A 62,180-nucleotide genomic window follows, 5' to 3' on the forward strand; every position below is an offset into this window, starting at 1 on the left:
CTTTGTAAAGATTTGCAAGAAGGACGCGATAACCGATACTCAAGGCATCAAGTTTGAATACGTGATCAGCCACAACCTTAGCGAGCTTTTCATCACCGTGACTTCTGCAAGATCCAAGAAGCGAACCCCAGATGCGATCATCAGGCTCACAAGGCATGTCCATGATCAGATCATATGCCTGGCTGAGGTGCCCAGCTCGTCCTAGAAGATCAACCATACAAGTGTAATGCTCTACTTGAGGCTGAAGTTTGTATTCTTCAACCATGCTTTGAAAAAATTTACACCCCATGTCAACCCTCCCGGCATGGCTGCAAGCAGAAAGAAGGGAAGTAAAAGTTACGAGATCCGGCTTCATGCTGTTCTGCTTCATTTTTTCAAAGTAAACTACCATTTTGTCCACATCACCATGCATTCCTAAAGCAGATATTATAGAATTCCAGGATACTTGATTTCTTTCATGCATATTCTCAAATATAATCCATGAGTAATTGATGTCTCCGCATTTGGCATAAGCGGCAACCAGAGAATTGCTCACGAGAACATTAGATTTCCACCCTTGCCGTATTACGAAACAATGAGCCTCCTTACACAGAATCCTAACTGACACGTGAGCACAAATAGAGAGAATACATGCAATTGTTACAATATTGGGTCTAATTCCTTCACGTTGCATGTCGCGAAATGCTGCTAATGCTTCATCAACAAGCTCATTCTGAGAATAACCACATATTAAGGCATTCCAAGCAACCAAATCCCTGCAGCGTAATCTGGAAAAAATATTTTGTGCTGCCTCCATATCTCCACATTTTCCATACATGTCAACTAGAGCACTACCAACATAAAAATCAGAAATGGACCCTGTTTTAACAGCTAAGCAATGGGTTTCCATGCCTTTAGACTTGAGAGCCAAGGATGAGCATGAGCGCAACACGGCCAAAAGCATCGGAGAATCGGGAAAACCATAATTTAACATAAAGTTACAGAACAATTCCAATGCCCTAAAGGGGCAATCACCATAAGCAGAATTCGATATAACGGCACCCCACGCTACCAAGTTATCATTACAACATCTTCTGAAGATTTTCAAACCAGATTCAGGATGACAACATTTGAAGTACATCTCTATAAGAGCAGTTTGAATTCTGATGTCGTTTTCGAATCCGCAGGCAAGTATCAATCTGTGGATTTGTTTTCCTAGGTTTAAATCAAGTAACTGTGAGCAGAAAACTAAAGCAGCCACCAGGGTTGAGGAGTCTGGTTTAAGTCCAAACTCTAACATCCCAACAAATAATTCAAGAGCCTTCAACAAACACTCATTAGAAACATACCCTGAAATCATGACATTCCAAATCACAGTATTCATTCTCACTGATTCTTTATTAACTGTACTACTGAAAACATGTTCAGCACTTCTTACATCTCCACATTTCATGTACATTTCAATCAATCCACTAAACAAAAACTCATCGCTTTCCAATCCATTTTTCAAAACAAATCCGTGAATTTCTCTTCCACAAATCCATGACTTGATCGAAGCACATGATGAGAGAGCAGAGAGACAACCTACCCGATTTGGGAACAACCCGTGTTCCTTAACCATCAAACTAAATATCATCAGCGAATCCAAGTAATCCCCTGATTGGTAGAACCCGGAAATCATGGAATTCCACGAAACCGAATCTCTTTCACTCATTTTATCAAAAACTTGAACTGCATCCGTAATTTCCCCACACTTAAAATACATCCCCAGAAGTGCGTTCACAACATAAATATCAGCCAAAAATCCTAACTTCAGCACATGACCATGGATTTGCCTGCTTCTTTTAACATCTGAAAGCCCGCCGAATGATTTAATCAAACAAGGGAAGAACTTAAAATCTTGAACTTGGAAACCATCTTGAAGAATTCTAACATAAACCATTATAGCATCTTCGAACAATCCATGTTCCGTAAACTCCATAATAAGCTCATTGCTTGAAAACCCACCTTTGTTTTGTGGTTTCTGAGATGGGTTTTCAAGGGAAGCGAACTGGGTTTGAGGTTTGCTAGAAATAGAAGATGATGTTTTAATAAAAGATACATTTTTTAAACCAAGAGGTGCCGTAGAAGATAATTGAAGCTTTGGTTGACCCATGGAGTGATTTTGTAGGTGAAATGAATGGTGATTGAATAGTTTCATGGCTTCCATTTCCACCTCTAAGTTCTCTTAGAAGAGACGTCGATATAAAATCGTTGATCAGATTCTAAACGCGAGTGCTTCTTTGTTTTTGGGATTTTGAACCCGCCATATGCAAATGACACGTGTCTTCTCATAGTGTTCCAATAGCTTTTTTTAGAGTATAACACTAAATTATGGAATGATTTTATTTTCATCATTAATTTAGTTAAACTATAGGGTTATTATTCAATAAAAAGTTAAGGTTTTAAATTTTAATTCTTATTTATTTTTAAAAAATAGATATATAAGTTTCTTATTTCCTCCTTACTAAAACTAAACTTAATATTTTTTTAAATAATAAATGTGTACTTACTCTCTATTAGAGTTCAATACATCATCCCTGATACAACATCTATTATCTCTAAGCTGAATATATCATTGTTGAATATATCATTGTTGAATATATCATGCAATCACTACCTTTAAACTCTCGTGCATGTAAAAACCATTATAACCTTATGCGATTATGTTGTATATACATATCAAATTGCTAGTCAAAGTACACAATAGGTACATATCATAATTCATTCTAATAGATTGTTATATTTAAACATTTAAGAAAATATATATCTAAATAATATAAAATTTAAAAAATTTATTATCAAAATTTTGTTAATTCTGAATTGTCAAATATATATTTTGAATTTGATCAAACTCAGGTAAGTACGACAGTTAAATACAACTATTATATTTTGAATTTGAATATGATTGTCATGTTGATATAAGTCTGATCAAGTTGAAGACATGTTTTTGATAGCTTAAAATCAAGAAGTTTTGGCCGTGAGATTCTCAAATCCCACATTGTTTAGACGTTGATTTTTTTATATATAACCACTGGTATATGATCTATTAATCGACTAATCCAGATCGGTTACTGCAGAGTCAATAGCGACCCTTCCAACCTAGTTTGCTCCATTCGCAAATTTCAGGATTTGAATCCTTGACCACTTAATGAGGATAGGCATTGCTTTAGGTATAACATGTTAAAGGAAAAATGAAAGTCTGACCATTTTAATAGGAATAGGTGCCTTATTGAAATAATGTGATTTGCCTGTTTATTCTCTTCGATGGATGAGTGAAAATAAAAATATAACGTGAAATGATCATAGAGAAGTGTCTATGTATATTGATAGAAACTAACTGGAAATTTTGGAGCTTATTCACAATGATCATATTGGAAGCTCATGGATCCAATATGAAAATTTTAAGATGGATGAGATCTTATGGGAATGTATAGGTAATAACTGATTTTCATTAGAACTTAGTTTAGGCTTTTGAAAAGCAGTTAATCTCCACATAGATGTTGATTTTGCTTGTACCTGGTTAAATTTGGTTTCTATTGCATAATTTCCTTCCTTGCCTTTTGTTTCCACTCAAATTCAATAAGACGTGCTTGGAGTGGTAAAGATGGCAAACACCCGCATCTGTGTGCTTGTCTCACACCATGAGCAAACTGTTGACTCATAGAGAAAAGTCAATATGAGGTTAGTCAATGAGGTATTTAGCTGAATATTGAGTATTTGGTATTATAAACAATGAAATAGGGAGGACATAAAATTAGATTTATGAATTATCCATGATTGCTTGAGAAGTGAACTTGAAGGCTCTAGCATTGCCCAATTTTTCCTAGACTATTGAAGCCTGAAAGTTGAGAGACCACACTTAAGGAGAAGCACTATTGATTCATTGGCAAGTTCTTGTGAAGATTGCCTATCTAATAACAGTCACATAGTACAAGTAGGTCTCCTGTAAAATCCTGCAACAGAGATGTCAGGGGAAACTCATACTTGGGTGAAGATCAAATGCTCGCGGTTGTGTGCAAATCCCTTAATTCAGCAGGTTCTATTGAGTAGTATGGGCATAATGGCGAAGTTGATTCTAGGTTCGGTCTTCATGCAGAATATATTGCTCTTGGTAAATCTTTAAATGACATATTTCTTGTTGTCTGCCTCGAGGATATAAGGTAATGCATGCATGATACTTATTGGTTTAGAAACGTTAACGGATATCGTTACAACTATTCTTATATACATTGAAGAACAAATCTTCAAGAACTGAATACAACTATTCTTTGTAATTTCAAAGAAAGCTTGTCTTACCAATTTCTAGCTTACCATTTGGACCCTGCAAGGGGGTTTTATTGGTTATGCAGTCAACATGATTACCAACTTCCTTCATCCTTTGGCATTCAGTCATACTGTCAAGATTTAAAATTTGTAATCAATTAAAAGTTTTTAAATACTTTAATCTAATTACCATTTCAACAACAATTACACAAATACATTGATACTTACTAGAAGTACATATATCCACCGAGTGGTTGCTTTCAATTTTCTTCAATATTGATACTCTCGGGCTCTATTTCAATGTCATCTTCACGAACAACGATTGCATTTTCTACCTATAATCGATCCCAAATGTTTCTTTACTTTGAAAACCCCAAACCCATAAACCTAACCCCTATTTTTGAAGATTGTAATACTAAAAAACTAGGGTTTCGACAATATACATTTCAATTCGATTGCATCAATAAACAAACAACTACGCTTTCAAAAATGCATTTCTACTATTTCACAGAAACTAATACGCTTCAATTTCTAAAACTATGGTTGTCTTCTATCTATTTCTCTGGTTTAGGGTTTTCTTTGATATTTTAACTGCTTATGTTATTTATATTTAATCGATAACATTACATTTACCGAAGTCTCGATACTTTTGTGTAAGGTATTGATACTTTTGAGTCGTTTTCATTTTTTCAATGTTTTTCAATTTCTAAAGTATCGATACTATGATACATATATTTATAATAATATCGATACCGTCAACATATCCGATATCGCTTTACCAAATTTGTCATATTCAAATTGGTTTTGTCAAATTTCAACCTATTATATTGTCATGTATCGATACATGTGTATAAGGTATTGATACTTTATAAGTGTTGTAACCCCCACAGACCGATGAGGGTGGCCTGATCCGATCTGGGGTGTCACATTAGGGTCACTGGAGCGACCCGTCGTAAAAATCCCGAAAAATTAAATTTCTTTAAAACGTGTAAAATCATACAAACAATTTATAAATACAAAGTAAAATTTACCAGTATTCAGAAATAAAATAGATTTCAGACTCGGATATAAAAATAAAATACAACCTACATGCCTCCTAATCACATGCACCGTACTCCACAAGCAACGCTGGTGAAACCCCTTACTGAAATTGATAGTTATACTAGTTCAACCCTTTTAACCTGAAATAGTGAGTAACAGAGTGAGCTTTGGAAAGCTCAATAATACAATACTACCAGATGATGCTGAAGAACATGCAGATAATAGATAAGCATATATTTCCTTATTAATTTAGACATCTACAGACTTTTATGGAGCTGAGGTCCTAGTGATATTTCAGGTAGTAAAAGATAATAAGATATCAGTTAAGAGGAAATGTTTCTGATGACTGAGTTCAGGACATAAGAATAGGGTGTCTAGTGTATGTGTTCCCACAAAACCAGTAAAAAGGTATAAATATTTTTAAAACAGTAGCAGTTTAAAACGTATTTATCGAAAACCATAGTAATTCCTCCAACCGAATGTCATATACAACTCCCTAGAAACGCATAACCTAAGGGAACACCTTGGGGCCTGAGAGCCTACCCAAGAAAGATTCTCGGGGCTGCTGACCCAAGAGTCGCCTTAGGTCCATAAGGAATTACCAGTCGGTGATGAACATATACAAGGAATTACCAGCAGCGACTGAACCTTCCAGAGTCTTCATACCAAATCCCAGAGTACCCCAAATAAAACACTTTCAGTTAGTAAACTGAGATATCAAAAATCAGAGCACATATCAAAACAGAAATCAGAGAAAACATCCATGTAATCAGAGAACACACTAGAGGTTCCAGATATTATTCGGATGTACTAGATAATCTTATCGGGTAGGGAAACACAGATCTTTAGTATACCGATAGAATGTCGTAAATTAATGTCACTATTGAAAAAGTTCATTAGCTGATGGAATCATCAATTATTAAAAATGTTATTTATCAGGATCATATAGTATTCAGACATTTTCGGAGGCACTAAGTAATCATAAAGGTATTCAGAATCCTTTACATCTGACTTACTTGTGTTTTCAAATATGACCGGAGTGATTCCATTATTCATAAAAATCAGAGGCAATTTGAGCATTAGGTTTTTAGAGAATTCATAGTGATTTGAGCTGATAAGGGAGAAACGAAGATTCGGAACGAAATTTACGATTTGTGTCGATCTATCGGAATATCGAATTAACTCGAGCTAAACAACTCCCAGAACTTATGCATGTCAATCGGTCAATTTGTTACCCTTCTAGGGTATTAACTCTTTAATACCAACAATTCTTGTCCATATATCATCTTCAGAATCATCGATGAATAGATCTTAAGGAGACGAACAAATATTCCAATGGTCTTTATTTCATTTCCACGTTGCAACAATATCAGGATATGTCGACGTACTTGATTCATGGTTCATAACCCATAGGTATTATAACACCCCCAACCCATATCCAACCCGTATAAGAATCCAAGATGTCACATTGACTTTTCAAAACATTGACTTTTAAAAGATAGTTGAAATTTAAACATACATTTAAAATAAAATGGTGGAACCTTTAAGTAAAAGTAATTAGAAATATTCAAACTTAAACTAAAAATAATAATTTAACTATTTACATAAACATCATAGAATTTGTTTACAAAACCGATCAGAGCATATGCCATTTAAAATATTTAATTACATGCCAACAACATTTAATACAGTAAATGAACCTACTGTTTAGATTGCTTCTGATCTTATCCTTGAAAGAAATATGTTGTCTTGACTTCTCATCCTTGCTCTTCTGCCTTCTTCGATCCTACGTGTGAAACACTCACACGGCAAGTTATTGACTTAGTGAGACATATATTGTATAAATGAACATAATACATGCAATCACAAGATTAACTTTTACAAACATCATAAGTACATAAACTATCATACATTTCACCAAGCAAAACATGTAACATCCTGCACTATTCTTTTAGGTTATTTCTTTTAATAGCCCATGGTACATTTATGAGAACTTAAGGTATGTGAGTGCATTGAGGTTATGCACAAATTCTGTCACCACAGCTCGTATAAATTGCACTGAAGTGCCACGTAGAAATTGCACCGAAGTGCTACATAGAAATGTCTCGAATGACTACATAGTATTGTCCCGAATGACCGCATAGAAATGTCCCGAAGGACCACGTAAAATTGTCCTGAAGGACCGCGTAGAACCCTCGACATAACATACTTATGCCAATTATACCTTTAGCTCTCATAACACATACTTATGGGCTTTACCATTTTTAACAATTCACATAACTTATATCATATAGACATGTAATCACATAACTCATGTCACATTTTCATATAATCACGTAGATTAATTCCATATAGCTTATACCATATAGATCAATATCACATAACATGTAATACAAACAATGCATATTCACATAATACAAAGTCATAACTATGCTTATATTCATGTAATCATATACTCAAAACATTGAAAATAAACTTATCACAAGTCTACTTTCCATATAGCAATATATATCATAATAATAAGCATTCACCTTAGCCTCGCTAGTCAAAGCAATACACTTATAACTCTTGATTGGTCTTAGTCTTAGAATCGTCCTGAACTTGCCTTCGATCGATATCTACACAATAATACGATTGGTATAAATATCAGAATTCATATCACTATAATTAATTCTTACTAACATAAGCTAAATAAATTACTTAAATTCACAAATTCCATATGAATAGTATCGGTACCCAATGTACAATATCGATACTTCCTTACTGTGGTATCGATAATATACTTTAGTATCGATACCATTTTTACATTTTAGAATTCGACCCTAAAAAATGGTACCGATACTTAAACATTGGTATCAATACTCTATGAAGGATTTATCAACTTCTGCCTTATGGTATCAATGTTGTTTATCCAGTATCGATACCTAAACCCAGACATCACCTATTTTTGCTTTAGAGTATCGGTACTGCTCATATAGTATCGATACCCTTTCCCATAACTTACTCATTTAACCCAAATTTTTTTCAAAACTTTGCTAAATTCCTTACTTTAATCTCCTTTAAATCCTTTAAACTCAACTATACTCACCCATACCAACTTATTTCACTTTAGTACTCCTAAACATCCAAACTCTCAATAGCATTCTTGAAATCCAAAATCATACCAAATTTTCAACTTTGTTATAAATCCTTTCTAACCTCTTAAATCTCTTATTCTAACTAATGACAATTCAAATTTCACTTCAAAATTTATTTACTAACTCTTTCTCAACAGTTCACACAAAAACCCTTTTTACTTATTACCCATAACTTGAAGTTCTTTTAGTTTCTACTTCTCTTTAAACTTTCTTAAGCTTTCCTAACACTCCAAGAATCAAAACCAACTTAAAAATGAAATGAACAACCAGCTTGAGACCAACTCACCTTATCAATGGAGTCACGGGAATAGAAGAAGAAGATAGCTACCAAGTCTCCAGAATTTTCTTTCCTTTCCTCTCAATCTCCACATGTATATAATACCTCCATTAATGAATTTTTAATTCATCACTTCTCTAATGACCCTTATACCCTTTCATCTTTCAATCTTTATTTACCAATCCTACACAAGGAAATGTCCAATTAAGTCCCTAAACTTTTCAATTTATCTAATTTGATCATGAAATTTTAAAATCTTGCAATTTGGTCACTAACCTGGTGTTTAGGATGTTACAAGGATAGTACATCACGTAAGTTCATCTTCATTTTCAGACTTATCCAAATCACTTACATAATCCTCAGTCATTGAGGTTACTTTCATTTAGTAGTTAAGTCTATTCGGTCACTTCAGAGTTTTCAAAAGTAATTCAGATATTTTTAAAATTCAGATACATATGGTACTTCTGTTCAGTTCAATTTGGTCATACAATAAAGTCATTTTGGTATTCTAGGTTATTTTAATCATTTCAGAGCTTGAGGGTACTTAGTTATTCCAAGGCTTGGAGATACTTTAGGTCATTTACACTTTGGGAGCATTTTTGGTCATTTTACACTTTAGGGGCAGTTATGTAATTCCAATATAGATCCATAATTTAATTCAATGATTCCAAAGTTTAAGTGGAACAAAACACAAGTTCTTATGTCGTCTCCCTTATCATAGTCATTAATTGTGCTCTTACACTTTAAGTGGATCATCATCATTCCACTCAATTCAGTCAGTGGCATACTTTCGATAAATTAGGCTTGAATGGATTCTAGTTCCTTTAGCGTTCATGGTATTTTGTTCCTTTGATCATTTGAGGTTATTATAGTTATTACGAAGCTCGATGACATTTCAGTAATTCCTTTAATTTCGATCATATGCAGTTTTCTGATAATTAGTCAAGTATATTCTTTCAGAGTTATTACTTATCATCCGGGGAAGTCTTGGTCATTTTCTATTACAAGGGTATTTTCGTAATTTTATCCCATAGTGCTCTTTTCGGTAATTTCATATCCAAATAATCCTGGTATTTAGCCTTTAAGAAAATTATCAAAATTCACAGATCTTAAAATCAAATAATTTATTATTGAATCACCGAACTTATTATTATTATTATTTCCGATTGATCCTCCACTTTCTTAAGAAAACCATATAAGTCATATTCGGTTACCAAAATTTTATAATATTCGAATTGAGTTTAGGAAGTGATCACTACATACATGTGACCAATTATACTCATCCATACATAAATCAATGCCAACATGTTCCATAAAGCATGAAACATGTAGTAATATATTATCTCAATTTTCGTGTCATTCTGATCGACCATTTAAATTCTATTCGATCACCCTCAAACTTGAATTCAACTTCCAATAATTCCTCATATACACAACAACATAAATTTCATTAGAAACGAAACTTGATTTGCAAAAAATGGATTGAATCAGGTGGTTAATCAATGAAAAACAACTTATCGGGTTCGAATTTGGCAAAATAGACCTCAAAACCAAACTCAAGACATCAAAAAACATCATAATAAGTGTATCTATAAAAAGTCAACGACCAGTCAATGGTGGTCAACGAGTTGACTTGGTCAAAGTCAACGAGTTGACTCAGCCGAGTTGACTCGGTGATTGGGTCAGGCAGGCAGGTTGGGTCGACCCGGATCTAGAAATTTCCCCATACCAATAAAAGCCCCACGAGCACCGTCGACATGTGGCGACGGCTATGTAGGTCCGATTGGTCGGTCGTTTCATCCCAAATCATCCACACACCATCAACAAACCAAACCAATTAAAAAATTAACCAAAACCATGCCAAAACTGAATAAAATTAACCAAACAATAAACCCAAAACTTACCCATGGTGACGACATAACATTGGGCAACGAGATTGGTCGGGTTCTGATCGGAATCACCTGGGGAACATCGTGCTGAAGGCAGTGAGGTGGAACGACTACCGGATCAGTCGAGATCGCAAAAAAATCGAACAACGGGGGATAGTTTCGATAGGGATTTGAGCTTCGATTCATGGCTGACAATAGCATTTCACGGTATGAGGGTGGTCAGGTTTTGTTCATCGTTCGATAGCAAGTCTTTTAGTAGTGGTGGCTCGAGCTAGGGTGGCCAGACGGCGGCAGATTTGGTCGATAAAGAGGATCAACGGGGATGAATAATTTGGGGTTTAGGAATTTGAAATTTGGGGAAAAATCAAATAGCTCGATCGAGGGGAAAGTAAATTTTCAGCAGGTATTAAAAAATGGGCAAATTTGGGTTTAAGTCCTTGGATTTTCCAGCAACTTCCTAAAAAGGCCTATAAATTCTGAAATCTTGTATTTTGGTCCCCAATTTTCCCCTTGTTACTACCTTAATTCAATACTTTAAAATTAATAATTTTTAGCCCCTAAATTAGGGTGTGACAGGCGCTATTATTGCACTTCTTTTAAATTCCTAAAGTATCGATACATTGTTGTATATACTTATTAAAATATCGATACAAATGTCAACCATTCCGATATCTCTTTACCAATTTTATCAAATTGAAACCGGTTTTGTCAAACTTCAACCTGTTATATTGCCATGTATCGATACATGTGTGTAAGGGACCGATACTTTTGAGACATTTTACTTTTTTTCATTTTCTTTAAATTCCTACAATACCGATACTTTGTAAAATTTTAACTGATTTTTTTTCAAATTCCAACTGGTTTTGTCAAATTTTAACTAGTTTTATCAATTTCCAATCGATTTTGTAAAATTTGTTACCTGTATAAACGTATCGATACCTATATAGACAATATCAATACTTGCATTTACGACTATTATCAATATACCGGTATACTTTATACATGTGTATCGATTCTTTGTGTGTGCAAATTGTTGAAGCTTATTGGACTAAAAGTATCGATACTTGATCTTTACGCCTATTATCATTAAACAAGTAGACTTTTATTGTTTACATTGTAAATTTACCTATAACTTTAAAGTAATCGATTCTTTATACATGTGTATCGATATTTTTTTGTGTGCAAATTATTTGAGATGCATATTGGAATAAAAATATCGATTCTGGAATAATAAGTATCGATACTTTATGTTTACGCTTATTATCATTAAACTGGTAGCTTTTTACCGTTTACATTGTAAATTTACCTATTACTTTAAAGAAATAGGTTTCAAAATTCTAAGTACCGATACGTGTTATGAATTTATCGATACTTTGTGCGTGCAAATTGTTTGAGATGCAAACTGGAATAATAAGTATCAATACATTATGTTTACGCCTATTATCATTAAACCGGTAGATTTGTTATCGTTTACATTGTAAATTTACGTATTACTTTAAAGTAATACGTTTCAAAATTGTACGTATCAAACTTTGTTGTCGAAATTATAAAAATCGATACTTTAATAATGTGTATCGATACATTTGCATGCAAGCATACTGAAATTTGGAGTAGGTGTACAACACTTTAATAACTAGTATTGATGTTTCAACAATCCTCAAATATAAAATACAAATACTTGTAGTATGGGTATCAATACAGAAACGTAAGTATGGATACAAAAACTATGCAATTAATGTTTCAAAATTAATATTGTCGATACTTGGAGTAGGTGTATAATGTTGTAATAACTAATTCATCTTCTATCAAATGATATGGAGCAATCAACCAACAACTCTTCAGAAAATCCCGACCAATCAACCAACAATGCTTCGGAGATCAAATGTTGTGATATATTCGGAGCAATAAACCAATATGAAACGCGAGGAAAATCCCGACCATCATAATTTTGAGGCACAAGCTAAAAGATTGAATATGTGAAGAATGTCTTCCTGATCGAATCCATTTTATCCAACTCATGAAGATAGGATAACCGTAAATCGAAACCATCTAAGAGAAATATAGCTGATGTAGAAGCATATACATATTTAAAATCTCGAAGGCGATGCATCTGGTTCTCAATTATTTAATGCATCAGAAGCATATCAGACTTATGATTTGGGTGCTACACGGGAAATACAACCAAATACAACCAAAATTCTCGAGAATTGAACAATACATCTTTTAATAATAATGTTAAATAATGGAATATACACGCGGAAATAACAAGTGTATGTACTTGAAATTTTGAAATCTATTACTTTAAAGTAATAGGTAAACTAACAATATAAACGGATAAAAGTGTTACAGTATAATGAAAATAGCCGTAAATGACAAGTGTCGATACTTGTCATTTACGCCTATTTTCATTACACTGATAGACTTTTACCGTTTACATTGTTAATTTAGCTAAGTATCGACACTTTATATATGTATATCCTTCAATTTTTTATTATTATTACAAGTTGTAGCCATCAATTCTCGGTATTTTTGGTTGCCCTTGGTTGCATTTCCCCTATACAACCCAAATCATAAGTCCGAAACGTTTTTGACACTTTAACTGTTTGAGAACCAAATGCATCGCCATCGAGATTTTAAATTTGCATCTGCTTTTACATCAGGTATATTTCTATTTGACGGATTCGATTTACGTTTATCCTATATTCATGAGCTGGATAAAATGGATCTTGTCGTAACCGATTTTAGCCCGGTATGACGTTTCTTGGGGAAAACAAGTAAATAAATGGGTTTTAATGAAAATAATGGAGTCTCCATCGACCTTTTGGGTTAGGTATGTCGAATACCTAAAAATCACCTTTTAAAAGAGTTTTCAAGAAAACATCATTTTAAAAGATAAACCAGTCTACTTATAACCAGAAATTCATTCTTTTTAGTAATAAAAAGGGATTCGGAGTCAATTACGCGTGGGGAAGGATTAGCACCCCTACAACTCCCAAAATTGGTACCCATCGATTATAAATTGTCTCTAATAATGGAAATCTAAGAATTCAAATATAAATTTAAGTTGCGATTCTATTATTCCAAATTCAATCGTATAATTTTATGTAACGGGAAATTCTAAGGAGAAATAGAAAATATTCCAATAATTCAAATCAAAGAGAAAATAATCCCTAAAATACTTTAAGACGAATATTTCTCTTTCTAACTGAAATAATAAGAATATAATAATTCCTCCCAAGAACTCAATATTAAAATAATTTGATTCACCCAAAATGAATATAACAAAAGTAGGCATATTTGATTTTTTTAGGTTTTTCTAAGTAGGGTATTTATTTATTTAACATATCAGAATAGGACATCTAATTACTTTAAGACAATCATTTCATAATATTTGAAAATAATTAAATGCTACCCTTTATTCCCATTATGAAATCGGTCAAGTTATGCTTATGAGTCTTTCATATATGTATTCATGTAACTAAAATGAAATAAATAAAAAAGAGCAATAATTAAATGACTATATTTGAAGTATTGAAACATAAAGGACAATAATAAAAAAATCCAAAATTGCAATTAAACAGTGACCAAGCTGCAAAAGTAAAAACTATAGCATCACGTTCATAAAAAACAGAATTAATTAATGACTAAAATGAAACAAAATATAAATTAGCATATAAAAATCGAAAATAAAATAAAGATATAATATCAGTGACCAAACTAAAAAAAACCTAAACTAAGAGGACTTATGGGTGATTAACCCACAAACTTGTGACTTAAATATAAAAACATGCTAAAGGTCCAGTGACCTTAGCGTGATTTTCCCTTAAAACTAAATTAAACTATTCAGTGATCAAAACGCACAATGCAGTAAACATAGGAGGACTTAAACGTGATTTACCCCTAAGAACGGTGATCGAAGTGTAAAAACACGGTAATTGTTTGGGGACTTGGATGTGATTTGCTCAAAAACCTAGTCTATATAAACATATTTTTCTCCCTTTGGCTAAAATAACAAACCCTAGCCACTAAACATTCCTCTTTTCTTCTTTTTCTCTACCGAGAGATAAAAAAATCTCTCTTCTTCTTCTTTCACACCCGGTCGAGAACCACAAAAACCCCTACACCAACTACCATTTCGTTACCCTCATTACTCCAGCCACCGCTCTTTCCAACCGAAAGAAGCTAAAACACTCTTTAATCTAACCTAAACCCCAAGGTTTTCTCTATTCATCTTCCTCATTTTCTTTAAATTGGAGCCTCCAACCCCCACAAAAGCCATGATTCGGCCGCAAAAGCTCTCCGACCACCATCACCGGTGGTCGGACTACCAATATGAACCCCTATGACTCTCTAGCTTTCTCTCTTTTAACCATAAACTCAAAAGCAATACCTCTAGTCCACATGCAAAACCCTTTCAAGCACTAAACTGGCCCATATGGATCTCAACGACACCAACTCCGGCGAAGCTACAACCCGGACTAAGGTAAACGTTTTCTTCTCTCTTCTGTTTTTTTTACTTAATTATTGTTTTTATTTCGGGAAAAATAAAATAAAATATAAAGCTAAAAAAAATAAAACCAAATGTAAAATAACCTTTGCTGTATTTTTCTTTTCAATTTTTCTATGTATTGATGCCAGATTATGGGGTTCACTTTATATACTGTTATGGGGTTTTTATAACCCCAGTTTACATGTAAAATATAAAAATCTACATTATTTTTTTACTTTGTGATGATGAGCTGAACATGGGTGTAGAGCATTGATGGTCACGGGTGGAGCTGCCGATGATGTGGAACAAATGAAACCACGGGTATGGCGGCTATGCTGGAACGATGAAGGGCATTTGGCTCCTACTGGAAGTTGCTAGAAGCCACATGTGGAGGGACAACTGGTGAGAAATTTACTGAAATGTGGAGCAAGGGAGTCCACGGCTTAGTTGGGGTGTTGGCAACTGCAGTGTGGAGTGGAGAACCAGCTGTCGTTGCTAGAAGCTACTGGAACGTGGAGTTACTAGCGGATGCTAATTGTAGCGAAGAACCAGCTGGATTGAGGTAAAAATGGTGATTACAAATCCTATTTGAAAGGCATTCTTCACACATCTAATCTTCTAACTTGTGCCTCAAAATTATTATGATCGGGATTTCCCTCGCGTTTCATGTTAGAAAGAAACAACGAAAATTAGGATTAATAAATGATAACATGAAAATTGTCTAAGTTAATAAGGAAAGAATCTTACAAATGACATTTGATGTTACCTCCCGATGCAATGAGCATGTTGTTGTTTGAAGGGAACAAAGGTTGAAAGAGCTCATATTTATAGTGGAACTCAAATTGAAATTGAAATTCAAAACTGCTTAAGTGTTTACTACTGTTCAAATAACATGTGTTATCAGCCAAAAAGCAGGGGACTAAGGATACGAAGGTTTATGCACCAAGTTTTGTTAACTTGAATATACTCCCAGAAGTTATGCAGATGGCACGATTCATTTCTCTACGTACAAGGTATTGATACTTTATAGGCGATTTTATTGCAATTCTTTTGAATCACTAAAGTGCTGATACTTTTATACATATACTTATAAAGGTATCGATATATGTCTATTTTTAATCGGTTTTCATCACTTTCTTATATATTACTATATATATCGATACTTCTGTGCACGATATCGATACCTACCGATAAGCTAAATTTGTTGTCAATTTTTTTAATATTTCTTCATGTTTTTCACTTACGACATTATTATTACTCAATATTTTTAATAGCGCTAAATCAAATTTGTTAAACATCTTATTAAATTTCCGGTTACACCGTTTCTTAATCGTATATTAATTTATCTTTCATGAGATAATCCCCAAATTAGGTCTTTGGTCTATGCTTGGGGACTTTCCCGCCGTTTGGCTACACCACTTTCCTGCCGCCCAATCATAAACGTTTTTTTTCTCTCTCTCGCTCTGCGCTTTTTCCCTCACTCCTCCTTTCTTTCCTTTAGAAAACTATAGATCAAATACATTTTCTGATCTACTACACTCCGATCTCCCCCTGCATTTACACTTTCACTATTCTCCCGTACTTGCGAAATGAAGCTTCGATCGCGGAAAAGGATCTCCAACCTCTCTGACAGTGGTAAAACTATTGCCCTCTCGACTTTTTCTTTTTCTTTTTCCATGGCTTAGGGTTCTCTTCCCTTTTATACATTACTATTTTCCCTCTTTTTTCTTATGGAAACGGTGGTGAGCTTTACGCTCCCTGCACCTACTTTCAATTTTTTAGGGCTTCGCCGTTAATTTTTACTTTACTGGATGGCTGGGTCTAACATTTTTTTATTACTGTTATAATTTGGAATTATGTTAATCTTGAAACAGATGAGCACAGCGACCCTTCTGACAAACCCGATGGTCCTATTATGTTGGCCTCTCTCTCAGACTCAGAAATATATGTGCCTTCGTCCGACTCTGATATAGGTACTTTTTCTTCGATTATCAGATAAGAAATCTTTTTATTCCCTTTCCATCTTGGTTTTTTTTTTTTGCATTTATTTTGTGATCTTGATATACAATAAAATTATTATATGGTTGTAGGGGAAGATGAAATTTTGGACTTAAATCATAAAACAAGGAAACCTTCTCGTATCACCGTTTATGATTTTGTTGAGCCTTCAACAAACAGAGGCAACGATGAGCAGGAATTGCCTGAGCAAAATGAAGTCAGTGGTGACTTTAATGTGTCGAGCCCAAAGAAGAGAAAGAATGCAAAAAGGAGAAAGAGAAAGAAGTCCGGGGAAGTGTTAATGTGGGAAGTTTGGGAAGAAGAGCATGAGAAATGGGTTGACGAGAATTTGACAGTAGATGTTGATCTTGATCAACAGAATGCAGTCATAACCGAGACTTCTGAGGCATCTTCCGACTTAATTATTCCTTTGTTGAGATACCAAAAGGAATGGTTGGCCTGGGCTCTGAAGCAGGAAGACTCCGAAATCAAAGGGGGAATCCTTGCAGATGAGATGGGAATGGGGAAGACGCTTCAAGCAATAGCCCTTGTCCTTGCCAAACGGCAATTCCTCCATGAAATCGGCGATCCCAATGGTTCATCAGTGACCTCAGGTTCGTCAACAGATTTGCCCAGGATCAGATGCACCCTTGTTATTTGTCCGGTTGTTGCTGTGAGTCAGTGGGTAAGTGAGATTGATCGGTTTACTTCTAGGGGAAGCACTAAGGTGTTGGTTTACCATGGTGCCAACAGAGGGAAAAATATGAAACTGTTCTCAGAGTATGATTTTGTAATAACAACTTATTCTATTGTTGAGTCCGAGTATAGGAAATTCATGATGCCGCCAAAGAGTAAATGCCCATTCTGTGGGAAGTCATTTCAGGAAAAGAAGCTCTCTGTTCACTTAAAATATTTCTGTGGGCCTGATGCTGTTAAAACATTAAAGCAGTCTAAACAAGAGAGTAAGAAATCGAAATCTATGCTTAAGTCAGGCAGAGAACATGCTAGTAATTATGATACTGATTCGAGAAAGAAGGGTAGCAAGAAGAAAGCAAAGCATATTGAGGAAGACAAAGATGTTGAATATGAGTTTAATGGAACTTCTGCAGACATAGAACATAGCTTGCCTCAAGGAAAAGCACCTCTACATTCTGTAAAGTGGGAGCGCGTCATCTTGGATGAGGTGAATCATAGCATAATTATTATCTATTGAAAAAATGGGAATATACTCCATCTTTAGCTTCATTTATTCACTAGAATTTTTTTAACACTTCGAAAATAAAATAATGGGAGTTTCATCTCAGGATATATAATATACGAGAAATTCTGTCCTACTAGAATTTGTCTAACACTTCATAAAATGTGTTACACCTTTCCTCCGCTGTCGGTATCAGTTGATGCTTCCTGTGGATGGAAGAAAAACATAATTTTAGAATGAATACTGTTAATAAACAGCAATTTTTTATTTATCGACACAGGCTCATTTTGTGAAAGATAGACGTTCTAATACTGCAAAGGCTGTTCTTTCCTTGGAATCCTTGTACAAATGGGCTTTGAGTGGCACTCCTCTACAGAATCGTGTTGGAGAACTATACTCTTTGGTAAGTAACGTTTGTCTAGAAATTGAATTGCAATTAAATTGAATTGCAATTTCAAGTTTTTATTTTGTTCCTTATCTGTTTTCCATTGCATTCCACAGGTTCGTTTCTTGCAAATAGTTCCATACTCCTATTACTTGTGCAAAGATTGTGACTGCAGAATTCTTGATTACGGGTATGGGTTGTTACTGAATTCTGAAATTTTTTATGCTATGTTTGATCCTGATTTAATTTCACAGCAAGTCACAGAATGTTATTGCCAATTCCCTTTGGACATAGAGTTTTAACTTGTAGCAATCAGATCATCCAACTTAAAGATTGTAACATAATTAATAACTCTGTCAATGACTGCTATAAGTTCATTGATGGAATGTTTGTTATTCATTTCAGTTCCCATGTGTGTCATATTGAACCCTTCTTTCATTTGTTCTTTACTTATCTTAAATATTCACATTCTTCTTTTTTTTGATAGAAGTTGGAGGTCTCATTAAAAACTCCCTTCGTATTCTTCCACATACTTAGAAGTATGTTGAAGAACAAGGAAGGGAGAAAAGAGTGCCTCATATTTTATTAAATATAATACTAAGTACATGAGGTAACACCAAACCCACATGCGGGAATAAACACCAATACAACCCATATCACCTAGAAATCTTACATCGTCAACCAAAAAGCCCCTAAATCACCTCAAGATGTAAGATAACATAACAAAAAAACCAACAATTACAACCACAAACTTAAAAACGCCTCTGAATACAGCAGCCGAACAATCACAACCCAATTGGAGGATCAAGTTCTAAAGAAATATCGCAATCTTCAGGAACCCAAGAATTAGGTTTGAAGGAAGGATCAACTTCATGCACCAAGATTTTGAATAAATGATCCCCGACCTTCAACTCCAACAACTCATTAATTCTCACTTGAGCGTTTGTGAGTATTTGGATTTTAGCCCGATCAAAAGACGAAGGGAACTCACAACTGTTATCGATTGCTATTAACTTGCCCCACTTAGTAGCTATGTTTTTGAAAGTATCCCAATTCCAAGCGTGAAAAGGAATACCTTCGCAAACTAGCCAAACGCGCCGGCTCTCCACCACAAGGCTCTCAGACCAAGTTTCCACTCTGGAAAACCATTCTGCAAGAGTTTCTAACTTTTCATCCTTCACGCATCTCAACGAATTAGAATCTTCAAAAACCATTAGAACTACATTTCCAGCAGCTCTCATAAGCGTGAAACCCGCTAGTCCTTTGGCTTGTATTTGGTTAGCAAGATTACCAATCTTGATAAAGTTCTTGCACCACCCCACAAGACAGTTAGACAACACATGAAGTTTATCTGCGTCCACAACACCCTCAACTTCACAGTGTTTAATCGTCGGAAAAACTTCCAGCCCCGACTTACTATGAACAACTTTCGAGGACTTTCGCCAGTAAGACTGTCGGGGTTTATGTTTAGCCAAAGAGACTCTAATTTTGTTGCCGTAAATATGATAACCATTCATCTTAGAAATCGATGTCCTTGCTTCTTCAATTGTAGCAAAGCGAATAAACCCAAAACGAACCCCATTCGAGTTTCTTTTTTTGGGAATGAAGGCATCAATAACTTGACCATGTGAGCCAAATATGGATCCAAGTTTCTTCCAATGGATCTTCTCTGGAAGGTTTTCGATAAAAATCGTGTAACAATCCTTTCTGGACCCATTGCGAAAATCTGGTTGGCCTTCTTTCGACCGATTATAAAACCCATTTCTTCTTCTTCCCACCACTTCGGAAAATTTTGCATCGGAATACCCTTTCGAATAGATTTCCTTGGCACCACCATGATCAACATTAGCGACTGGAAGCGTTGGTGTTGCGTGAACAAAAGACAGCTTTCCGTTCCTATGTTTCCCTTCTTGTGAGCATTTCTTCAAAGGACTGGATGATAGTGGACTTTCACCCGACCTCGCCGAAAATGATCCCGAATTTTGTTGATTTTGGGTTGAAGGAGAGTGTCTGTAAGTGGTGCCGTCGGACTCAACTATCCAACCCGCCTCACGTGCCAAGGCTGCCAAAACATCATTCTTAGCAGCATTCGGTGGAATAGAGAAGTTACCAAACTGTCTCAATCCGGCCAACAGGCGTCTGGTAAAATCTCTTCTTTGCGGTTTCCGTAACCTTGTCCTCTCCTTTTCATTCTCAATTTTACGATTGTCCTTACCGGAGTAAGATGAAGAGGCTGCACCAGCGGATCCAGATTTCTTGAGAAGACTGCCTCGTGGAACTGCATTTTCCTTCATTTTTAAATCATTAACCCGCTTATTCAACTCTGCCACTAATGCTTTAAGAGCCTTCACTTTCGCTTCTAATTCCTTGGCAGACTCCAGGGGGAAATCACCAGCTGCAACACGGCAGTCTGGTTCAAGCGGGAGATGAGAACTCCTAGACGAAGAAGGAGGAACAATAGGAGGCCTCACGGAGGAAGCAGCCACCGCACCAGCTGAGTCAAACCCTCGAAGTTGGCTGGGTTGAGACGTGGGTTGGGGTTCCATGGTGAATACTCAGCTGTACACCACTGCTCGACACAAGAGAAGACGGGATTAGGTCACGTTTAGGCACTGCGCTGGGTTGAGTGGCGGAGGTGAACTCGGACGGCTGGAGGCTTCGAAAATCTGCAGAGGGCGAGTGTAGATCTGCGACTAAAGACAGCGTTTTTCGCAAATGCAAGTCCAGATCTGTATTCACCGTGAGCAGACGACCATCCTAGGAAAAAGCGGCGTCAAACGGTGGTCAGAGTGTGGCGGCGGACGGCTGACGGCGGCGGCAGACGGCGGGCGGCGGCAGCGGCCAGCAGGCAACAGACGAATGAGACAACACTTTTAAATTTAAAAACACCTGGGCCCTAGAGAGAAGCGGGAACTTCTCTCACTAGTTATTTTTTTTCTGTTTTTAATATTCACATTCTTCTTTTTAGAAGTTCTTTTTTTTTCTGTATCTCATCATAGCTACTTTTATTTAAATGTTCTAAAATAGTATATATTCAAAACTAGGGCAAAAAAAGAAAGAAACTACATAAGAACGAGAAGTTAATGCAAAAAGAAAAGGGAGAAAGCCATACTTAGAATTGTAATAATAAAACAATATATATTTAATAGTCATGAATATAAAATTTTGCTACCATTATGCAACTTACTATAGACCGAATGGATTTAAATTTGCAATATATTTTTACATTGTAATCTGAAATTTAATCATATCATTGATTGTTTAATTGATAGGTGTCAGTTAATGTATTACTTCCAAGACTTTAAAAATGTTAAAACTAATTTGATTTTGTAAAAATAAGTGATTTTGCTTAAACAAAAGAGTTCACATTGATCTATTAAGGGAAGATTCAACATCATATTTATATTAGTTGATCTTATTTTTCAAATGCATCACTGATTCGACGAAATTGACGAAATTTGATTGCATTAGCATCCTTCATTGAAACAAAACATAAATCAGTACATAAGATTTTTACAAATATAAATTTATGATAAATGTACACAGCATTGCATGGTCTTATTTCTGGTTGACTATAACTTTAGTGGCTTGCTCCAAAAATCAATTGCCCTCGTCAAGCTTATAATACGGGGCAAGATTAGAATGAATAAAATTTGGGCTAAATGTGCCGGCTTAATTATTCCTTGCTGCGGCATTCCGATTTCAAATTCAATTTAGGTACCTACATAGGTAAGCTAACATAATTGATCTGTTGTTCGGTGTTGTTTCTTGATGCATCTTGGACAGAAGTGATACTTTGATTGGCTTTTATATTTGTCTTATGCAATTTTAGCTTTGCTGCTGGAGTCCTTTTCTTCTGAATGTTACTTACAATTTTGTTAATTTGATCGCATTGGTACAGTACATCAAGAGAATGTTCAAACTGCCCCCATAGTTCTGTGAGGCACTTTTGTTGGTGGAATAAGGTGAGTTTGCAATCCTTTAGATTTCCATTAGTGTTGGTTCTGATAATATTTTACAGACTTCTTTATTCTGAATATCTTTAAAATCTTAGTATGTCGCTACACCAATACAAAATCATGGAAATGGTGAGATTGGAAAAAGAGCTATGATATTGCTAAAGCACAAAATTTTGAAGAACATTGTCTTAAGACGTACGAAGAAAGGCAGGGCCGCTGATCTTGCCCTTCCTCCTAGAATTGTAAGTGATTTTGATACATACATGTTCTCAAACATGCACATGCCCAAATACAAACACAATCTCGCATAAATGGTGAATTGTTGTTTGTTCTTAAAATTCCTGTTATACTTCTTCTTCCAATGCCCTCATCCTGCAGATCTCATTAAGGCGGGACACCATGGATATTAAAGAAACGGACTATTATGAATCATTGTACAGTGAAAGTCAGGCACAATTTAACACGTAAGTTACCATATAGATCTTTAGCTTTTATTGTGGAATTGATTGAAAGCACCTAGTGGTGTACAACTCTTGGTTGAAAAAGATAGATATCCTTGGAAATACTTGCATTGTTGTTCAAAAGAAAAGATCAAGAAAATTCTATTTAACTAGGAATGGATTGCTCGTATCACCACTGATCACTTGGACTACTTAAAATAAAGCTTTATTTGCAAGAAAACGTAGTAACTTTACTTGCAAGAGAGTCTAGTATTAATAAGTTGTAAGCTTTACTGCCAACCTCATTATTATTCTTATTATTTTCTTCGAACTAATAGAGAGAAACAAGAGGATTTTGTTAACCCTTCGATTTCTAGAGTTCCAACTCTCTTGCTTGTTTGTTCAGCTCTAATTCTATTGATTCACTATTGTTTTTTGGAAGTACTTATATCCCTTCTACCTCACTTGTAAACTTCCGAGGAGTCTGAGAGGGAACTCATGCATTTTAGGATTACGGCCAAAACAACAACATATATAGGAAATGGTTTATATTGTATTTGAAAATAGAGTAATTGATTCAGGAACAGAAGGGGATTCAAAAATGAGTGAGAGAGAGAAAAACGTAGAGAGAGAGAATTTTAAAAAAAAGTCAGTTCCCGATGAGTGTTGGTCGGCGTTTATCGACAATCTGAGCAGGAGGGTTTCTCGTCATACTCTTAAGGAATTATTCTTAGTCCATGGTCCGGTTATGAGAGTTTTCATTCCCAATCAAATTAGAAATCCTAAGTACAGATTTTCCACCTTTGCTTTTGTTCATTTTAAGAGGGAGGAAGATTTAAGGAGGGCTGTTGATAAGTTAAATGGGATTGTGATTGATGGAAGGAAGATCTTAGTTAGTCCTGCCAGATTTAAGGATGATCGTTCAAGGTCAAGGGTGGTGCTTACTTCTTCAAACGAGGCTTCAGGTCAGATTTTTGCAGATTCTTCGAAATCAAGAGAAAGAGAAAATATTATCAGAAGTAGAAGGGACGATAGAACTTATAGGGATGCTCTGATGTCAAATGGGATTACAAGGGGGTATAAAGAACTATTGTCTGAGGATGTCCAAAGGAGGAATGTCAAGAAAAACATTATGGAGATGCATATTCCATCAGAAAGTGCCAATTGGGTGAAGAGGTCGTTAACAGGGATTATCAAATACTCGTTTCAAGTTGAGTTCATTCGGAATGCCTTATTTAAGGAAGGCTATGATGTTCAAATTGCTAGATGGGGTTATGTTTGGAACTCTTGCGTTTTAGTTCTCAATTCCCATGAGGAGATGCTGGATTTATGGAGCAAAAAGGAAGAGGTTTTAAAACAGTGGTTTGAACGAGTGGAACCTTTACTGAATGAGGCCGGAGTTCCCATGGCCTTCTGCATGACAGAATTAATAGGGGTTCCTTTGTTATGCTGGAATGAATCTTTCTTTGAGAAAATGGCTGGGAGATGGGGCAAAGTGGTAGGTATTCATGAGAGTACAAGGAAAAGAGAAGACCTTACAATGGCAAGAATTTTATTGAGGGTGGAAAGCCCCTTTGATGTTCCAGAGGTGATCACTCTTGGATCTTATGGAAGATCATTCAAAGTAAGTATTAAGATTGGATCAGCAAGTGAGTATTCAAGTTCGTTTTTCAGTAATTTTCCGGTGGAGGATTCCGATGAGGCATTTTCTGAAGAAATTAGGTCTGAGGAGGAGGTAGACAGGCTGTTGTCAGATCATGGGGAAGGGGAGGCAGGTGCAGCAAGGAAAAATCGTCTGTCAGTGGACAATTGGATTGAGCAGGGTGTGTTCAGTGGTTCTGGAGGAGTTAGTGAGAATAGACAGCTAGCAAGGCTTCCCTTAGATAGGAAAGGTATTAAATGTAGTATGCCAGAAAGTCAAAAGGTTGGGAGTCTACAAGTTGGTGAGTTTGCAGGTTTGGGGATTAGAAGTCAACATTATTCGGCTGATGGGTCTCAAGCCCATTCTGAAAATTCTGGGCAGTCTGGGTCAAAAGATTTTTCGGGTTTCATTTCTGGGCCAGCATATATAGTTAATAAGTTTGGGGATTTTGTGGAGAACCTTAATTTAGATGGGAAAAACAGGAAAACGTTTAAAGTATTGGAGAAGAGCCCAATTACAGAGAAGGTGGTTAATGCAGAAATAGAGGCTGAAGAAGAAAGTTTAAGGTTGGTTGATCCGGTTACAACTAATTTAGGAAACATCTCAAGGGGGAGACAGTTACACCGCTCTAGAAGAAAGGTCTCATCTGAGAGTGAGGTGCTGGAAACTAGAAGTTTGAGCAGTTGCAAAAGGGTCTATAGCAGGTCGAGGGATAGAAGATATTGGTATGGAGATTTGTTGAACTTTACGAATGAAAAAGGTGGCACCAAGGTGGGGCAGAGGAAGTTGGATGTGGACTCCAGCATTGCAAATCAGATTTGTTTTTCAACAGAGCTCATTGCTGATGGGAGTCTTCTTCCTAGCTCTGTTAATGGTCTTGGGGATGGGACCGTAGAGCGGGAGATTGAAGGTTACTGTTCTGAAGGTGAATGCTTAAGACCCAAATCTGGTTTGTTAATTAGAAGGAAGAGGAGAGCTAGAAGGATCCTGTTTCGAGAAGCTCTTGACCAGGTGAGCATTGATACAGCATCCTCCTCAGCTTTCTCGAGTTTATTGAAAGAAGCTGTTGAAACTTGGGAGGTTAGTAAGCTTTTGGGAGTATCTTTTAAGGAAGGGAAAGAAGCATTTTTGGAAAAAATCATAGCTCTAGAGAAAGGCTTGATTGGGATTAATCAAGGTTTGGTTGATTGAGGGTTTTGTTTGTACCTTGTTCCCTTTATGAAGATGTCAAAGTTAGTAATATGTTCATGGAATGTTAGGGGTCTGGGGAAAAATGAAAAAAAGAGGGCTGTTCAGAATTTAGTCACTAGCTTAAATCCTACTTTCCTTTGGTTACAAGAAACTAAGACTGAAAAATTTAAGAGGTCTTTCTTTAGGAGAAGTGGGATTAATAAGCTTAAAGGAGTTTTGGAATCTCCTTCAGTTGGATCAGCGGGGGGCCTGTTGTGTTGTTGGGATGACAATATCTTTGAGTTGGAGAGTCAGTTTATTAGTAGGAGATTTATAGCTACCTTTGGTAAATTCCGGAATAAAAACTTCAGTTGTGGTTTCATTAATGTATACGGTCCAGCAGTGGAGGAAGAGAAAGCTGATTTTTTTGAAGAATTAAGCAGTTTTCTTAGTGGACAGAATTTTCCAGTTTGTGTGGGAGGGGACTTCAATGTTTATTTACAAGAAAATGAGAAGATGGGCAGAGGCCAAAGTAGGAGCTCAATGGAGATCTTTAATGACTTCATTCTTCATACGGGCTTAATTGATCTTCCTTTGAATGGGGGAAGGTTCACTTGGTGTAATAACCAAGAGAATCCCACGTTTGTAAGATTAGATCGTTTTTTGGTTGACAGTCAATTTCTAGCGTTATTTCCGGACATTTCACAGTCTCTTCTACCAAGATCATTGTCAGATCACAATGCCATAATTCTTGTGAATAAAGGAGTGGACTGGGGTCAAAAACCGTTTAGAATGTTCAACTATTGATGGATGAGGAGGGTTTTGAGGATATGGTTATTTCTTCTATTCAGAGTTCTAAGAAAAGTCAGAAGAAGGCAGGTGCTTTTAGTCTTTTAAGGAGTGCCAAACATGCAATTAAAAAGTGGTCTGGAAACAGAGATAAGTATCCAGGAGACTTGATTTCTGAGTTAGAGAAGAAAATTTCGAAGATAGAGGCTGATATTCAACAAAAGCAGGGTGCTGTCGATAGTGAGGTATTAACTGAGTTGAATAATTGTAGAGCAGAATTGTGGAAGCTGCACAAGATCCAAGAGCAGATTTGGTTTCAGTATTCGAGATCTAAATGGATTGAAGACGGGGATCGCAACACTAAATACTTCCATTCCTGTGCTACGGTTAGGAAGAAGAGGAATGCACTGGTGGCACTTAATTTTAGAGGAGAAATAGTTGAAGACCCAATTGCTATTAAGGACATTGTGAAGGATTATTTTTTTAAGATCTACAATAACCGATCTACTCTAGAAATTGATGAATTAAATCTGGATTTTTCCAGAATTTCTTTGGAGCAGAATCAGTTCTTAGAGCAGGAATTTTCAGAGGAGGAAGTTTGGGATGTTGTGAAGTCTTGTGGAAGTAACAAAGCTCCGGGTCCCGATGGCTTTAATATGGGTTTTTTCAAGAGGTTTTGGCAGGTACTTAAGGAAGATATTATGACCTTCTTTAAGAAGTTTTACTTGGGAAAGGATTGGGAACATGGAATAAATCACACTTTCATCACTCTTATTCCGAAAATTTCAAACATTGGTGGTTTGGACGATTTTAGACCTATTAGCTTAGTGGGTGGTTTGTACAAGATCCTCTCTAAATGTCTGTCAAGGAGACTTAGGAGCTGCATTTCAGATTTGATCAGTCCATGTCAATTCGCTTTTATTCCCGGTCGACAAATCTTGGATTGTTCCCTTATAGCCAATGAAGGGATTGACTTTTGGAAGAAGAATGGTTTAAAAGGATGTGTTTTTAAAGCTGATTTCAAGAAGGCATATGATACTCTTGACTGGCCTATTTTGTTCAGAATTATGAAGGAAATGGGATTTGGTTCTAGATGGATAGGGTGGATTTCGAAGTGCATCACTTCAGCAACTGTTTCAGTCTTGGTGAATGGGGTTCCAACCGAGGAAATCCCAATGGCTAAGGGTCTTCGTCAAGGCTGTTCGTTGTCTCCGTTGTTGTTTAATATAGTTGGGGAACTATTGAATTTATTGATACTTAAAGCTGTTTCAGGGGGTCTCTTTTCGAGTTTGATGATTACAAATGGGGAGAAGAATTTTAATTTAACACATCTACAATTTGCTGACGACCTTATAATATTCTGTGGTGCGTCGAAAAAACAGATCTTGAATGTGAAGAGGGTGCTTCGAGTGTTTGAGATTATTTCTGGACTTCAGTTGAACTTGAAGAAGTGCAAATTGTTTGGGGTGAATTTAAGGGAAGAGGAAATTAAGGATTGGGCAACTACGATTGGATGTTCAGTGGGTTATTTTCCCTCTGAATATTTGGGACTCCCTCTTGGTCCACACAGGAACTCTAACATTCTGTGGGATCCAGTGGTTCAAAGCTTCAATAAGAGGTTAGCAGGCTGGAAAGGCTCTTCTTTGTCACTGGCGGGCAGGCTGGTTTTGATTAAATCAGTCCTATGTTCACTTCCTATATACTATTTGTCATTATTTAAGGTACCAGCTTCAGTATACAAGACCCTAAACTCTATTATGTCAAATTTTTTATGGGGTGGAGGAGGTGGGAGAAAGAAAATCCATTGGGTAAGCTGGTCCAACGTTTGTAAACCAAAAATTGAAGGAGGCTTGGGAGTTCCTAATTTAAATACGATGAATAGGGCTTTATTGGAAAAGTGGGCTTGGAGGTTTGCTATGGAGAGGAAGGCAGTTTGGAGGGAAATGATTTGCACTAAATACAAATTGGATTCTTCATTGATGCAGCTTGATAGTAAGGTTTCTCCTAAATCTTCTTGGATATGGAGATCTTTGGTGAATAATCATTTTAAAGCTGATTCGATGGGCTGTAGTATCAGAAGCAATTATAGCTACAAAATTGGCAATGGGAGGAATATTCGGTTTTGGCAAGACAATTGGGCATTGGATCATCCTTTGAGGGTCATGTTCCCTAGACTATTCTCTATTGCAGTGAACAAAACCGGAAGATTATTTCAGTTTGGGGATTACAGTTCTGGGGGCTGGTTTTGGAACGTCCAGTTGAGAAGGGAGTTGAATGACTGGGAATTTGAACAATGGTTAAACTTGATGGCTGTTATTTCAGAATTTTCTGTTTCTACTGATGCGGTTGATGGACTGTTGTGGAAGGGGAATGGAGAAGGGGTTTTCAATGTTAAATCATGTGCCAATCTATATTATTCGGGTATTTCTGATTTGGAGGAAGCTAATTTTTGGAAATCTATTGTTTGGAGGGGCATGCTGCCTCCAAGAGTGGAGACTTTTCTTTGGCAAGTTATCTTAAAGAAGCTGGCAGTGAAGACAGCTCTGGTTAAGAGAGGTGTTCAGGGCATAAATGATTCTATGTGTCCTTTTTGTAATCTAGAAGAAGAGTCTTCATCTCATCTATTTTTTTCATGTTCGGTTGTTTGGCCAATATGGACTAAATTCATGGGTTATTGGAATTTTCAGTCTGTTTTTCATGAAGATGCAAAAAAATTCCTAGTAGCATGGACTAACCTAAAGACCAACTCTCTGATGTGGTCATTTATCCCTGGAGTGGTCTTATGGACAATATGGAAAACTAGGAATTATATAGTGTTTGAAGGAGGGAAGTTTGATCGAGCAGAAATATTCTATCTAGCTAGGTGCAGGCTTGCTTCATGGTTTCTAGCTAGGGAAACTCAGATTTCTATTTCCAAGGATGCTCTTATTGCCGACCCGTCCTTAGTGGATTCTTGCTCGTCTTATACTAATCGGATTTCATCTAAGGTTCCTTGGTCCCCTCCTCCAGAAGGTTTTATTAAACTTAATGTGGATGCGGCTACTTCTAGTGATTGGAAGAGGAGTGGTTTAGGTGGCGTTCTGAAAGATAGTTCTGGTTCGATTCTCGGCTCCTTCAAAGACCCTGCTGGTCCGGGACCTCCAACTTTGATGGAATTGAAAGCTATCCTAAAGGGGTTATTTTATTATGAATCTATTCGCCACAAATTTAAAGAGAGATTGATTATCGAGAGTGATAGTAAGGTGGCAATTGGTTGGGTCAAGGATGTTGGTTCTTGTCCTGTCGTTTATGTTCAAGTTGTTAAGGAAATTATTCAAAAGCTTAGTGTTTATGAAGGTCTTATTAGATGGGTTAGTAGAACAGCCAATATAGAGGCGGATGTTCTAGCTAAGTCTGGTATTGGTTGAGTATTATGTTCTATTAAGGGCTGGTTCTTTTTGGCTTTTTATCTCTGGAGGGAGATTAGACATTGTATTACTTTGTAATGTTTTAAGATTAATGAACTCCTAGGGCACTCTTTTCCTCCTTCCGCTGATTAAGGAACTATTTTCAAGTTCCGTTAATCATGAAGGGGGTTTTTAGTGAGGCCTACTATTCCTATCAAAAAAAAAAAATTCACTATTGTTTTCCCCTCAACCATTCCAATATTGACCATTCCCCATCACAGCGAAATTAAGGCTGTTCATATTTTTCTGAATGGTCTGAAAAATATAGTTCAAGTTACTCCTTTGATATTGTCTTAGGTATTTGAAGCTCTAAAAGATGGTTTTTCGTTTTATGGTCTTATGCTTTGTTCTTTGCATTTTTCATGTTCTCTTCTTGCAGATATGTTCAAGCAGGAACTGTAATGAACAATTATGCTCACATTTTTGACCTCCTCACACGCTTGCGGCAGGTGAGCAAATCTTTAGCTACATCAGTGGATGAAACATTCTTCTATTATGAGTTTTCCCTCCTATGGGGTTAATCAAACAGTGCTTATCGAATCAAGTTGAAACTTGGCATGCTGATCTACAAAGCATAAAATTGGATCTGATACTTAGTCTTATAAAATGATATTAAGGGTTTATACTCATATATGTTCATCCTCTTTCTGACTTGCTCACATATGCAATACATCTTTTGGAATTTGGACTCAGTAGGGTGTTAATATATTTTTAATCAATAAATATATTGATAATAAATTGCATATCCTTCAACTGTTGGCTTTATTCGTTTTATCAACTTATGCATGAATCCTATTGGTTTGTATTCCATAATTTGTAAGCTTTAATTCTGGTTTATATTGTGTTTTTCTTCTGAATTCGAGTATGTGTAATTGTAGCCTGAATCAGATTTTTTGTGTAATTATATATTTAATTATTTGTGCAAGGTGATTTTCCAAAAAATTATTATGGAGTGATGTAACATCAATGCTTTTTTGAAGATGATGTGTGATCAAGGTTTGATACATCCAAAGGGATTTTGTCACTTGGTGACTGTTTAGCACAGTTGGAAGGTGTGGTGGGGAATCCCCCTCACTGCCCTGGACCAGTAGTGGATTAGATGGGGTCCAGGTGGGACTGGGAGGTGCTCCTCACCTCCTTCATGATGTGCTAAATGGGAACATAGATAAGACCAAGATGTTGATACCTTCACTATCACCCTTAGCAAACATCCCTGTGGTAAACCTTTTTATAAGAAAATGAAATAGAAAATGGAAAATAAATGTCTAATTTTTTATACCGGTCTGTTCAATCAATGTTATGTGCAAAATTATAGGCTGTTGACCACCCTTACCTTGTGGTATATTCGAGTACTGCTGCACAAAGAGCTGGAAGCATAGCAAACTGTGATAGGAATAATGATGAACAAGTATGTGGCATTTGCAATGACCCTGCAGAAGATCCAGTGGTGGGTTACCCTTTCTGTTTGTTCTGTGTAGTGTTTTCTTCCTTTACTTCTTCCTGGCCTTATAAACATGTAAAGCTCGAAACGGATAAACTTATCCATCCATTCAATTGTCATATTTGAGCACATGGTAAGAATAAGATGTCACTAAAAAGATAATAAAATAATCGCTACAAATATCCAATTAAATGTGAATGCAGAATATGTTTCTGTTTTGTTTGAACTTACTGGTTCTGATTGTTCCAGGTTACCGCGTGTGAACATGTCTTCTGCAAGGCTTGTCTGATTGATTTTTCTGCCTCCGTGGGACATGTCTCATGCCCCACTTGCTCAAGATTACTTACTGTTGATCTGACTACGAATGCGGATGCTGGAGGGCAATCTTGTAGGACAACACTGAAGGGATTTAAATCCTCAAGTATTCTAAACAGGATACAATTAAATGATTTTCAGACAAGCACGAAAATAGAGGCTTTGGTATGTCTTATTGTGATTCATTAAATGCTAAAAAAGTTGCTAGACAATTTTGAGAGGATAACATCTCTACTATATGCTCAACCATTGTTTGCAGCATGTAGAAGAGTTGTTAATGGCTATTATATATCTCTTCATTATCATTTATTGGCATGACATTACTGGATGGTTTAGCAGAAACTTCTTATAAGTGGTAAAAAAACTTCCGAAGATGGCCTTCTAAAAGTTGGTTTGGAGTTCCATTTGGCATGTATTGATATAGTAAATTATTTGCAAATCCCATTGACTGGGAGTGGCTTTATGTGTATACTACGTTTTCATCAAAGTTGCAAACCTTTGCATTTTGAACTTCAATATTGTCTCATGTTATGCTGCAGCAGCAGTGGTATTTATATAAACTAGAAGCAGCTGCATTTCATTGTTAAGATAAATGGATGATAACAGAGATAAATGAAAGAAACAGGAAATACTATATTCAATAGCATGGAGGGTTTACTTATAGAGTATTGAATCTGGGCTCATTGTACATGCAGTAATACTATTGCTGCTGCTATTGACGGTATTACTATTATTTTTATTTTTTGTTACTGATCATTATTATGACCTACAGCAAATTTGCCTCTATCGCATGCCATATCTATATTGTTTACTGTTTACACCTTGATCCTCTCTGCTAACAGAATTTTCATGATTTTAGAGGGAAGAAATCAGATTCATGGTGGAAAGAGATGGCTCTGCCAAAGGAATAGTTTTTAGCCAATTCACTAATTTCTTGGATCTCATAAGATACTCCCTCCATAAGGTTTCTACAATGAGAAACAAAACAAATTCTATTATAGTTCTTTACAGCAGCTGAGAAAAGACGTCGTTATAATAGATTGGCCTGTTTTGCAGTCCGGCATAAATTGTGTTCAACTGATAGGGAGCATGACCTTGGGTGCACGAGACGCTGCAATCAAAAGTTTTACTGAGGATCCAGATTGCAAGATATTTCTCGTGAGTTTAAAAGCTGGAGGGGTTGCCCTTAATCTCACAGTTGCATCACATGTAAGCAATATCTTGTGAAATGCTTGTTCAGCTTAATATCTTTTGGTATCAGTATGCAAAAACTGATATTTTGGAACTGCTTTCTCTTACTGGGATTATTAAAATGGTTGTCTTTAAACCTGTTAGGTTTTCTTGATGGACCCTTGGTGGAACCCAGCCGTGGAGCGCCAAGCACAAGATAGAATACACCGAATAGGGCAATGTAAACCGATAAGGTTGGGTTTTGTTTGTCTCTTTCAATTTCACCCTTAAAGATTGTAAGAAAATGTGAGACTGGTTTGACTTAAGGAGATCAATGCATCTGCTTGTGTGATATAGGATTGTCAGATTTGTTATTGAAAACACCATAGAAGAGAGGATATTAAAGCTGCAAGAGAAGAAGGAATTGGTATTCGAAGGGTAAGAGTTAGTTTTATAATGTGGTGTGAATAATAATAATAAATAGAAGTGTCTTGGGGAATTGGACAATCATTTTATATTTGAATGTTGTGTGTTGTGTAGGACCGTGGGTGGCTCCACAGAGGCTCTAGGAAAATTGACGGAGGCAGACATGAGATTTCTATTTGTCACTTGAGAGCTGTGCTGGAGCTGGATTGTCATAATATTGTAATGAAATGTACTACCAACTCCTTGCTTGTTTCTGTAATTAGCCAGTTACATTGCACTTGCCTTTGTTTTACTTTTGGAACTAAACTAACGAATTTGTTCAATACCGCCGCTGCCATTAACATGCTCTCTCATAATACTCTAATGAAATAAAAAGTCATTTGGGATGGTGGGTTAGAGGGTCTGTTACTAATGACAAATCTCATCTCTAAAGGAAGAGCAATGGGATCAACTCCTCATTTGCTACGTTAGGGATGGTGCTACAAGTTATGTATGGGGGAAGAGAGAGGGGTTGACGTCCTATTTCAATTTTTATTTGCATTTATCCGTCAATTTTAAAACATCAACACGCCAAAATTGTATCAATCAATTTTATATTTTTCCAATTACATAAAGTTAATTATGTTATACGTGTTATGGTTATAATTATAAAACTTATTTAACCAACCTTTTTTCCTAAGCCAAAAAAATATTAATTAAAACCCCCGAAATTGGGTTACAGAATTAGGAGATACCGTACAACCGAACATAACCTTTGATAAACCGCAAGCAACTAAAACCAAAGGTTAAATACATGGGTGGTTATTTTTGTTTACGGTAGGTCTCATTTGAATTATTGATTTTTGAAAAATATTATGTTTTGATCACTTATATCGAACGTAAATGTCTTTATTCTAATTATTAAATCATTAATTTCTAATACTTTGACGATTTAATATATTAATAAAAGTAACAATTTTAAAATTAATCCTTAAACTTGTAGGATTTCATTTTTTTCCCTCTTAAGAAAATTGTCCCCCCAACCCCCAATATTTCTCTTCACTAGCCAAATCCTAACTTTATGTTTGTTATTGATGTTGTCTCCAACGAAAAGGAACTTCAAGGAGATTAGGAGTTATCTCAATAACCACAGCTCCAATAAAACCTAACTTTAAACTTGACCTTGAGCCCTGTATACTCTCTGCTTCTTATCTCCTTATCGGACGATCCCATTTAATTTTCTTTATCGATAAATTTTATAATTAATTATTTACATATATGTGCATGATGATTAATTTTTTAAATTATATAAAAAAATTATTTATTTTAATAATATATATGCTATTTAAGGTTTAATTGCTTATAATTTAGAATTTAGAGTATAGATTTAAAGTTTAGGGTTTAAGAGTTAAAGGAATTATCTTTTAATAGTATTTGGTGATTACAATGTAGTATCTACTTGCAACTTCATTAATCTATTGACAACGCATACACCTTATCTTGCAAACACCGCTGCTCGAATATAAAATGTCTAGAAAAATTAATATTCTTTATTTTCTCAATGAGTTCGGAGTTAAGAACTTAGTTTACACAACTTATATATCAAATAATAATCTTTAAATTTAAAATATTAATGATATGACAATCAATACGTGAATGAATTACAATCTAACAATCAAATTGAAAATAAAATCTCATTTAACATTATTTTTAGGGCTAAAAATATTTTAAGAGTAAGAAATAATGTGTAAAATATTAAAATTAAAATTTTCAATATTTGAAAAAGTACTTTTAAAATCAAAATTGCAGTTTTAATCTCTATTTTGTTATCCTATAATATGTTTATTTTATAATTTATAAATTTATATTTTTATTAATATATAATTAATAAATTATTTATAAATTTAAATTTTCATATATAATTTTATGAAAGACGAACAACAGATAATTGTTGGGCTGGATTTAGACTCTCAAATGTGTAATTGTGAGGGCCAGTCCTAGCATTCAATACACAGATCCTTCTTTTTTTTTCTGATGCCAACAATAGAATTCCAAACATTTGTGCTTGTTTGTCAACTTTTGAACTAATCGCTCAGATCAGAATAGGTTAAGAGTGTGATTTACCAATTGATTACTTTTCACTGAGAAATAAATCCATTCGTCTACTCTGAAAACAGAGTAGTGACAGGAGCAGGGACATCATCAAGAAAGCAAACCCTCTGTTTTACAAATTGAACGTGGAAAAAACAATGAGATCTCGGTCTCAAAAGAAATCCGTGCTTCTCCCTCTTGTTTGCGCGGCTGCATTATTTTCTCTTCTTATTTTCGGAATCCAATATTCTTTCTTCTCAGGTATTTTTTTTGAATCGTTATTTCTCAACTATTGATTTTTTCTTTACTTAAATCATTCTTGGTTTTCAGGTCCTATTAACAAAAACGTAGATCTTAGTAAAGAACAAGTACGCGTATCAGATCTCAACTCCCAGGAAATCCGGATTTTATCCGAGTTTCAAACCAGCGTTCAACAATGCGTGGTTAGTTTCTTCCCCTATACTTTGAAATTTCTATTTATTTTTATTAGATTTTGTTTTCCATGAAATTGAAATATTTAACACCAAATACATGATAGTCATATTGAAGTCCGGCACAGTAATCCTCCTCTTCCAATCGTTTTATTAACTGCAACCATTTTTAGCTTGTTTATCTTGATTTCAAGTATTTACGTTGTGCAACGTTAATTTGCTCAATCTTTCTAATAGTTGGAACCTCAATTTGCATTTTGTGTGATCAAACCATCCAAAAAAAATTTCACCTATTTTTACACCATTGATCTCAAACTTAAAGTTCAATGCAAATAACTTTTTTTTTAACTGTGTTTTACGGCCTGGGCTGACTACACATTGGAGCTTGACCATCGAGTGTGATCAAATCTTATCCATTCAATTTAAACCCCCTAGCTTTATGGAGTTTGTCTTCCCAATCCTAATTCAGTATTAATGAATTCTTTGATCTTATGCGAGTATTATACACCTAAATATTTCATCTTGAATGTCTTTTATTAACTCATCTATTGCTATGTCAAAGAGCAAAAAGAACTCAAATGCGGTTCTTGCTACACATTTACTATAATAAAGAACTCAACCTTCAATCCACTCCAAGTTTTTACATTGTAACTACATTTCACATATCCCGTACCATACTAAGCATATGAGAGGAATTGCTTTTTTGTTCACAAACATCTCTAGGTACTCTATTATAAACTTGCTCCAAATCAATAAAAATCATGTATAAATCTTGTTCTAACACTAATTCTCTCAATAAGTACACACAAGAGATGAATCGCTTCTATGTTTTATCATCAAGGTACAAAATGAAATTGATTTTCCACAATTTAAGTTTATTGTCGTAAATGTTGTTCAATAGCTTTTTCTTCTTTCAAGGTTATGCTTAATATACCTAATAGTTCCTACATTCTAGTGTTTTCTCCATCATCGGCCAAGCATTTAAATATCCTTCTCTCCATTCCTTTGAGTCCAATCTGTCACAAATATACTCTCATTTTAACCTCCTGTACAACTTTTTTGGTTTCTTTCTTTGCCAGCTTATATTTCTCTAAGCTCTCTGTATCCATGCTATTGCCCTAGCTTTTACAACCAATTCGTTTATTCTTAATAGTTGTTTTTCTTCATTCCACCATTTTATTCCATAGTACATCAGGTTTGAAATTGTCTTCTCATTTAACCTCTTGAGCTATCCTATCCATTAAAAATGCTTGTGTGTCTCTGTTTCAACCTATTGCATTTAGTCCTAGGATCGTAGGTCTTGCTTTCTTGTACCTATTAATAAAATGAACACCTAAACCTAGAAGCTGATGATATGTAGCAACACTTACCCCTGCTCACCTTGCAGTCAACGCAACAACTCCTCCCTCCCTTCTGATCGGAAAGAATCTATTTGACTGGCCTTCCCTCCACGGTTATGGGTTATTAGATGGAAGTCACTTTTCCTAAACCAAGTGCTCGCTAAAATCAGGTCTTAAGATACAACAAAAGCTAGGATGATGTTCCCATCTTGTTTCTATTCCATGTTGCATAAAATGATAATGAAAATACTTTGATTATTTTTGTTGAATCTAAATGCTGATTTTGTCTAGAATTTTATGAGTTTGTGTGTTGATGATTGTATATTTTTTGTGAAAGTCTGAATTTACTGAACTTGAATTCGATGTAGGCAAATAGAGGACTTGGGCTCACTGCACATATTATCAATCATTGCAAATTGATTCTTAAGTTTCCCGAGGGCACAAACAGCACCTGGGTCTGGTTCTTTCCTTATTCTCAATAATGCATCCCCCTCGCTCTTTTTGCTCTTCATTTATGTTAAATGCATTTGTGTGCTGATTGTTAAGCCTCTATAATTGCAGTATAATGAGCAGTTTAAGATTTATGAACCATTGGAGTATAGTTATGATGTTTGTGATGCCATTCTCTTGTGGGAACAGGTTAATGTCCTATCCTTTTCCTTTTATATTTGTCCACTGAGGAGTTATCTGTCATAATGATGTCTTTATAAATGCAGTACCGTAACATGACAACAGTGTTGACCAGAGAATATCTAGATGTCCGGCCAGACGGATGGTTGGGATATGCTGCAAAAAGGATTGCACAATTGTATGATTTTCTAGACACATATACAATGGCTTATATTTTCCAATTCTCAGATTTGGTTATAAGCAAGATTGCTGTAATAATTGTTTTTTGGAATTATGTGAGCTTGTGAACTGTGTTTGTTGTGGCTTGTAGGGGAGCTAATAAATGCTACAATCAAACTCTTTGTGAAGAACATCTTAATATCCTTCTACCAGCAAAACCCCCATTCCATCCACGACAGTTTCACACATGTGCAGTTGTTGGGAACTCAGGTGATCTCTTAAAGACTACATTTGGGAAAGAAATTGATAGTCATGATATTGTTATACGAGACAATGAAGCTCCAGTCAATGAGGTAAATTGGAAATATAACACCCAAATCGAGTTATCCAACTCTGATAACTTTCAATATTTTTTCTTTGTATTGATTTAGTTTTCCTTTATGTCACCCTAAGGAACGCAATAGATTATAAATAATTTCTCCTAGAAGCAATTAATTCTGTATGTATGTGTGTGCGCGCACATACATGTTCTACTAGGATTTTAGAGCCCCATTTACCTTTCTTAAACTTATCTGAATTAGTAGCAAATTTCACTCTGTTTTTTCATATGAGGCTACTTGGCCTTTGGTTCATTATTCTTCTGGCATATGTTGTTATCTAGTCTGTGAATGCTTATCTCCCTTATCACTCACTAAACAGAAATATGCTAAATACGTTGGTGTTAAGAGGGATTTCCGCCTTGTGGTACGGGGTGCAGCTTGAAACATGGTTAAGATTCTCAAGGGATCTGGTAAGTGCCCGTCAATGTTAATTTTGCTAATAAAGTCCTGGAATGCTTATTATGCATGCTCTTATGGCATGGTTGGATCAGGTATTTAAAGAAGCATTTCATTTCAATCAAGGTTGTCAAAAATTAAAAATGAATTTACTTGTTTGGATAAATGTATTGGAGAATTTCAAAATTTATGATGATTTTCGACAGGAGATTTGAGCCATTTCAAATTCCCTATTGAAATTCCACCAAAAAGAGGTTGTTTTTTAAAATCTCCTTTCACTTTATCCATTGCTCATCATTAATTTTAAACCTCGAAAAATTATCATTGAAGTTGACTTTATAAATATATTTTTGTTTGTCATCATTCTTTATTAATAATATGTATGCATTTTAACAAATCCAATGATACTTGTATTGCATATTGTCTAATATACATTTTTTTATTGTTCATATAATTATTTGTCTTTTAAATTTCTTTCATCTCATGAAATTCCAATAGCCTAAATTTCATTTTGAAGAAATATTTACCCCAACAAAATAATTATAAATGCTAGCATTTTGGAAATGCATTGACTTCATTTCAAATTTTAAAATTCCCCTTCCAATTTCACTGACTACATTTGCTGGGAAGAGAACGGTGCATCTCTCTGTATCTGTTTTATGAACATATATTCTATTTCTTGCCATAAAATGTGTGCCATTCATGTATCTATTGACTTCTTAATATGATGTTAAAACATAGTGACATAATTGTTTTTTCCATGCAGATGATGAGGTACTTATAATCAAGAGTGTCACCCATAGGGACTTTAATGATATGATAAAGGTGAGAATTGAGAATTTCATTTCAGGAAATAAATTATTTGTCAGTAGTTGGTTGTGTGATTAAGGAACAGAATTTAAAGTTGACTGCTATGATGGCTTATTTGACTTTGGAGTGCTAGATATCAGTTATCTGATCAAAACTGCAGCAATCCTTAAATTGCTGCCCTTAGTGTTATTATTTATTCTTATTTGCTGTTGGTACTTTTTCTTGCTAGATATCTTCTAGGAATTCTATTGTTCCTTGTGATGATTGTAAGAACATAGACTTGATTTGTATGTTGCTTTTGCCGTGTCAAATTAAAGTACTTTGTTGTTCTCTATCACAGACGATTCCAAATCCTGTTTATCTCTTTCAAGGAATTGTTCTACGTAGGGGTGCCAAAGGAACTGGAATGAAATCGATAGAGCTTGCACTTTCTATGTGTGATATTGTTGATATATATGGTTTCACTGTCGATCCAGGCTATACTGAATGGTCAGTTAATTCTTCTATTATTCTTTACTCATCTCTGTGGCTGTTCTCTCTTCCGACTCTAGTACCCCTCATCAAAGTTACATATAAAATTCCTTTTCTTTTTATTGGTTTCTCTACAATTGGTTTCAGATTTGAGGCTTAAAGCCCTTAAACATGTATCATATGCTGACATTGTTCTTAATTTTGTCTGTTCAAGAGAAGAAGAATGCCTTTATTAGTTTCTAATTTGCATTTTGAAGAATGGAAGTCAAAGTGATTTAGCCTTGGTGTCAATAAGTTTTTATTACTGGTTGATTGTTGTAGATGAAAGTTGACTTTTAAATATTACATTCTGTAGAAAACAGTAGATATACTTTTTCTTTTTTTTTTATAGAAATTGGAGGTCTCATTAAAAACTCCCTTCGTATTCGTCCACACACTAAGAAAGTATGTTAACGAACATTGGAAGGAAGAAAAGAGTACATCATATGTTATTAATAATAATACCCAATATATGAGAAAACACGGAATATCCTCCTATGGTGATATACACCATTACAACAAACACCTTAAACTCTCACATCCTCGACCAAAAACCACAATTGACAAATACCCTATTTCTAAGAAACACCTCCAGCATTAGGATAGCAAACACCTCAAAATAACATAATACAAAAGAAAAGCAACACCTGCAACCTTATACACTAAATCAAAGTGACAGTTGAAGAGACAGGATCTAAATGAGAATCGACTTCGTTAGGGACCTAGGAGTTTGGTTTGAATGAAGGCTCAATCTCATGCACCATGATTTTGAAGGAGTTGTCACCGACCTTCAATTTCAACGTCTCATTAATTCTCACATGAAGCTTTATGAGGACTTGAATTTTTACCCGATCAAAAGATGATGGTGACTGACAACTTTCGTCGATTGCTAATAAATAACCCCACTTATTTGCAATGTTTTTGAAAGTATCCCAATTCCAAATATGAAAAGGAACACCCTCGCAAACTAACCACACTCGATTTCGATCCACTACCAAACTCTCTGACCAAGCTTCAACTCTGGAGAACCACTTTGCAAGTATCTTTGATTTATCGATCTTCACACTTCTCAACAAAGCCGAGTCTTCGAAAACCAATAGAACTGCATTTCCAACAGCTCTCATAATCGAGAAACCAGTGAGGCCCTTAGCTTGCATTTGATTAGCAAGATTACTGATTTTGACAAAGTTCTTACACCACCCCACTAGTCAATTACTCAATACGAGAAGTTTATCGTCGTCCACCACTCCTTCAACTTCACAGTGATTATTCCTCGAAACAGCTCCATCCCAAACTTGCGATGAATAGCTGTCGAGAACTTTCTCCAGTAGGAATGTCGTGGTTTGAATTTAGCGAAAGAAACACCAATTTTGCGGTCGTCAATATGAAAACCATTCATTTTAGAGATCGCTTTCCTTGCTTCGATTGTTGCGAAGCGAATGAAACCAAAGCGAACACCTTTTGAACTGAGTCCTTATTGAATTGGAGACATTTGTCTCGTGCATATGGTGTGCGTTTGCTTTCCTCCCAATTTCATGCTTATAGCTTCACAATGTTTTTTGTAGGACAAGGTACTTCTCGACACCAAGGAAAGGGCATAATCCACTTCAAGGAAGAGCATACTATCAGCTGTTAGAGTGCCTTGGTGTATGATACTTGCACCCTGCAAAAGACTGCAGGCTTTTAATTCCAATTTTATCACGTGTCAAAAAGAAATCCTATAGATTTACGTTCATGGTTTTTTTCCTGCTTTCCAGGTTATTAGGATTCATTCTCCCATGAGAGCCAAGAGGAAGCAAGACTGGTCAGATGTACCAAGTAGAGAAACGATAAACAAAGCTCATGCTGCGGCTTTGCACTTGAAAAGGGATCCAGTGGCTGAGGGACAGTTTGTTAGTTGCAAGGTTTGGGGTAATGTGGACCCGGACAAAAGTGGGCCTATTTCGGGATCTTCAGACATGAGTGATGTGAGGAAACACTCAAATTACAGCAAATGGGAAACCATGCCTTTTGAGAGCATAAGAAAGGAAGCGCAAGAGCATTATAAGCAAATGGAAGGGGTTTCTATGTACAAAATAGATGGTAACAAATTGGAAGATCTAGTATGCGTGAGGCATACCCCACAATCTGAGGGCTAAGAAATGTTACAGGTTGGTGCCCTTTTGTATTCTTTTTGGTGGGTATGATGGGAGAGACCTGTCCTTATCACCAACAAATCGGCAGTGAGATGATGACCGGCCTTTTGGAATAGTAATATGTCATTTCGACTTTGGCGAAATGTTGAACGGTACTACAGAATGTGATCTCTGTCAGAAGTATTGCCTGTGCTTCAAATGCGGAAAAAGCCATATAAGACACTTTGCTCCGAGTGGTCACTGGTGTCACGAACTGTGATTACTAGCTACAGGTATTTGTTTTGCTCACTTCTGTTTTTACTGTTTTCTGGTTTGAAGTTTGTAACAAAGTGGTGGTGAGCTCTTTGAATATCTAAATAGAGGGTAGGACAGTTGCTGGTGATGAGGATGGATATTTGCGATGTTTGAAATTTCAAATATGGTTGTGATATCCACTATTTTCTTTTCATGTTTTTGCATGCAAGTGCTGTCTATCTACATATTTTCAGTTAATATGTTAAACTATATGCATAGGAATTATTGATGGTAATTTTACACTTTGAAATTATATTATCATGTTTGGCGGTAAATTCCATCTAAAGCTAAATATTGGTGAGAAACTGATAGTGAGCAAATACTGCGAGGGAAAGATGAAAAGGACTTTAAAATGAGTGTTTGAAATTAGGATCCAATGATGATCCCATTAACACGATGCTATTCAGGACCTCCACCTCCAACTGCTAAGGGCAGTGAGCTTGCTATGCCAATGTATCGGGAAGGGTACTATGCCCCCCGCCCCCAAACCCCCTAAAGGGTTGCCACGTTAGCACCATCAATCTTTGCTTTGGCTCCCTCCAGGACAATCAATACTACCTTTCATGCAGCAAGTGATGAAATATTCAAATTTTAATACCCTTTCCTTACTGTCCCTGCCAACTTACAGACTTCAAGTTTGCCTGAGGTTCCTCCCTCCTTACTTCCACTACAGATTCCCATTATTAAACTTCTGATTTTCCTCCTGCATCCTCTACTACACTAGAGTCAGAAACATTTCTTAATAAAGTTCCAAATGCTGCAATTTCTCCAGCTACTCCTGGTTCTAGCTTACCAGCTCTTTCTCCTTTGATTATTGGTCCAGAATTGCATTCTCATGTACCACCAACTGACCACAAACCAAGTGCTATTCCTACTTTTCCTTATCAAACTACTTCTCAGACTGCATCCTCCATGATTGGGGTTTCGAATTCTATTGGCATGGAAGCACCTCCACAAACCATCACTGTTTACCCCTGGTCAGCTGTTAGAGTAAGAAACAACTGTTTTTCCTTCAGCACAGCCTGCACCAACTGCTCATAAAGATGTAGATGTGGTTCAAGTGTCCTCATCATCATCTGAACCATTGGTACCTGCTGTCTCGGAAGCTCAGCATCCTAGATTACCCTTACCTGTTCCTTCCTGGGCTGCCCAAAAGGTACCTGGCAGTTTCTATTTGACATTTCATTTCTGTTGGTAGTCTAGCAAAATTTGGCAATGGTTCATTCTTTTGTGAGATATGGCTGTATTTTGTGGTGTGGTGTAAGTACTGTGTAATGTATCTCATAACTGTCAAGATGAAGATGATGCTGATAAATCTAAGACTCAAGGTTATATTGCTACCTTGTATTTAACCTTTGGACTAGTTTAGTTACCGTTTGAAGTCCCCCTACCCACTCTCTGAGTTCGGTTGTGTTGCAGCCTGTTTACAGTAAGGATGACCATTTTTAATCTGATGCAATGCACTTGATAATGACTCACTAAATGGAAGGCCAAGATTCTCCGAACAGATGAAATTAGACACAGAGGTGATGATGCATTTCATGTTTTTTGTTCCTATTGCTCTCCAAAATACGTGGACCTTGCTTGATGTTGTTCTGGTTTTGGCGGTGCATAGTCGTGATTGAGCCGTGTCTATGTGCGCTCCATTGAGAGCTTAATGTTTCAAAACATTTATAGCTGCTGGCAGGCCATGTGAAGTTGTTCTCTTCTGTTTGAAATGTTACAATGGTACATAATGAAACCCATCCTACCCAGCAAAGGTAATGACTGATCTAGGTTCTCCATAAATAAAAGTAGGAAATATGCATTGGTTTATATCAGTATGACCTATTTTTGTTTCTCTGTGTCCATAGTTGTTTCATGGATCTTATCTAATGAAGATGCGCTTGTTTTGACAATTAGCCTAACATGTATATGGTGGTTGATTGGGGGATTATATATGTATATGGGAAGCAAAGCACCAAGAAATATTCTCTTATTACTTTATTTTCCCCTAGTTAAATTTCTGGATGGACTAATATATGGTGATTTAGTATAAATAGAAGCACAAATAATTAATCTATGTAGTATATTTTTGCTAGTAATAGAAAATTTCTTAAGAAGACACTCAATGCGGAAAACAGAAGTGTTTTTAATATTGAAAAATGTTTTATAAATGCAATGCATTACCGAATAGTGATTACAAGACTTCTTTCAATGAACTGGCGCCTCCTACCTTCCCCTTCTGGCGGCAGAAAAATGACTTGTCTTTGGTCCCCTGCTTCCACCAACTCCGATCCTCCTCTATACTGCGCTTGTCATATAATGAAGAGTCGTCGGCATAATTGAGCACATTACAAGTGATAAGGTATTAATAACATGCGAGGAACAAAGCACTCCCAAAAATGATTTCCCATAAAACACTTGAATTCTTAGCTGTATCTGACAAACTAAGATGCTTAAATGTTGCTGCATAAATTCCTAAACTGCAAAACCTCCATCAGGAGAGAGATTTCTATTAAGGAGTATTTTCAGAGAGGAAACCTTGAAAACTATCAGAGAACTTGAAGGAATTGAAGGAATCAGAACTGAACATTCTTGATATAGCTTGATATCTGACTTCTCAAAACCTGGCATAAGAAGGGTTACTGATTTTCCTGATGTGTCAAAATATATGGATGGCACCAATGTATGCTTTTGGCCTGCTGGCAAAGAAAGAAGGTCCCTTGCACCTTTAGCAGTACTTTTCAGCTTGATGGCATTCCAATCTTGGGAGGAACCCATTGAAAGATTTGGGATAAAAGCAAAAGGCAAGGGAGAAAAGTCCTTCATCTTTTCCACCGACTCCACGTCCAAATGAGGGGTAGCGACGGAAAATGCACCAGAAACCTGAGTTCCAGCTTGAATTGCACAACCCCAGTAACGCAATGCTGAGCTGATAGACATTGAAATGTTCGGGTTCATCACAAGAAAGCATCCACATGGATAAGGCTCAGAGAGTGGTTACCTCGAGAGTTGGGAATGATAAAATGAAATCCATGGTTACCTCGAGAATTTGTTCCAGACTGTCCCATATTTCAGCACTGAATGTTCCATTGAGTTGGGAAGGCTTCCCACTTATGCCCATGGCATCATCCACAAGTCTCAAGAGTGAAGGTCCGGCCAATCTCCCGAGATCAGTTTTCTCAGCCATGCTCCGCAAGTACTTAAAGTAGAGTCTGTGTGTCTAAGATCATTTTAGGCAAGAAAGAAAAATTCTGTGTCTATTATCTGAAGGGGGCTAGGTGAAGATGAAATATTATTTCCAAACGTTGCTTTACTGCTAGCACCTATCATTCTGAGGGTTTCTTCAGTGCTGATACCATCGTATATGATCATGTCAAATTTATCTTTTTGATGGTTGTTTTGAGCCCATTTCCCGAATAATCCGAGAAGCCTCTCAACCACAAGTGCTGAAAAGATGAACCAGGAAGCACCCCAAGCTCTTCTCCAACAACCTACTACATGCCAAATCAAGATACATAGTGAAGCAGTATGCAGACAAACAACAAACACACCCAAGGTAAAGAAAAAGGATGATGAGTTAAATTAAGACGTGCATCAGCTGACTGAGAGATTCAAGAAGCATCTGCAGTTCAACAAATAATCCATTCTCAACATAAACCCATTGGAATCAAAGATTTGCACCTATTGAAATGAAAGCGAAAGAAACATACTTTAGTTGTTTCAAGCCTGACAACTGAAAGGTTGTCGCTGAAGAGAACAGGAGAGGAGTCGATCTTACAATTGAGAAGACCCTCAGCAGTGCGATCCTGTCCTTGTAACACTAAACATGTGCTCAGTCCAGACATTGCATAATGCTAAGAAACACAAAAATGGGGCGGAAAAAAAACCAAAGAGATTAGATAATGCTAATTGGAAAGGGTCCCAGCACATCACGCTGAAGTTCTTAGTTGATAAGACGACCTCAACAAAGAGGTTACAGATAAAGAATTTAGCAAAGCTAATTCCTCCGGTTAATAATCTTAATTTCACAACGCGATATTAAATCCTTTATGAATCTGGAATTGATAGTTCAAATTTATCCTAAACATCAGCTTTAGCTTTCCGATAATCTATCACCAAACTACCAGAGGTGGAAAAAAGCTAAAAGATAATGTAAAAAGGTAGAAGAAAAGAAACAACCTGGGCAGCGAAAACAGAGGCGGTGGTCTTGCCGGAGCCACCTTTTCCTAAGAAGGTGATCAAAAGTGTAGCAGAAGAAGCGACGTTGCCATCACCATTGTTATTGAAAGAAGATGCCGCCTTAACAAGTAGTAGTTGAGATATTGTTATTCGCGAGGAACAGGAAAGGCGGGAGTTGGAATTGGGGAGAGGGAAGAAGAGAGAAAAGAGAACATTTTTCCTTTTTCATTTCTCAAATAATTTCAACGTTACATGCACTTTGTAGTTTACAATTACAGACGGAGAGACGGGTATTGGATTCATGACCGGACTGTGTTCATACGACGGTCTGTTTCCGGCGGGCCCAATCTCACAGATCCCGGCCTGGCCACAACATACAATACTCAGGTGGCGTTTGGTTTGTTAAAATACTTTTCCTATATTTGATTCAAATTTTCAAAGGGGAATTGAAATTCATTTCTATTAAAGGAGAGAAAGTAAATTTTATCCATAACATGATGGAATTGAAATCTTTTGGAGGAGAGAATGTGAAATTTGACCATACTACTTTCATCAATCTTTTGGTATCCGGGTCGAATTTTTTTTTTAAAAAAATCAGGTTTGGGTCTGGTTTTTTATGTGTGATATTCTGGTTGGGGTCAGGTTTTTTAAAAAAAAATTGGGTTGGGGTCGGGGTTTTTTAAGTGTGGTATTCAGTTCGGATTTTTTTAAGTGTGATATTCGGGTCGGGTTTTTTTAAGTGTGATATTCGGGTCGTGTTTGGGTTTAGGATGAAAAATATCCGACCCGACCCGAAAAATAATAATTTTATCTTATATATTTAGAAATAATTACAATAATACCCCCTCTATATATAATTTTTTCAATTAAGTCACTGTTTTTATTGAATAAAAATAATTTTTTTTATTTCGGGTCGGGTTTCTAATTCATATATTCGGGTCGGGTCGGGTGAAATTTTATTTTGGTCGGGTCGGGTCTCGGGTGGAGGTTCCCTTGTTCTCGGGTCGAGTCGGGTGGACCAAAAACCCGAGCCAACCCGACCCATGACCATCCCTAATTGAGATGATTTTAACTTATGATGTTTATTAGTATGATTTTTATAATTTATTGAAATGAATAATCAATCAATAAAATGAAAATTTAATATTTTTTAAATTTTATAATATATTGCTATATGTAAGTTATAAAAAAAACTAAAATTAAGCAAAAAAAAACAAGAATGAAAATTCTGTCATTTTACATTATTGAAATCAAATTCATCTGACATGTCTGCGAACCAAACAGAATATGGAATTGGATTCCAATTCAATTTCCTGCCAACCAAATAGGTTTCAGATTCAGATTCCAATTCCTTCAAATTCCAATTCATTTACAGATTCCAATTCCCTGAGAAACATTCCAGCGAACCAAACGACACCTTAGTATTCTACTGCTAAAAGACTAATTGTTTAAAATTTTTATATTTATATATATTTAAATGTTTAAAATATAAAAAAATTGTATATTGTTTTGTAAGTAAGCTTTTTAAATATAATATTTACTTTAAAAAGTTTATTTAAATATAATTTGAAGGAAAGTTCATGAAAATTTCAATTTTGTCACATATTTGAAATTTTGAAGTGTTGAAAAAACCTAAAAGATAATTCTTTTTGAACCGTTAAATCAACTTCAAAAGGCTTAAAAAGTTTCACGAAATTAAATAAATTTATTTAAGGGTAAAGTAGACAAATGGTCCCTCAACTATAGGACGTTATTTTGTTGAGTCCCTTGACTATTAAAAGTTATAAAATAGTCCATTGACTATAAGATTTTATCATATCACAATCAACAGATTAATGTCCAACTCAGACTGTATTCAAATTTTTAACAGAAAATGATGAGTTTAGAACATATGAATAGTTAAGAGACCATTTTATAACTTTTAATAGTCGATGAACTTAACAAAACAATATCCTATAGTTGATAGATCATTTTATAACTTTAAATAATTGATGACTTAATAAAGCAACACCCTATAATTTTGGGAACATTTGTGTACTTTAACTCCGTTTTACACAAATTTCTTTGCGACCCATAAGGTAATCATACATAGCCCAAATGATTAAATTGAGTCTTCACTCCATTTTGTTTTATAGAAATTATGTAAATTAAATTGGAGTGGCAATGGCTATATAAGCCCAAATTACGTTAATAGAATAATGGCCACTAGGGAATGTCCCTTGCCTTGCAATGCAATGGGTTATACTGATGACAACGAGCCCATAACTATGATTTAAAAATTAAATTTATTTATTATTTACATTAAATATCAATACAATTTAATTTAATTTATTTATGTTAAGTATTTAGTAAGTTCAAAAAGTAAAATTTTTAAAATGAAATATATAGTAGTGTCAAATATTTAAATCTATTAGTATAAGAAATATAACGAATCAAATAATATATTGAGAGTGTTGATATTATTTTTCTGTTTAACTATTGATGTTCGATTCAGTGGTGAATCGAAAATTTTGAGAAAGAGATTTAAAATTGAATAAATTTTTTTCTTGAAAATAACGGGTATGTAAACTTTTTCTGGTTTTCTTTAACAAATTAAACTAAATTTAATCATTTTTTCAAAATAATGAGATGTACTTGATCCCCTAGAGGGCTTAGTACATCCACCCTTTGTTTGATCTACTGAGATTTCAGACTAGATAATGTAGATGTACTTTATGGTAGGGGTGAGTAAAACTCGACTTGAAATTTTTTTTTCTTTCAATTTTGAGTTATTCGAGTACAAGAATTATCAATTCATTTTTCAAGTTCGAATCGAGTTGAAATTTAAAAATTTCGAGTAACTCCAAAAACTAAAAACTTGAATGAGTATTTTAACAGATTTACGATTTGGTCTATGATTTCCTATATCTTTAATTCTTCCTTCATTTTAAGTCAGATTTTCACCAAATTTGAACCACGTATTCCTAAACCATCTTAAAATACATATGTACTTTCAATTAAACTTTTGATAACAAATTTTCTATTTTTTCAATTTAATCCCTCAATTTTGCATAATTTTCGTATTCCTTCAATTTATCCTTCATTTTAAGTATATTTTTATCAAATTTAAACCAAATGCTCCTCTACCACTATATAATACCTATTTAACTTCAATTCTTATTTTTTTACTAAAAAATAAACTCTACTTTTTAATTTAGTCTTTTTAACTTTACATTTTACTTAATTTATTCTTTTGACTACAATTGTTTACAAATTCTTTCTTCACATCAATTCTTTGACTCATTTATACTTCCATTAATTTTTTATCCTCAAAATAAATTCTTTGAAATATAATATTGTAAATATATTTTATAATTTTTGATTGTATGTGATATATGAAATAACATTGTAATGTGAAAAGAATATGAATAAATATATAAAGTCAAAAAATTGCAATAAATCCGTACAATAATACTATAAATAATTACAATTAAATTCGCATAGAAACTCAAACAACTCGACTCAAATTTCTTAAACTCGACTCAACTCGAAAAATTTTCATGTTAAGTTCGAGTTATAAAATATGATTCGTCAACTCAAATAACTCAAAATTTTTTGACTCGACTCTATCGAATACTCACCCTTAAATTGTAGAAACAATCTCTCAATATAATTTACTTTATTTACGAATGAGAAATTTTAGATCGAATGTTGTAGAAATTTATTATAGGTACAATCCTCTCAATCTAATTTGTTTCATTCACAAATATTATGATTCAAACTCTTAACATTACTTAAGAAATTAAATATCTCGTCCATTATTTTTTTGTTAGTATGACTGTAAATGAGACGAGACAAATCGCGAGCTACTCGAGAAAATAATATATTAAAATTTAAGATTATATAAATTAAATTATTAATAATATTATTAATATATATATATATATATATTAATAAAAAATTCAATATAAATTTTTTATATACTTAAGGTTCAGTTTCCTCATTCAATTTGACCTTCAGTCGAACTAAATATGCTAATATTTTGAGTTCAAGTTTTTCCGAGCTTGAGTCGAGTTTAATTTTTTTATTTTGATTCTAACTTGAAAATTTTAAGCTCGCAAGCTTCAATTTTTATTTTGATTTGTAGTCGAACTTGACAATTTTAAACTCGTGAGTTTTCGAGTCGAGTCGAACTCAATTTTATATATTTTTAGTCGATTCGAGCTCAACAATACTCGAACTCTCATTTACAACCATTATTATTAGTAGTATTAAATATAATAATTGAATTTAAAATATCAGACGACAATCCATTACCATCGTGGATGAGCTGTGAAGTATGGCAACGGCACAGTGGGAGGAAAGCTTTGACATGAAGATTTTTAAGAGCCCTCCAAAAGACTCCTCTCCGTTCTAATTAACAAATGAAGGTTCCGGCATCGGATTTTGCCCCCTTCAAATATCCCAACATCTAAACCACACGTCCATGTCAATGTCAGGGTGAATTCAACAGAAATATAATTCTAAAATCCTATATTTCATGGGTTTTAGTATTTTTCATATTTATTTTTTGATTCATATACGAGATTTAAAATAGATGTTTTTGTTTAATTATCGATATTTTATTTATTAATCGGTTAGTTCATATCAGACACTTCAAAAATCCATGCAACCTTCTTAATTTGTTTTGTTATATTCACAACATTGAGATTCAAACTTCAAACATTATTTAAGGAATTTAACACCACATTCCGTTAGTTCAACCGATTGTTGATTTATGGAGCTCAAAATAATTATTTATCTAATATATTTATTTATTTATTTATTTATTGAAATACTAACTAAAAGTACATGATATTGTTTTAATATTTAATATTTGATCTGGTGATCGATTCATATTTAATTTAAATCAAATATTACAAAATTTATTATAAAATAACTTATTTAATTTATTTTATTTTATTAGTAATATCAAAATTTTAATCTTCGAATTTATTTAAAGGACCTTCTTCTATAATGTTAGATCGATCTGGAAGCTAATTATCTTATTTATATTTATTGCGTTGTATTTTTCTAATATATATTTCGTTTTCATTCCGAGGAGCTTATCATAATAGTATTTATCCTTGACTATTTCCTCATTTTTATATTTGACAGTTGGATGTTGTAAGAATCAACCAATGAATTTTATTTATTTTATTCTAGGGTAAACCATATTTTTAATATCTAAACTATTATGTTTGTTCCGTTATGATATCTAAACTTTATTGTTTTACAAAAGCATACATAATATTTAGTTTAGATTTTATGTTAGTATCTCATCACTAAAAACTTAACGGTGACGTTGTCATGTTACCATAAGATAATACAATGTCATATTTGAAAAAAATATAACATCAGCAAATCTGTTGATTTTTTAACGACGGGTACCATATTAAAATCTAAACTAAACATTAAGTATGGTTTTAAAAAAGTTCAAATTAAAATACCAAAACAAAACAAAAATAATAATTTTGGTACTAAATGGGTAGTTTACCCTATATTTAATTATCTTCCTTGTGTTGCATACTTTTTGGAGTCAATCTAGCATATTTCAATTGTATATGATTTGACAAGTAAAGAATAATACTAATAATAATAATATCATTAACCAATTAATCTAATAGGATGAGACACTAAATCCTTTAAGCAAGACTAAATGTTCGAATCTTGACGTTTGTGAATGAAACAAACTGGGTTGAAAGGATCGCTCTTGCCTCTGAAATACCCGATCCGGATTAATCAATTAGTATATCAGAAATAGATGATTATATTAAATAATAATAATAATAATAATAATAATAATTTAAGCTAGATGTCCAAACTAGATTTTACAGAAAAGTGAAACAAGTTATTTAAGCTAGTGGATAATTATTTTACTAAGTTATAGTTTTCTTTATCTTTCATATTATAAATTTATTTTATTAATTATTTCATTAACCAATCATGGTTAAAACCCACTAGCATTTATACAAAAAAAATATTTTAATTTCTTTATTGTTTAAAGAACTATTTTAGTTTTTGTATGTTTGAAACAATAAATGTTTTAGTCTAAAATGATAAATCTATCATTAATTAAATTAAAATATTGTATTTAAATACACTTTAAGTCCTTATCAATTTATAAACAGAGTAATTTATAATCTGTATACAATTTGAAAGTCAAGAAATAAAAATGATATTTTCTAAAAATAGATGACTTTATATAATATTAAGAATAATTATTCAAACAATGTAAATTTGTAAAATCATTAAAAATTAGTAAAAGGTTAATAAAATTTCTAAACGTTTGAATCAAATTATTAAGAAATTTTAAAATGAAAATAAATTTAAAAATATTATTTAAAATTTTAAAAACATAAAAATTTGATAAATACAAATAATTAAAATAATTTTCAAAAAAATAAAAAATATTACATTTTTTAAGAATTAGGTTTAATACAAAAAAAGTATTCAAACTATACCCTTTTTCTTATTTAGGTGCCTAAACTTTTTAACGGCTTGATATCAAAATATAACGTAATGATAGGGGATGGCAGAGAAGTGGTGAACATTGCTCGAAGTCGAAGAATCAAACCTAGGGATCTACACTCAATTAAAGAATGAGATGAAGTATAGATTAGGGTTTTGACGTAACTTAAGGTTCTTGAAGATGAAGTTACTAGAAAATCAAACATGATGATGAATATTAAAAAGATGATGAATAAACGATAAATAAAGATATGAAAGAATTCGAATTGAAATTCCCCTTGGTATGTATGAAGTTGGCATGAACTTGGATAATGGTAGTGGTGGGCGATTTGATGATAATGATGATGGTAGTGGTGTTGGTGGTGGTGAAGATATATGGATAGTTGTCCTACGAACCCTCCTAATCGCAATTGACTAGGTAAACTCAATAAGCGGCTCTAACCAGCTCTCCTAATCACAATGAATAGGTAAACCGGAGTGTGAAGATCTCTCTCACAAAGAACTTGAAAGAACTTAATGATGATGAATGCTTCGAAGGCACAAGGCAATCAACACTTGCAAAAACAAACTCTCGTTGTATTATATTCAAGAAAAGATGTGATTACAATGGTGAGGAGCCTCCTTTATATAGGGTGATGAGTCCTTGTTGTGATATGACTAATGAATAAAAATAATGTTTCGATTATATCCTAATTTATAATAAAATAATAATAAACTAAGAATAATATTTTAGCTCAATATTAATTCATAATAAAATTATAAATCTAATCCTAAAAGATAATGCATCAACCTATATTAAATTATATTATAAATAATAAATAAAAATATTAAAAATTTGTAATATTATAAAATCTCGTATTAATCTCGTGTAGGAATTTCTACATGCGTTGTCTTCACTAAAATGGATGTATCTCGAGTTTCCGACATCAGATTGATGCGATTCAAGTACTGTTAGAAAGCTAAGAGACAACCGATCATATCTCTAGAAGACATTTTGACCAAATAACACCTGAATCCCATTCAAAAAGTCATCGCAAATCTATTGTTGTTCTGATCTTCTTTTCCAATACTTGGACGTGTGAATCAATTGGAAGAGTTAGTCCATCTTCCTTTGATGTGAGCCTTGTTATGCATGTATCACGTAAACTAAACGTTAGATATGATTTTATAAAAAACTAATAGTTTAGGTACTAAAAATGTAATTTACCAAAAATAATATAGGAAAGTAAACCTCCCGCTCGCCCAGTCTACTCCTCCGTTCCGTATGCAAATCCTACGTAATTTTTCATGTGGGCTCCCACTTGCTATATTCTATTGTTATTCACCAAATTACCCTCTTCTTTTCTACCCACCTGTTCATTTCTCAAGGGTAATTTCGCCCCAACGTAACCTTTGACCTTCAAGATAAACTACACAAACCTCGCCTTGCTTACTTTGCTTTGGCGTTAATCCCAAGTTGCCTTTTTTTTTGCTTGATTTTGATTCTGATTTCATTCTCATCTCTGGGTTTCTTAAGATTTCCGTCAATTTTTTCTATTTTTGTTGCGGGTATGTTGGTAGAGAGAAGGAGAGTGATGACATGGAGAAGGGTGGGGAAGTCGCTGCAGGCGCTGGTAGCCCATGCCTTGCTCTTCTCCTTCACCCTCTTACTCGCTCTCAAGCTTCACCACGCCCTCTCTTACTATTGGTGGTTTGTCTCTCTTTCTCTTTTCATTTTTCTTTTGGGTTCCGTTTACAATCGATTCCTTGTTTAGAAACTCTATACTTATGCCTTGAGCAGTCGACTTTATAATTCGTTTTGTTGCTTGCATCCACAATATTCACTATCTTGACACTTGCTTCCCTTTTACACTCTCCTTAATTAAACAAATTTTGAATTTTTATTGTACTGTTCCATTTGCAATAATTTTTGTTTCTCCTTGTGATTTAAATTCTTTTGGTGCAACTTTTTTTTTACTTCATCAGTCATTCAATTTGCTCTCAGGAAACTAATCATTGAGACATGCCTACAATGGAAAATAGACATGGTTGTAAGATGGAGACTTTGATTGTTTGCGTGCTTAACCTGTAGAATTCTAAATTTGTGTGCGCATTGACATGTTCTATACCGTGAAACATTAACTGGTTTAGCTACTCTGCTGGGATGATTATGAAATTCAAACATATAGTAAGTGTCATAAAGTATCAATGTGTTTTTCTCTTTACACAATTCATGATATATCCGGTACTTGATCTGTTGACTTGGATACTTGTGGTCATATATAAAGTTAATGGTTGAAATAATTATTAGCTGTCCATCATGCATAGAAGTTCTTATGAAACTGCGAGTTATACACTTACTCTTTATAGGTGAATAGTGTGGAACAGAACATGTAAGCATCTGTTGCTAAGCGTGGATATGAGAACATGTTAATCATCTTGTGCGAGTAAGAAAGCATACCACGCTTTCTATGCTTTTTATTTGTTTGCTTTTGACTTCATTGTGCAGGGTTGTATTTTCCCCTTTATGGCTTTTTCATGCAGCTGTCGCGCGTGGTAGGTTTTCTTTGCCTGCTCCAAGTATGCCTCATGATCGCCATGTATGACAGATAATCTCTAAGTTTGGATGTTATTGTTAACTGAGAGAAATTTTTTTGTGCAAGTGTATTTCATCATTAACCTGCATTTTTCATGCACAGTGGGCTCCATTTCATGCTGTTATGGCAACGCCATTGCTTGTTGCTTTTGAGCTACTTTTGTGTATACGTCTCGACAGCAGCTATGGTACACAGGAAACATCCTCTAAACATAATAATCCGTTGATATTATTGTTCTTATTATAAATTCCATCCTCTACTAATTATTATTATTATTTTTTTGTTTGTTTTAATACTCCATCTTAGTTATAGTCTCCAATTACCCGAAGGGGAATTTGTATTATTGATTCACGAATAACTTTTTATGTTCAAGTTAGCATGTTAATCATCGAGTATCTAATATTCTCATTCACTTATCTTATTAATTTGAATTATTTATAAAAATGGATATGTTGCAGTTGTTAGTTTGAAGATTGTCTTTCTTCCCCTGCTTGCATTTGAAATAGCTATTCTGATTGATAACATCAGGTATTTCCTTTCCCCCATTATTCTGTTCATTGTCATAATTTGTTACTTGAGTACTTACTATACAATCTTATTTCTATTAGCTAAATTGGTTTGCTAATGTTGGCTCCAGCCAGCAAGAATCTGAATGAAATCATCCAAAATTTATTGACAGCTAGGGCTTAAACGATCCACCATCCACTATGTGCTATCCACTATGTGGGTTTATGTATATAGATATAGTGGTGTGGACTTTAGCCTCATACCAACTTCATATGTTGCTTACTCCAAATTCATAAAACCGTATTTCCCATTCTCGCTTAGCCTGACCTCTAATTACGTTGGGGAGGGGGGGATCTTGCATTGCATTGTTTCAACTTTCAAGTCTTTTGTCTTACTATAGCAAGAGGCAATGATGCTATAGTATTTTTGAAAAGTACTAAGTCAATTGTAGGCATGTGTGGGATTGTTGTTTTAAGCGTTACTGTATTCAGTTTCATCTTATCAGCAGTTCCTAGGTGCAATGAAGTTTTCTCTAATTTTTGACAGGATGTGCCGAGCTTTGATGCCCGGAGATGAGGAAAGCATGAGTGATGAAGTGATATGGGAGACCCTTCCTGTAAGTTTGTAATCATTAGTGAATAAAGGATTTATTTCAGAGAATCACATAACACATTAAAAAAATTGTGCATGTCGGATTTTGTGCTTATGGTTCCACAGTTATAAGTTCTATAACTGAAAGAAAAAATCTAGTTATAAAACTGGGCTGCATTTATTCAAGCATGGTAGTGCTTACTTTCATGGTACAATTCACTTAGGACAACTGAATTTCGAAAGAAAATTCTTTCCCCTGTTCTGTCAAGTCATATGATTAATTAAGAAGGGGGAAAAGCTAAAAATGTAAAAGAAACAGAAATAATGATATTAATATTTGGATGTGCTTGCATTATAACAGAATGTCATGACTACATCGTGCTTGTACTTCATGGAGTACCGTCATGGATATGATGTGACATGCGTATGGCGACACTGTATAGGCATGCTAATGCATATTCTTCGACCAAAGTGATTAAGCTCAATTTTAACTGTTATTTTGAGCTCAATTCATTTTAAAAGAGAACTTTAAACTCACCCTCGATCTTACTTTTCTATGACGCTGTTATTTTTATCTTGTGGTTCATGGTTCCAGTGAAAGCAATCTGGTAAGTAGTAACTATGGCCATCGCGTCTGGGCATTTCATCACCATGTCCAAACTTTTTTTTTTGGTGTCCTGGTGTTTACCCATGTCCATGCATCATATCTTATACTTGTGCCAGAGCTAATGCCCATATCTCATGATAGTAATGATACATATGTGCTTGATAATTAGAGAGAGAACTGATGTTAAATTTCTGGTATTTGGTTTGTAGCACTTTTGGGTTGCAATATCTATGGTCTTCTTTATTGCCGCCACAACTTTCACTCTTTTAAAGTTATGTGGTAAGTTGTTTGTTTCTTAGTTTTAAGGGTAGTATTTCTTTTGATCTAGCTTTTTTTTTTCTTTCTTTGTTCTTTTTGGTACTATTTCGTAGCACATTTATTTTTCTTTGTTACAAATATGTATTTAATATGATTGATATGTCGGTGGACATTTCCTTTTTGCTGCTAAGTTACATTTTCTAGTTTGAAACCATTCATCATATGCGCTGCTAATACATATATTCGTCTTCAATGATGTGCAGGTGATGTTGCAGCTCTAGGCTGGTGGGATTTATTCATAAATTTTGGGTACAGTACAATCATTTTCCAGTGATTGTTTTGTGTTTTAACCCTTCTCATTCTTCTACTGTAGTAAACTTTTAAGTTGTGTTGCAGTATTGCAGAGTGCTTTGCCTTTCTTGTTTGTACAAAGTGGTATAACCCAGTAATTCATCGCAATTCTCACCTTGGGGAATCCAGCTCGTCTTCAATGACTATAAGATATCTTGATTGGAACAGAGGCTTGGTAATATCTTCTGATGAAGACAGCCACCAGAACAGCAGAATATGCAACCTGCAGGATATTGGAGGACATGTTATGAAAATTCCATTTATTTGTTTCCAGATCATGCTTTTCATGCACTTAGAGGTATAGTTGTTGTGAATGGCCTCTGTTTGATATATTCTTGAATGTTAAAGTTGTATCTGTATCACATATTAAACTGTGATGTCAGGGAACACCGCCTAGTGCAAGAAATATATCAGCCCCAGTCCTTTTTTCTCCCCTTCTGCTGCTACAAGGAGCTGGGGTTGCTCTTGCTGCATATAGATTGATGGAGAAATTTGTTATTTTACTACATAGTGGAACTGGTTCTGGAAGATACATTGATATATCCTCAAAAGTTCGTGATTTTTTTGGGTTTTTGCACCATGGGTCAAGGTAGTGTTTGTGAAGAGTTAGTCTTTAAATCTCGATTAACTGTTGCTTAAATTCTTCTGAGTCTGTACCAAGTTAAGACAAAATGAAAACATTGCGCACACTTCAAAATTGTTGTCTTTTCTCAACAGTTTACTGGGTTGGTGGTCAATTGACGAAGGAAGTAGAGAGGAACAGGCTAGACTTTACTGTTCAGGGACATCTGGGTTGGTGTTCTATATTGCACTCTTGTTCCTTTGTGCTTGCATTCATCTAGTACAATGTATAAGCATCCATTCTGGTGCTTTCTTAAGGTTTTTACTAAACAAGCTTATATGTGGTTGAATGCTTAGACTTACCAGTATATCCAAAAAAGTTTCATTCTATGTTACCATCTGATAGCTTCAGCCTAAATTTGTGGTAAAGTTTTCATTAGCAACCATCACCATTTATTAATGGCTGCAAGAGCAATGTAGATGACTTATTCACCTATAATCAGTAGTTCCTATTTAGTCAAATATCTAGAGTAGTGAAGTGCAGAGTAAATCTTTAAGTAGGATAATATCTTTTCTTAACAATGGAGATACCATTGTAGTTTAGAATTTATAAAAAAGAATGTACTGAAACGCATTAGTAAAAGAGAATGGAGTCATGAGATGCATTCTTATTAGTGTACTAAACTTAGCAACAAAGTTTGTTTTCTTCTCATCCTATTTGCCACTTCGCTTGTTCTTATTACATGTTGTAGGGTCTTCTTGAGTAGTTCATAGATAATATTAGGCTTTACTCAATTATCTCTTCACTGATCTTTTCTTTCATCCTCAAACATTCAGATATAGCACTTTTTCACCTGATATTGTGAAGAAAAGACCTAAATCAGATCTTGTTGAGGAGGTAAACACAGTTTTTCTCATCTTCAAATTGTGAACTATAGTTTGTTGCTTTGCTTTTACAACCTTTTTTTTTTGGGTGGGGTTCTGATCTGTTTGCTGGTTTGAAATCTCTGTCTACTATCGAGCAATATTAGACTGGTTCTGATCTTCGCCCATTTGAAATCTCTGTCTACTATCGAGCAATATTAGACTAACATTTTTTGATCTTCTAAATACAGATAAGGAGATTACAAGCTGCACTGAGTGAGCAGACAGAAGTCACCATGTACAGCCAGCAGGAGTTTGAAAGACTTCAATATGTATTACTTCAGCACCAAGTTATTCTAATTGTTGGATAAATATATATACTGTATTGCTTACTTATCAAATGAATGTCACTCAGGAAAAGATTCTGTGTAGAGTTTGCTTTGAGGAACAAATCAATGTGGTCCTCCTGCCATGTAGACACCATGTCCTCTGCAGGTATTTGCATCTACCCTGGAAGTGGTAATATTGCCAGTGTCCTTTCAATTCCAGCTGTTATCTCAGCATTGGACTATTGGTTAATTCTAAGATATCTCGGAAATCATTGGCGTACATATCATATGGTCTATATTTTTATTGTATTTACATAAAGTCATAACTTGTGGTAGCATATCATATTGTTGGCATATGGTGTGTGATATTTCATTTCATATCAACGGATGTGGAACTTGTTTCTGTTAATTACTAACAATGTTCTTTCTTTCTTTCTTTCTCAGTACTTGCTGTGAGAAATGCAAAAGGTGTCCAATCTGCCGGGTTTCTATTGAAGAGCGACTGCCGGTCTATGATGTATAGTCTCGAATTACCTGTAGAAATTGTGTAAAATTTTCGAAACCGATAAAAGAATTGCTTGTGATATTAGATGAAGCAGGCATTGAGAAGCTGGCCGTTCTGGTTTCTTGAAAAGTGATGTAGTTGTGTTATGCCATGCAAGAAGTGTAAATGACTTGGTGCATTGTGAAATGAAATTAGTGGCTTTGAGTGCTACATTTCCCAACTCCTTTCTGACTTGTTTTCTATCTACACATGTACAGATCCAACTTTAATGTTTTTTCAAGGTAACATGTGATTTGTTGGGCCCTCTTTCTTTGTTTTTAGTGAAATAGAAATAAAGATACCATTGTTGTAAAAATTGAAATATTTCAAAATATTCAAATTTAACAATTTTTTTATGGAAATATTGAGACCCTTGTTTATACACCCTCCTAGCTATTTTAACTATGTCAGCCTATTTTGCCTCCTCATAAATGGTAGGGGTGAGTAAAATTCAATTAGAAAAAAATAACTTTTTTTACTCGATTCGTCTCGATCCTTGAAATAGATTTTTCTTTAGGATTCTTGTAGGTTACAGTCTATAAGGCCCAACCCTTATAACTTGCTCTTCTCTCCTATGAACTAATTTCCAAAGTCAATCATTGGAATTTAATTCTTGTTTCGATTTATCTTCGACTATCGATGTTAACGCCAATATCTTCTTTAATGCTGGAAACACCCGTGCTCAGAATCGAAATCGATTTTGATTTCCCTTAGTGGACTGATACTAAGTTTGTTCTTAGGGATTTGAATTTGCTATAAGCCGATTCTCCTCCCCAACGGTAAATCAAAATAACATTCAAGCCAAGGTGCAATATTTGAATTGAAAGTGTAAAGAATTTAAAGATTAAGTCGATTACCTAACCTTGTTTGTTAAAAATCAAGAAAGATACCTAAATGTATGAAGCACTTTTCAATTCTCACGAAACGGATTGAGTCATCGGTTAGCTATCGGCTAAAAAAGATTTAGCTAAGCATGGATTTGATCATGCTTAGCATTGTGAAAAGAAAATAATGAAAGAAAAGTTTTAACTTTTTAGTTTTGATTATGATTTGAGGATATTATAAGATTACCTAATGAGTTTGAAACGGAGGAAAGAAAGAGAATAAGAAGATAAAAAATTTGGTATTTTTTCAACTGGAGAAATCATCGAACAATGGTAGAAACGAAGAAAAAAATGAGATGATAATATAATATAAATTGAAAGAATTTTTTGAGATGTCATTGTTAATCGTAATATCAACTTAAAACTGAAATATGTTAATCTTTTGGCAAAATAAATCTCTTCCACCATGAGATAGACCGATGACCACTTTATTAATGAAAAATTATTCTTTTAGAATGACTGTCAATTTGGAAAAATATGAATTTTTAGACAAAAAGACTTTAACATGTCACATCAATATTTCTTAACAACAACTCACTGCAATGTTTGTATTGAAAGCGAATTAAAATTTATTTTGATAAAATTTTAAAAGTTAGGTGAAAATAAACTTTAAAATTTGGTGACCAATTTATTATGAAGTTATTATTTAGAATGACTGTCAATTTGGAAAAATATGAATTTTTAGACAAAAAGACTTTAACATGTCACATCAATATTTCTTAACAACAACTCACTGCAATGTTTGTATTGAAAGCGAATTAAAATTTAATAATTTTGATAAAATTTTAAAAGTTAGGTGACCAA

At 34.7% G+C, this 62,180-nt stretch overlaps 3 protein-coding genes and 2 pseudogenes across 8 annotated transcripts in view; 3 read left to right on the top strand and 2 right to left on the bottom strand.

Annotated features, from left to right (window-relative positions):
- The window catches only part of LOC120168933 (pentatricopeptide repeat-containing protein At4g21300-like), a 2,741-nt gene extending 507 nt beyond the window's left edge, over window positions 1–2,234 (bottom strand). The window contains exons 1-2 of the mRNA XM_039177187.1: window positions 2,102–2,234; window positions 1–1,830 (exon numbers count right to left, since the gene is read on the bottom strand). The exon at window positions 1–1,830 is cut by the window's left edge and continues 507 nt beyond it. Of these exons, the coding sequence (XP_039033118.1) occupies window positions 1–1,744 (1,744 nt within the window). The 5' untranslated portion in view covers window positions 1,745–1,830; window positions 2,102–2,234. The remainder of the gene's footprint in view (window positions 1,831–2,101) is intronic.
- Window positions 2,235–16,560: 14,326 nt separating this feature from the next.
- Window positions 16,561–36,011, top strand: LOC120168944 (DNA repair protein RAD16-like). The gene is made up of 17 exons (XM_039177194.1): window positions 16,561–16,752; window positions 16,992–17,090; window positions 17,208–18,298; window positions 18,594–18,716; window positions 18,815–18,888; window positions 22,600–22,663; window positions 22,753–22,899; window positions 23,036–23,121; window positions 30,524–30,593; window positions 31,460–31,591; window positions 31,835–32,065; window positions 32,760–32,864; window positions 32,957–33,109; window positions 33,236–33,324; window positions 33,428–33,508; window positions 33,611–33,725; window positions 35,897–36,011. The coding sequence occupies exons 1-16, from the start codon at window positions 16,707–16,709 to the stop codon at window positions 33,681–33,683; spliced, it is 2,664 nt and encodes an 887-aa protein (XP_039033125.1). The 5' UTR covers window positions 16,561–16,706; the 3' UTR covers window positions 33,684–33,725; window positions 35,897–36,011.
- On the top strand, window positions 35,531–42,805 carry LOC120168955 (annotated as a pseudogene).
- Window positions 42,806–44,876: 2,071 nt separating this feature from the next.
- Window positions 44,877–47,118, bottom strand: LOC120167987 (annotated as a pseudogene).
- Window positions 47,119–54,711: 7,593 nt separating this feature from the next.
- LOC120168966 lies at window positions 54,712–60,673 on the top strand. Of its 6 annotated transcripts, none has more exons than XM_039177215.1 (14): window positions 54,712–54,994; window positions 55,793–55,883; window positions 55,983–56,067; window positions 56,339–56,408; window positions 56,934–57,003; window positions 57,795–57,864; window positions 58,107–58,152; window positions 58,240–58,492; window positions 58,578–58,783; window positions 58,912–58,986; window positions 59,593–59,653; window positions 59,871–59,951; window positions 60,035–60,114; window positions 60,393–60,673. In XM_039177215.1, the coding sequence occupies exons 1-14, from the start codon at window positions 54,855–54,857 to the stop codon at window positions 60,469–60,471; spliced, it is 1,407 nt and encodes a 468-aa protein (XP_039033146.1). In that variant the 5' UTR covers window positions 54,712–54,854; the 3' UTR covers window positions 60,472–60,673. The 6 variants fall into 6 exon arrangements, 5 of the variants coding, with proteins under 5 accessions (XP_039033146.1, XP_039033139.1, XP_039033158.1 ...); XM_039177208.1 differs by lacking the exon at window positions 60,393–60,673 and adding an exon at window positions 60,263–60,374 and having other exon boundaries at window positions 60,035–60,122; XM_039177227.1 differs by lacking the exon at window positions 60,393–60,673 and adding an exon at window positions 60,263–60,374 and having other exon boundaries at window positions 54,728–54,994; window positions 55,828–55,839; window positions 60,035–60,122.
- Window positions 60,674–62,180: the final 1,507 nt, after the last annotated feature.

The sequence above is a fragment of the Hibiscus syriacus genome, unplaced genomic scaffold (assembly GCF_006381635.1).
Source record: "Hibiscus syriacus cultivar Baekdansim isolate YM2019G1 unplaced genomic scaffold, ASM638163v2 tig00003041_pilon, whole genome shotgun sequence".
Lineage (NCBI taxonomy): Eukaryota > Viridiplantae > Streptophyta > Magnoliopsida > Malvales > Malvaceae > Hibiscus > Hibiscus syriacus.

Excerpts from the sequence above, each read along its gene's own strand:
- LOC120168966 (XM_039177208.1), top strand. The coding sequence starts at position 54,855 with ATGTTGGTAGAGAGAAGGAGAGTGATGACATGGAGAAGGGTGGGGAAG. Across the intron at positions 55,884-55,982 it reads GTATGCCTCATGATCGCCAT|TGGGCTCCATTTCATGCTGT; the intron begins GTATGACAGATA and ends TTTCATGCACAG. Across the intron at positions 60,123-60,262 it reads TGTCCTCTGCAGGTATTTGC|ATAAAGTCATAACTTGTGGT; the intron begins ATCTACCCTGGA and ends TATTGTATTTAC.
- LOC120168944 (XM_039177194.1), top strand. The coding sequence starts at position 16,707 with ATGAAGCTTCGATCGCGGAAAAGGATCTCCAACCTCTCTGACAGTG. Across the intron at positions 18,717-18,814 it reads TTGGAGAACTATACTCTTTG|GTTCGTTTCTTGCAAATAGT; the intron begins GTAAGTAACGTT and ends TGCATTCCACAG. Across the intron at positions 23,122-30,523 it reads AGTCAGGCACAATTTAACAC|ATATGTTCAAGCAGGAACTG; the intron begins GTAAGTTACCAT and ends CTCTTCTTGCAG.